At 37.3% G+C, this 72,089-nt stretch overlaps 1 protein-coding gene across 2 annotated transcripts; it reads left to right on the top strand.

Annotated features, from left to right (window-relative positions):
* The first annotated feature begins 20,843 nt into the window (after positions 1–20,843).
* On the top strand, positions 20,844–48,656 carry LOC129724781 (mucin-2-like). Of its 2 annotated transcripts, XM_055679943.1 has the most exons (4): positions 20,844–21,261; positions 46,650–47,707; positions 47,766–48,264; positions 48,348–48,656. In XM_055679943.1, the coding sequence occupies exons 1-3, from the start codon at positions 21,259–21,261 to the stop codon at positions 48,220–48,222; spliced, it is 1,518 nt and encodes a 505-aa protein (XP_055535918.1). In that variant the 5' UTR covers positions 20,844–21,258; the 3' UTR covers positions 48,223–48,264; positions 48,348–48,656. The 2 variants fall into 2 exon arrangements, with proteins under 2 accessions (XP_055535918.1, XP_055535916.1); XM_055679941.1 differs by having other exon boundaries at positions 20,845–21,261; positions 47,766–48,656.
* The last annotated feature ends 23,433 nt before the right edge of the window (positions 48,657–72,089 follow it).

The raw sequence follows: 72,089 nt of genomic DNA on the forward strand, positions 1-72,089 counted from the left end.
TGTTACACCTAAAAACATTCACTTGTCAAATTTGGTTATCTTTGCTTGATTGGTTCTCGAGCTGTGCGAAATTTGAGTTTCATTTGTATGGGACCCCTCCTTTATAGAGGAGGGAGGGGAGTCAAACCATTATGGATATATTTGTTACCCCTAAAAACATTCACCTGCCAAATTTGGTTCCATTTAGTTGGTTAGTTCTCGAGATAAGCAGAAATTTGTGTTTCATTTGTATGGAACCCTTCCCTCACAGAAGAGGGAGGAGAGTCGAACCATTATGGGCATATTTGTCACCTCTAAAAACATTTTCATACCAAATTTGGTTGTATTTGGTTGATTGGTTCTCGAGCTGTGCGAAATTTGAGTTTCATTTGTATGGGACCCCTCCTTTATAGAAAAGGGAAGGGTGTCAAACCATTATGGATATATTTGTTACCCCTAAAAACATCCACCTACCAAATTTGGTTCTATTTACTTGGTTAGTTCTCGAGTTGTGCAGATATTTGTGTTTCATTTGTATGGAACCCCTCCCTTCCAGAAGAGGGAAGGGTGTCGAACCAATATGGACATATTTGTTACTCCTATAAACATCCACATGCCAAATTTGGTTCCATTTGCATGGTTAGTTTTTGAGATGTGCAGAAATTTGTGTTTCGTTTGTATGGGACCCCTCCCTTCTAGAAGAGGAAGGGGTCTCACACTATCATAAGAATCTTTCTCGGCCAATAAAACCCCTACATACAAATTTTCACGTCGATCGGTTTGGTAGTTTCCGAGCCTATATGGATCAGACAGACAGACAGACGGACAGACCGGACTGCATTTTTATAGGTATAGAAGATAGAAGATAGAAGATTAGATGGTCTGAGAGGCCTGTTTAGAAAGCTCCTTTTTTGTAACGAACATGAATGATTTTAATAAGCCTACTGCCCTTTTTACTTTATTAGAACATGTACGAGAAGCCCTAAGGAATGGAAAACATCTTACTAACCGAGAAATCAGGAATCAGATTGAACCACACGATAACGTGGATGCTCGCATCTTTCCTGATAAAATGGATAGAGGTATGTATCGAAAAAACTCACTTTTATTTATCTATCCTTAAATTTTTTAATAGTATTTCATTCTTAACAGATTACGATACATTTTCAGGTTTTCAATTGTGCTGTTCTATGTTGAGAAGTTTGCCAATGCCGAACCGCACGTTGTTTGATGCCGAAATGCAAAGCGGATGGAATGATGGAAACGGTAATAAACTGTCGTATGCTATTTATTTTTTTAATTCAACGTAATTCATGTATTCGTTCAGGATGATTGAATGGACTCCTCCGGTTCGGGTGAGGCAGAAGGGATCATTATCAAAGCCGCCTGCGCCGGTATTTGCTTGTCTGATAGTGACGACAGGGAGTACGATGATGAAGCGAGCCAGTTCAAACAGTATTTGGAACTGCTGTGTAAAATTCAAGAGGACAAGTACATTTGCTATAACTATATTGAACCTCTGGTTCATGCTTAGTAAAGGTGTAGTTTTTCTTACATTCATACTTTTCAATGAAATCCTTACATTCGCAGTAAAATGTCCGGCCTGGTTAAAATTCGGCTAAATTGCGGCAATCGAACTCAATCTGGGATACGTTACCCCAACGTACGAGTTGCATACCAACAAGGGTCGTGCCATTTAAAACACCTTTTGCGAGGATTATCTGGTGAAAACTAAAAAGTAGGACTTACAAGGTTGATAATCTGGTTATTTACTAATTTGTTTTCGTTTTAGATTTTGAAGCGTTCAAATAAATTGGCGTTTGCCATACATGCTATTGTTGACAGCTATTTGAAGAGCATCAAGGTGCCCATTTAACAGCGAAACGAATCTCGGATAAAAAAAACCATGTTTGTTCTTGTAATAGATTTAGTTTCAGCTCGTAGTCGGCAGCGAGGATAAAAAATTTGCCTTTAGCTTATAAGATATTTTAGACCATAAGGCATTAGACTTAATTGGCTCCGTAAAACATTAATGTTTAAGCAGGTACTCGAGATTCTTCTAAAGAATATGGAGGATTCGTACAATAAATACAAACTGCTTGGCGAAAAGCACGAAGATGTCCTGGAGGATTTAAACCAAAAAAAAAGTACGAACGGCGATACAAACCAGCTGAAGGTTGGCTTCAAAGAATGGTACCGTTTAAGGCGCTAGAGCCTCACTGCCTCCAGGAATGAATGGAACTCTATCGGTACATTCGCGAGTGTCGTTCCGTTCCGTTAAAGGAGGTCGCGACGATGAGATCTCCGGCTGGAACATTTAACCTACCTGCGTATACATACCTCCTTGCCTTATGAGTAGGAAAAAGAGAGAGCCCAATACAGTAAAGTGTTTATGTTTTATGTACCTAAATTATATCGCTGACTAGTTAATAAATAATGGTATAATTATTATTTTTAATATTTTGATTTTTATTTTAAAAAAAACCGAATTTTTCCCATTTTTTTCTGCAGGAATTTTCAAGGCTTGAGTTGGGTAGTTTGAACCTAATTTTGGGTAGTTTTTACTAGAAACCTTGAACTCATCGTTGAGTACTTTCAACCCAACTTGTAGTTCATATCGAATTACCAATTTTGGGTACACTGCATTCAACCTAATTTTGGGTAGCTGCAGTAAAGGTCCGAATTGAGTAAAAAGAACTTAATTTTGGGTAATTTTAGTTTTCTGTGTACCTTATCAAACGTAGTGTCATTGGTGAAAAATTTTGCACGGAAATGTCAAATTTTTGCGCTAGATATTCAAAATTGGTAGGTTGCGATTCTTCTCTTAATGATTCAATCAAAGTTGACCGATGTTCCTGACCGATGAACTGACGTTGGCGGTGAATTTTGTTTGTTGGAGACCATAGCTAATATTGATGTGTATCATGATTCAACCGATCAGCAAACGGGAGGGGTAGAGACGTAAGAAAGGAGACCATATCTCACGGGGTGGTATCTGATGGAAATGCAACCAAATTTCAATGTCCGTGATGTTGAGAATAATTAATTGTTCGAGTTTTGCTTCCCGCTGGTTTTTTTCTCAGCACCAAACGCCCCAAACCGGTTGCGGCCAGCGTGCTTTAAAAAGCCTAGGATGGTAGATCACCCTTAATTTGGCGGGCACGATTAGCCTTTAACTACGACCAGGTTATCGGTGCAGATTAATTTATTATTGGTGTTGGACTGTAGCTTTCAATTGGGTATATTACAACGCATCGAATAATAATCAGCAAGTCAAGCGCACAACTCAATCGATTTTATTTGAAGGTAGTTTGGTTTATGCTGCTCCAACTGTTGTGATTTAGTAAGCAACTTTCTTGCATAGCACGTTTGCAAATACCACTGGCAAATGTTATGCGAAAAATAGATAGCTGAACGTCAACTACATTGTAATTGTATAATTATTGCCGGTTAACTAGTTCCCCTATCTATGCAAAGAGAATCGCATGTAATCGATTTCGTTATTAAGGAATTATCAACATGTCGTTGATTGGGGTTTCCCGTCTAAAGTTCATTGTGACTTCTCGGGGTTGCCAGCAGCTGGAATGTGGAGGAAGTAAACAAGTTATCACCAACCTTTTAATTTGTGAAAATTAAGTCGTAAAAAATGACCTTAACGAAATGAATAGTTCCTAATTTAGATGTCTTCCGTTGTGATCTTTGGGATCGAGAGTATACTAGATTGGAAGTTTTAGCAGAGATCTTTTTGGTAGCTGCAGTATTCTCTGAAAAGGTTTACTTTGCAGATCTTTATATTTCTGATCACCTCTATCATCTGCTAAAGTTATGAGTTTTGACTAGTAACAAAAAAAAAATTGAATATATTTTGATTTTACTGCAGAAGCTGTTATTGAAGAATTGGACCCGCACAGTAGAGTCAACAACTTTTAGAGCATTTCAAACGACGAAATGGCCTCAAAACTTGTGTTTCGTAGGTAATTGAGACTAACATTTCGTTCTAACCGAAAATATCTGCCAGATCAGTTCGATGAATAAATAACAACAGGTTTGACTTCCAAAAACTTCTAATGTCGCCCAAATTTGTTTCGAATAAACATTCATCTAAGGTCGAATGACTGAAAAGATGAATACTAGCCCCAGATTTTCTGTATATTGTAGACAATAGCTATAAATAAACGTGCCATTTCGGACTAACTGTTCCATTCTTCGCATGGCAACTGATATGCAAATTTTCTGGTCAAATTCGAGAAGATCAGCCATATAAACAAGCTACGCTTTTGCTAGAGTTTAAAGTCAACTGAATGTTGAAATTAACCCATCGTAGGCCTCGCGATGATGTCATACCTTGGATCGTTGAAGTTCAAATAACTAACGCGACGCAAACGCATGGCATATCGCTGTCGACTAACATAGCAGCACCAGCAGCGACACGACGACGACGACGGTGAACGGATACGTCCACTGTATCAACCCATGAAACGCGAGATTCGAGATATTGCCCTGACATTGAAAATGTACAAATATTATGCTTATCGGCATCCGAAGATACTCGATGCGTGAGATATCACTCATTTTGGATGGGTTTGTTCACCGAAGCCAATTTAGAGTAATACTGCGATGCCCTGATAGATTACAGTTTTCGACCCTAAAACCGGTTTCGTGAAACTTATGATTGTGCTAATGTGATGTCACATCAATGAATACAGCAAATTAGTTGATATGTTTAGTTCACAAACATTTCATTTTGTATTGTATTGTATCATACATTGTTTTACACTTTAATGCTATCTTTCGTTAAAAAAATATGAAAACGGTCTGTCCTAATAATTATTGAAATATGATTATGTTTAAAAATAGTTAAATTGAAAAGATTGGTCCCTTTTCTACTTTTGTAAAATCGTTTAACATCATTGGAATATAATTATTCTTCGAAAACGTTCAAATTGAAAAAAAGGCTTGAAACTTATCCTTAAAAAATGTCTTTATCGTAGGATTTTTACCAAATGTTTTGTCATGAATTCATGTTTCTATTAGAAAAAAAATGGTTCCTAGAAAGTTTTTACAACTAAAATTTTCTGTGCTATAATGCTTTGAATAGAGTGTATACTAGGCTGTCCCAAAAAAATCGATGTTGAAAAAGTCAAGGTGCTCAGCCCTAAATTGAAAGATAATGTTATTTATAGCATTTTTGTAGAACATTTCGACATTCTAAAAAAATTGTTTTCAGGTTGCCCAAACGTGGTTTATGAAAAAATGACTTTTTTCAGCTACAAACCCACTCTTTTGCACTTTTTTCAATTCTGTTCGATTCCTAAATTTTTCCATATAATTTTTTATTTTTGTGGGGTTGTTTTTGAATATTTTGCATGGTTTGGTTCAGCATTGCATTCAGGTTTTTGACTCCCAGAGCCCATTGAACATCACAAAAAATATATTTTTTCTAATAATTTTTGGATAAAACCCTTCAAAACACAAATAAAAAATTTTTTGATCAAGAACTGAAAATGCTATAAATAACATTATCTTCCAATTTAGGGCTGAGCACCTTGACTCTTTCAACATCGATTTTTTTGGGACACCCTAGTGTATACCAAAACACATTCACTTTTATAAGAAATTATTCTCGAGTTTACAATGTTTCCCCACACGTAGAAAATACTCAGTTTGCTGAGTCGAATACGTGTGCAATGTTTCATTCCTATAAAAATTGGTTAATATTGGATGATATGCCATCTGCTAATGACTCGTAAATATCCTGTTTTTCATACAATACAAAAAGATTCTTGTTCTGCTGATGACTGATTGTTTTAGCATTTTATCAGTTCATTGTGGGTGATATGTTGTCACTTACGTTAATGTGCATTTCATTTATTTTTTATGCATGAAACTACACAAAATTCACAACTTCAAAACTCTCGCGCTGTAACTTATGCAGTTTCGTATAAACTTCCTCGAGAGAAAATAAATTGTCTCTGCGTTCAAGCAGTGATGACAACGCACCCAAACGACCGAGCCGTCTAGTGAGCTGTTTTAGTGACAGATTACTCAAATAAGTTTCTGTTTTCGCAACAAAAAAAAAGAATAGTATGAGAATGACAACTTGCAAAAAATCATATACCAGAAACGTCGCGTAGGTTATTTTATTGATGATTGTGTAGGGTAAATACATCACAATTCACCCAGACTATGCAATTCTTAACTAAATTTAGATTAGGTTTTGTTATTAAATTAGGCCAATTTAATTTAATTGTTTTCATTTTTAGCTGCTTTTTAAATTGTGTTTTTTATGTTTCAACGCGGATCCAAATTCTACCATACTGCGAGCCTCAAAACATAAGTTGGTGAAATGTGAATAGTCTGATAAAGTGATCATTACCCTACAAAGGCGCGTATAAACTTAACAAGATGCGATATAAATTCACAAGACTTAATCATTTTGATTATACAACGGTTTTGTAGAAAGATGATTAAATAATGGTAGATTGTTGTAGTTTCGGTCTGATTGATGAAAGATATGCATGTCGGTGGTAGCGCACAGTAGGGAATCGCTGGCCATCAGCCAAAAAATTTTTTTTTTCGTTAGCTGTTTCATGATATTTTTCCTTTATTGCTATAACAATCAAGTGTCTAAATTCAAAATTTGGGCGCAATATCATGAAATCTGAATTTTTTATGACTTTTCAAAACTTGGCGAACTGACGTTTTTTGTCTTTTTTTGAAAAAAAGTACATTACTTTGAAACGCTCTGTAGCTTCAAGGCTAGCTTGGATTTTTTCGACGTCAAAGGAAAAGTAGTTGTAAATATTGTGCAAAACGAACCCTTTTTATTGGATATTGTAAAATTTGGTTATAGTAGGCCTGACACTGAAAAAAATTAAAAAAACGTGATTTTTTGTAGAAAAGTAGCTTAAAAGTTCAGTTGCCGCAGTTTGCCACGGTTGTAACTACATTTAAAATTTAGGTAAAAACGTAAGCATTCAAATGCATACTGTCCGCTGTAGCGCAAAACTGCGCTAATTGTCACTTTAGTGAAAAAAACGATAGCAGATTTTTTTTAGTTTTTATTTTTGAAGTTAAAATTTCATCCAGGATTAATTTTAATCATAACCATGATACCCCATTAATGAAAATTTATGATATCATACTCAATCCGTGAGAATAAAATATTAATTTGGGCAAAAACCGCATATTTAAAACAATATTAAAAGCACTCAGCCCTTTTAAATTTATAATCATGAAATTCGCTAAACTGATTGAAGTGTCAAATACTAGCAGCGAATTCATACCACCAAACTCCGGCTAACAATAGCCCGTTTGAAGATTGCTTTTGCTTCGCACTGGTTTGCATACAAAAGTAAAGCACACATTTTGCTTTATGAGAAAAACAAATCGCAGTCGTCACCCTCCGCATCTTTCGTATTCATTTAGAACGTTGTGACAGTGTCTAGGTTTTCAAATTCATAAATTCGTTGAATTTTAATATGGAGCCTTCAACTTCAGCAGCACCACATAATTCAATATCTAGTAAGTTGTCAATTCAGGGTTTTATACATGTATTTAAATGTCCTCTTTCAACCATAGAAACCGGATTAGGAAGATAACATATATATAAAACAATGAAACATCGAAAATTACTAGAAGAAATGAAAATTGCGGCGAAAAACATCTTTCCTGCTGATAAGTACATATTATGAACTTCAAATTTTCTGGAAACAATTCAACACGAGATTTAAGCGATCACAGCGGAAGATGATGATGATGATTTTTTCAATTTGTAATTAGTTTGTATTACTTATGTTGTTTTAGTTTAATAAAAAAAATATTTATATATTTAGGCAAAATTCGTTTGGTTCGAGGGGTCGTCCATAAATTACGTATTTTTTTTCAATGGGGAGGACGCCCGGTGGCACTACTTGTGGTTAAAGATCAACGGCCCCAAACAAAAAATGGATGCCAAATTCGTGTTCAGCGCCCCAAAATTATGTAAATACCAAGTTTTTGTCGCATTTATCGACACTTTTTTTGCTTGGCCAGCCTTTGTATGGAGTCGCCCCATTATGCAGCGCCTAGTCTGATACTAATCATGTCGCTTGGGGAGCTCCGTAGCCGCAAGGTTACAGAGTCCGCCTTGGTAAGCGGATGGTCGTGGGCTCGAATCTTAGTATAATCAGGCCATTTGGTGGTTGGCAAAGGACTTTAGCATGGGTTTATTCTCAGGCTTCCCACCAAGTACCTTTACTTCAATCTGAATTCTACCGTACCTCTGTTGACTCTCCGTCTAACAAAAATAAGTCCCTGTTATAATAAAACTGGTGTGAGTAACGTATGAAAATTCTCTCCAGGGAATTGAATTAGGCGATATTGTTAGGAGGGACAGAGGCTCGGTATAGTAGAGTAGTAGGCATGAAACGGAAAGGTGAAACTTACTCAAAAGCACGGATATGCATGATAAGCGTATCACTTACTTCAATAGTGATAATGCCAAAGAAAACACTTGGACAACATCACAATAGATCTAATCTCTGGTCGCAGTGATGAGCTCACACAGAAAAAAAAACATGACGCTTACGTTAAACACAAGCAAATTTGCTTCAGATCATTAAATATTAGTACACTAAAATCACTTTTTATGGGATTTACGCAAATTTTCAAATTTACGCGGCGCGAAATTTATTCGTTTTATTTTTAAACGGATTTTCTAGAAATGTCGGTTTTCTTGCGGTATGCAAAACCGAAGATATAAAAGTGCTCCAAAAGGGCCGAATGGCATATATCACTCGACTCAGCTCGACGAGCTGAGCATTTTCTGTATGCGTCTGTGTGTGTTTTCTCAAAGCCGGGTAGACCGATTTCCATAAAATTATTCTCAAATGAAAGGTCTAATTGCCCCATAAGACCCTATAAAATTCATTGTAATCGGATTTTTAGCATAGAGATTATGTATTGAAATGTAAAAATCAAAAAACATCATTATCTCAGAAACTATACAACCGATTTTAACAAAATTGGTTTTAAATGAACGGGCTACCTTAAAAAACCCTTAACTTTTGAATCTTATAAAGATTGAACTTGTAGTTCAAAAGTTATGGGAAGAAACGTGTTCTGGAGACTGTTTAATCTCAATCACTTTGCCCAGAGATGGCTGAACCGATTTTCACAAAATTAGTGTCAAATAAAAGGTCTAGCTGCCTCATAACAACCTATTGAATTTCATTGTAATCGGACTGTAACTTTGTCTGTAATGTATCAAAATGTGAAAATCACGAAACTTCATTATCTCAGAAACTACACAACCGATTTAAACAATATTGGTATCAAATTAACGGGCTAGTTGAGGGTTACCTAATGAACTTTACAATGATTAGACATGTGGTTCAAAAGTTGTGGAAAGAAACATGTTCCGATGACTTTTCAAATTCCTTCGTTTTCCCAAAGTTGGCTGGATTAATTTCAACAATCTTAGTGTCAAATGAAAGGTTTGTCTGCCATTTCATTTAATTATAATCAGACTTTTATTAACTTTTATTTATGTATTAAATTCTGAAAATAACGAAAGTCTATTAACTCAAAGATTACACGACTTATTTGAGCAGAACTACGGGCTGTCTCTCAAACGTACAAATCACAAATTTCATAACAATTTGATACGTGGTTCAAAAGTTATTAAAAAAAAAACGAAATTGATCAATCAAAATATATTTAATATTTGGCCGTTCCAAGTATTGCTCGTGATTAAAGTGTTTGAAATTGGGAGTCAATTTTCTATTTAGATATTTCTTTAGCACAAATATTTGACGCTATATTTCGCATTTTACACTGCAATTATTACATCAATATTCTAAAATCCAAAGAGTGAATATACCTTTATTGGATTGAATTTGACAATTTAAGGTTGTTTTCCAGAAGCCATAAGTCGCAAAATCGGATTTTAAAATGAAGTATGAAGTTGATTCCCGGCCTCTAAGCATTTTCCCGGTTCTTGAAAAGCTCACATTGGGTAACGAAACTGGAAGCTACTAACTATCCGAAAAATTTAAAATGGCGTCTGAAGTTGATTTTTAGCCTCCGGGTATAATACTATTCCACAAATTCTCATATTGAATGATATTTGGTCTTACATCAGGAAAAATTATTCTACTATAAAAAGTTGAATCTAAAATGATATATAATCGAGTCCAACCTATATATGAGTACAGTGACGTTTTGATTATACAAGAAACAAAAAGAATTCGCATCATATATTTAAAACATAAATAACATTACTTCCAAAAGGTTCGGTATAGTTATGCTCCTGAGTACCAGAAATTCGTTATTTAGAGTGAAAAATAGATCCAGCAGATATTATCAAGGTGTAATTTTTTTCTATTAATTGAATTCGTGTCAAGCCTTTGTGCAGATAAGACGTATATCGAATGCTCTCTAATTACATTTTATGCTGGGCTTTCTTTGTGTCATATTACAAAAGAAATCCTCAATACAATAGGACGGATCGGAATCAAATATCTCAACCGCTATCAGCGGATGGCTTAATGTGATGACGAGGAATCGGAATAAGCAAATGAAGATAAGTGACAATCAAAATGGTAAGGCTGGAAGCAAATCGGCAACAAACCGTCGATAGACAAGTCGATTCATTTGGTAACCGTGGGTATGAAATTTAAGCTTTTTCAATTGTGTTAGTGATGGTTTCACCATATGTATTTGAACATGAACTACGTGTTTAAAGTTGGATCCGTGAATCTGAATAGTTCGATAAGTAACATCAACAAAAGTTTGTTACCAGACTTTATAACGAATCACGACATAGACATTTTATTTTTGCCAGAAGTGTGCTATGCAAATTTTTCTTTTATTCGTTCTCACTATGCTTCAGCCAACACCGCGGAAAATGGGTTGGGCACCGCTATTCTAATACGTAATTTGTTTGAGTTTTGTCACCCGCTACTAGATCCAAATGGAAGAATATCATCTGTAGTGGCAAATGGAATAAATTACATTAATATATATGCGTATTCGGGAACTAACAGGAAAAAAGATAGAGATCGTCGTTTGTTTGTGAACGATTTATCCGTTCATCTTGGCAAAGGGGGAAAGAAGATCGATGTTATTGGTGGGGATTTTAACTGCATCTTGAACAACTGTGACTCTAACAGTTCGGTTAAGAATTTTAGTACTGGTTTAAAACAGCTTGTCGAAATGTTTTATTTTAAAGATATTGCAGTGGAGCTTAAGAAAAATATTTACACCTTTATAAGAAACGGTAGCTCATCAAGACTAGATCGTTTTAATACCAACTCTTCTCTCTTTTTACGGAATATAAATGACTTTACAACACTCCCTGTGGTCTTCCCAGATCACTTTGCAATTTTGATGAGGATTAACGGGACTGTTGGAGATATCGCTCCAATTGGACGAAGTTACTGGAAAGTTAATAGTACACTGGCTGTAGATGATTCGCTTTGCGCTCGGTTGGCTGAAAAATATGAAGGATGGCAGTTGCGTCATGTTTATTCGACTGATATAAGTAAATGGTGGATTGAAGTAGCCAAACACAAAATGAAACAATTTTACAAACAAGAAAGCTTTCAGCTGAACATGAGAATTTCGAATGAAAAAAGTTATTTTTATGGCAAAATGACTGAATGGATGCATAAGCAATCCACTGGGGAGCCAACTTTGCAGGTATAAAGATGATCAAATCGCGTTTAATTGAAATAGAGCTAGATAGGTTAAACCATCTAGGAAACAATCTCGATGAAACAAGTTGCGTGCAAGGTGAATTAATGAACATATTCCAGGTTGCAGCCCAAACCAAACGGTTAGAAAAACGTTGGAATTTTAAAATTCGAAATGGAAATAATATCGTAACTGATTCCGTGGAACTACGAAGGCTCGCTTTCGAGCATTTTACGCGTGTTTTCCAGTCAACCGAAACCGGTGCGAACAGTTCATCCACCGAGGACTCTTTGAATTACATAAATAGGCATTTAACAGATGATGACCAGGAAAACCTAATGAGGCGATTCTCCGACGAAGAATTAAAATCTGTTTTACTTCGTTGTTCTAAAAAGAAGTCTCCTGGACTAGACGGGCTCACCTATGAGCTGTACCTTAAAAATTTTGACTGCTACAAGGACGACTTAGTTCAAATTTTTAATTCATATTTAGATGGGACAGTTATACCTCCCGAAAATTTTTCCGATGGAATTATAACGCTTATTCCTAAAAGCAGCTCCAATAGATCGAGCTTTGACGATTACCGTCCAATTAGTTTACTTAACTGTGACTACAAATTGTTTATGAAACTGCTTGCTGAACGTATCATGAACTTTCTCGAAAAATTGCTTGGTCCAGGGCAAACTGCTTGTGTACCTAAGCAGTCTTGTGGAAACAATTTAAAGGACCTTAGAAGATTAATAACAAGAGCCTGCGAAACAAAACGATTTAAAGGCTGCATTGTCAGTTTAGACTTAAATAAAGCTTACGATAGGGTAAATCACGACTATTTGTGGAAGGTGCTAAATAAGTTTAATTTTCCTCAGGCTTTCATTAATTGAATACAAACTATTTATAGAAGTGCATCATCTCGAATTTTAATTAATGGATTTCTTTCGCAAGAAATAAAAATTAATTGCTCTGTTCGACAAGGATGTCCTATGAGTATGGTGCTCTTTGTTTTGTACATAGAGCCTTTATTAAGACAAATAGCTGACAGCATACCAAGTGTACTTGTTTATGACAAGTTCATAAATGTATTTGCTTATGCTGACGATATTGTTGTTTTCGTTAAAAATAATGCTGAATTTGATATCTTGTTTGCGATCCTTGAATCTTATGGCTTAGTGGCCCAGATCCGTTTAAATTACCACAAGTCTAGTTTTCTACGTTTGAATAATGCTAATGTAGGTCCACAACGCATATGTGAAGTTGAAACTTTAAAAATTCTAGGGGTAATATTTCAAAAAACACGGAGCTCAATGGTTAATGCTAATTACGGAAGGTTAGTGACAAATATTAAAGCCGTAATGAAACTCCATAACGTTCGTCAACTTAATATCATAGAAAGGAGCATAGTTTTGAACACCTTTGTGTTATCCAAATTGTGGTATGTGACTCAAATAATCCCACCATCAAACCAACATCTCGGGCAAATCAAATCAGCTTGTGGAAAATTCGTTTGGACTAGTCTAATATTTAAATTGAATAGGAACCAACTATACTTGGATTTTAAAAAAGGTGGGCTACGGTTAGTTGACCCAGAAGCTAAAGCAAAGTCATTATTTCTACAAAATATTTTCTATACTAATGAAAGTAATATGGAAGAGCATTACTTGTTGAACGATAATATCCGTAACAAGATTTCACGCAACGCTCGTGAGTGGTTGACTGAAGGTGTTTATTTAAAAGAAAACTATAATCTTAATACCACCCATCTTATGTATGAGTATTTTATTGACAAAAACAGACAGATTCCAGCAATTGGAACAAAATAGCCACTTTATTGGGAAAATATATGGGAAAACATAAGTTCTAAATTTTTACCATTTAATGATCGCGCCGAATTATTTTTGTTCGTCAATGATCTGGTGGCAAATAAAGAAAAGTTGATGGCCTACAACATTGGTCATCTTAATAGTACAATTTGTGAAAAATGTGGTTTAAATGACACTAACGAGCATCGATCAAAGCTTTGTCCTAAAGCTAAAATGATTTGGGACTGGTGTACCAACATGGTTCGTCAAAGGATGAAATTAAATATAAGCGATTTAGAAGACATTCTGCAATATGTTATTCCAGCTACTGCGAAGAAAAGGAAAGCTGCTTGGTGGTTAACGGCTAATGCAATTTCATTCAATTTAAGGGGTTTGGAACCATCGCTATTTGTATTTAAAAAAGAAATCCGAGAAATAAGATGGAATAAAAGGAAAATGTTCAACGCGGAATTCGGGAATTCCCTAAATATTTGTTGATGTTATTGGTCGAAAAATTCGACTTGTCATAGCTTAAGAACGCTGTAACTGTATTTTTGTACTATATAATTGTAACACGAACTTATATTTATATTAAAAAAAAAAAAACGTAGGGTAACGAAAAAAAAAATAAAAATAAAAAAATAAAAAATAAATGATATTCGGTCTTTTATCAGGAAAAATTTTTCTACTATAAAAAGTTGAATCTAAAATGATATATAATCGAGTCCAACCTATACATGAGTACAGTGACGTTTTGATTATACAAGAAACAAAAAGAATTCGCATCATATATTTAAAACATAAATAACATTACTTCCAAAAGGTTCGGTATAGTTATGCTCCTGAGTACCAGAAATTCGTTATTTAGAGTGAAAAATAGATCCAGCAGATATTATCAAGGTGTAATTTTTTTCTATTAATTGAAGGTTTTATGTAAATCTATTCAAACAAATAATAAGTTCGAAAGAGAAAGGCTGGGTCTCACCGCTTGGTGGATCAATTTTGGGTATTTGGTTTTCAAATCGTTTTTTCAGGGTGCCGATTTAATTTCTTGATTCGCTGATTTTATCCAAGCTTTTTATTTTTTTTTTTTTCTGAATGAAATCTAGGCTATGCTCATGTTCAATGCTACCACTCACTAGCACTACACTAAAAATACTTTTATCTTCAAACTACAAATCGTAGAAGTATACGAGATAGTTTCTTTGAAATCCTAAGTTCCAATTGAATGTATTTTATTTTCCTCTACATTTACTGCGTTGAATGTTATGTACAACAAGAGTGAAAAAAAGTTGCCCTAAAGCTCAAAATAGCTGCCCCAAAAAGATGATAGCTATTTTACAATTCCTGTGAATTTTGATGCCTCTAGTGTATGAAGAAGTTCGCCTAAATACCGCACAGAAGTTGCTCGCGGGTACGTCGCTTAAACGTTCACTTATGGGAAAACTCATTTAAGTCTCTAAAAAGTTATCTTTGGTAGTGGCATCAAAATTCACAAGAATAATTAAAAATCTATAACACAGTGCAACAAAAATTGACTTTTTTTCTGCCTTGGCTTCTATATATAATTTTTTTGTGTATTTTTATGCAAAACTGAGTTTCCCCGAGTTTGAACATATTTCAACTTAAGGGGCAACAATGGCGCCATATTGAATTTTTGAGAAACCGGTAATTTTTGTGGTTTTTTCGACGCCATTTTGTTTTGAGGCCAAATATCGAAATTCTAAGAGTTGGTTTACATATTAGCATCTTTTTACCCATCTTTTGAAAAAACCTATCTTAAATCGGACAAAAACTGAGCTCAACCAGCTGTGCAGTTCATCGTTGGCGTGCTGAGATACGGGAACACAATAGTAGAGAATGATTCGACTTTGGTTTAGAACTAGTTATACATTTCCCAGTAGTTTAATTGGCCGAAACACATTACCGGAGACAACGGAGATTGCGGGTTCGAGTCCCGTCTGGACGAGGGAAATTTTTTCTAAGCCCAAAAGTCACACCTTCTATTCCCGTTCATTTTCGCATCCTCGCAAACTGCATACATTGCCCGCTTTACTAAACTTAAAATGTAAGTCATATGACAAAAATGAAATTAGTTTGTAAAGATATCGTCACTGTCGTGCAACAACTGCACATTTCCAAATTTTTCATTTTGGATTTTGATGTCAAACGAAGCCAAACGCGGTTCAGTTTTATCTCACAAAAACTTGTTTCAAAATTAACAAAATATCTAGAGTTATAAGTAGATTTGTTTTTACGATTCACATTAAAAATATACTTCAAAAGATGGTAGAAAAGAAATTTAAATTCATACAACTTGCTCATTATATGTACATAACAGACTATAAATTTCGTGTTGTGCCAGTGCCGCACGAAACCTACAATAGGGAAGGAATGTTATGCAGTGTTATGCAATGCAATGCAGTTTTTGCTTTGTTAGAGACCGAGTATAGCTCTGCATCCCTACAAAGACCACGGATGGGAGTTTTGTTAGTAGGGTGGGTTACCGATCAGGATTCACTTTGATAAGTGATATGACTATAATTCATTTAATTAATTATAACAATATCATAATAATCATTTACCTATAAAGTGGGAGGGATAAAAATGTATTAAAATACAATAAGAAAAATAAGAATATGTAAATAAGATTTTGGTTGACTTCCTTTCAAAGCTGAAACTTTCAAATTTTCAACGTACCACATGCAAAAAAAGTAATAGGAAAATATTCGAAAAACAAATGGAGAGTGTCATGGTTTTGCTTCATGGTTTGCTGAAATAAAATAGATGAATTCATATAAAACTCGTTTATGTCGATAGTGGTTGTTCTGCTGCTTTCTGCGGCTAAAAGAATATATATTGAAATAAGTTATTACTATTACATTGCAGTGCTTGCTCAGATGTGTTGCTCCCTTCTCTAACCATTCACTACTTAGAGTCATCCGTACAGATAATCCACACATTATATTAAGCTCACACCAATTCCAACGCAGTTCTAATTTCCTGACAAAAATCCACACGTTCACCAATGAAATTTGTTACGGCCCAAAAACATACAAGGAAGAGCTTTGATAGCATTCTTTCACAGCTGAAATTATAATAAGCAAGGGTATATTAAAAATGTTACGAAAAAAAAGTGAACTATTATAAGAAAATCCACGAAATGTCAACGGTTGTGCTGCTTTCTGTGGCTGAAGAAATCAATTTAAATAAATTGTCAGCATTGGGAAGAAAACTTAACACTATATGGTTCGTACGTAAACCGGCGGCAACGATAGCAAACACAGGCACAAGAATTTATTTCTTCAATTCTCAGCCATGCTCTTTGGAAACAGATATCTAAATGATTCTTGTAACCTACTATGCGGCGCAAGAGTTGCCTATTAAATAGAAAAAAAAATACAAATCCATATGAGTTTATAAAATGTAGATACACATATTCGCCAAATCTCAAATCGTCAATGTCTCAAATTTGTTGTCCGTTTGTTTGAAATAGCGTTGAAATAAGCAACAAAATCACGTTAACTATGTGTATCATTTCCATGAAAATCGCCCTTAAATATGATCCATTCTGACCGAAAAGTCCGCAGATATCACCATGGGAGTGGAAAATAACTGAAAGTGTTCTTTTCGATGCCTTAACGCTCAAGCAACAAAGTAACGAGAAATCAGCAAACAAATATAATCGTGTTTGAAAACGTTCTTTTTGATCATTTTGATTAGAATTAAATTCATCGTGAATTTTGGCGAAAAGTTTTTAAATCGATGTTGTAAATAACTATCTACAAAAAATCTCTGTTTCAGCGTATTTAATGTCAAATATTGGGGGACTAAGGAAACATTTGTAAATACACTTTCAGGGGAAGGGAGGTACTTAACGAAGTGTTGCACTGCGTGAGGCCACCATGTAAAATTGCGTTACGTAGGAGTGAAGGGGAATTGAGAATTGCCAAATTCCGCGATACTAAATATACGAGTGTTCCCTTATCGGCTGTGATTTGCGGTATTTCTATAAACATGGAAAAATCTAGCAAACACAACCACTATCGGCGCGGTAAAAATTTCCCCGGCGGCGCGCTAAAAATTCTTTCGGCGGCGCGCCGCGTCCAAATCATCGGCGGCGGCGGCGTGCGTAAAAGTGTCGGCGGCGGCGCACAGGACTAAGTTATTCCCCAACACTCGCAAAGCGCTTATATGGAAATAGTTAAAAATGAGGTACCGTGGAATGGGGTGAAATTGATCATCTGAAAATTCGTGATAAAAAATACTAATCAAAAGATATTGCTCTTACAACACTAGGCAATGTTAACGTATCCCTAAACGCAACTTTTGCATGATTCACATACGTGTTTTATCGTGGTAATCGCCGCATCTATTTGATTGCTTCTTGTGATATAGAGTCTTTTTGTTTGTATACAACGTTATCATCTCCTTATCTATATCCTCTAGAAACAGGACATAAGTTTAATTTTGACAAGACTAAAATTATAGAGAAAGTATCTAAGCACAATACAAGGCTAATAGCTGAAACATTTCACATTAAAGTTAGAGGAGATGATAACGTTGTGAACAAACAAAAAGACTCCATAGTTTTCAAAGCGGCATACAACCCTATAATTTGTAAACTAAAAACAGGAAAAGGAAGAAAATCAGATAAATTAAAACAGAATAGTAGTTGTGGTGTGTACAGTAAGTCGTAAAACTTGTATGTTTGATTTGTTTTTATTTTGTTTTGAATGTATATTTGATATAGCTAATTTTAGAGTCCGCTGATGATGAGTGAAAGCCAGTAGTAACTCGAAACGTATGGACAAACTGGCAGATGTAGTTTGATTTATTTTCTCCGCCGAAAACTGTCGATCACAAGAAGCTATAAAATGATTCACATACCTGTCAAAGTTAACCCTTGCATGCCTGGTACAATTTTTCATATTTTCGAAAAATTCTTCGAACTCAGTGAAAACTCAATCAAATTTGATCAAACAAAAAAATGTAATTTTCAACAATGATCATTCCATACCATTAAAGTAATACTGATGAATTCGCAGGAAACCACAAAGATTCTAATTTTAGAGCTAGTTTTTGAGCTTTTGCAACAAATTGAATTGAAATCGGTCTAACGACGATAAAATAAGAGCAAATTTAGCAACAAGCTGAACAAATTTTAACCTGAAATATCGTTATTTTTGTTTCCAAACCAGCTGTAAATGATATTTTTTAGTACAGAAACCATCATTTATCTTTAGCATATCTAAATAGAAGCACACTGCCAAAAGAATGTATGGGTTTCAATGGTGATCAATTTCACCCCATAGTACCTTATAGAATTACCGAATTTATTTCATGAAGTAGACGATATTTAAATTTCACCAATAGCCATAGAGGTTTACTGGAGCACATACCAGTACTTGTTTTAAAATTATACTATTTCGGAAAAATCGTACATGTAGCTAGTTAATTGTTATCAAAATTGATCAATTTCACCCCGTTCCAATGTATTCAATTCAAATATAACATTTTACCCACCTATTGGTAGCGTACAAAGGGTTTTAGAACGATCTATTTCTTGTTCCAAAAAGCGACAAAAATAGACCAAAACGTAGAGTAGGAAACATATTCTAAACAGTTTTAGGAACCGCCTGTGTATTGAGACGAAATACTCGAAATGTGGTGGATGAAATTCAAACAAAAGTATATCAATTTGTTCCCTATCTTTTTCTGTGTCAGAACTTGTTTTCAGATTGTGAAACTAAGTAAGCAAATTTTAACAATACACTGGGGTCGCTTTTAACGCGGTTGGTTGTACCGCATTTAAAAGATTAGATTAGATATACTTATACTAAACTTATTTGATACCGCGTACAAATAATCTTCCAAATCGAGTGGAAATAATCCGCGTTATTGTAATATTATCTTGTTAAAAAAAACGCATAAAAACAACCCGCGTAAAAAGCGACCCCAGTGTAATCAATTAAAGTTACCAATCGAGGGACACTATTCCAATCACCCCCAACCTATTTTAGGCAGATTCCATCGGTTTTGCAGGCGTTTTTTTTTCAGTACCCGAAGTGGCCCCTGAATGGTTGCAATATAGGTCGATTTGTTTCGACTGTTTTTTGTGCACAGATTTCTTTGTCATTAACGGTATTTCTTATATCCGTAAGACAGCTAAACATTCAAAGTTTTCGTTTCCATCATTGAAATTATCGATATTGATCAAAATTCAGGAGTTTGGGGCCTGGTTTTTTCGACTGAATAAAATAGGCGCCACTGCTTAAGCTGTTCTTTACCCTACACCAGCTTCAAATTTTTTAATTTAAGATCTCGTATAAAGCAAAATTTACACCACCGGTGCAGCAGTGAATTTGAGTTTGTTCCAAAAAATAGAACAAAACAACGATTTAGACCACCACTGAAGATGCCCTTAAGATTGACGATAAATAAAAAAACAAAAAAATTAAGTAAAATAAAAACAAACAAAAAATGCTGGAGTCGTATTTTCAGATCATTTGGCATAAGGTTGCTCAAATTCCTTTATTGAAATTTTTGACAACTGAAAAGGAAGCCCCCGGCCCTGCAAATTAGCTATGCTATTTGAAAGTAAATGCTTAGCTTTGTTAAGCACATTTTTTCTATGCTCAAAAGGTTAACACGAACCCTGGATTCGACGAGCATTCTTCTAAACTGTGCTAACCGAGATGAACTATATTTGAAGTGATACTTGTTTTGATAGCATCTGAATCTGTATTCACCAAGCTAATGAGCTGTTTTTTATCACAGTATCATCAATTTTTTATCACTTAATCGCATAACTGGCTAAGAAAAATCACGAAAAGTTGAAAGTTAATATCAAAACTTTCAATTATTTTTTGATTTGGTTGGGTTCTATCTTGTCATCCTCTGATTCGGTTGGTTCTTGTCATGAATGGCGTTCTAGTGACATATTAATTTCAACAAAAAAAATTGATACAGCTTCCAACAATCAGAAGCACCACCAAAGTCAAGCTGGAGGATATCCAGTCCGTTAGAACAGCTCCTTATGGTAAGCTTTGTTTGTACGAGAGAATCCCCTTTCCACGCGTTAGTCAGGTGCGCAGGTGAGAATGAAGAGAGGATTTCAGCCTTTGAGCCATGTGATACCACCGCGTCTGGGAGGAATGTGGTGTACAGCGATCCGTGCGCTAATTAAAACTAGTAATCATTAAATTTTCGGAAAATTTATGTTAAATTTGAGTCGACTAGAGTGAACAAAATTGGTGTATTTTACCCTGCACTCCTCTGGCTTTCAACTTAAACCGGTAACCAAATCACCGGCCACGCCAGGCGGGCGACCCGTTGTTCTTCGTGAATCTTCGTGAGATGAGCTGACCGACAGCGACGCATCTTCTCGTAGCCTGCTAACCTACCAAGCCCTGTTCGGTGTGTAGCAGAGAAGTCGTGGTATAAAAACCGTATAGCAAGATAAACCGTCTTGTAGTTCTCATCTGAATTTTCACCACGCTACCGTCATCACTGCCATTGTTGGAAATTTGGGGGACATCCAATATTAACGTGTATTATTTTGCCCTTAGGAAGTGTCGAATTAATCATATTGTTAAGTTCGCGAGACCCGCCCCGATTATTAGTGAAGTGGATCGGAAAGTGACCTCCACAAGAACGTGGGAAAAACTGGACAGATTGGAAACATAAACTTTAAAGTGTATTCATTTAAGATCGCGTGTTTGCGGAACTCGCAAGTGCAGCAGTATCAATCGTCACTGATTACCTCACAAGGATATTCGAAAGCCTACAGTGCATCGACTATAAAATGGTGAGTGTCAACGGTAGTGCTGACCCGTCAGCACAATAAATGCTATAGGTCACCTTACAGGACCTTGCAAGGACTTTTCCTAGCCGCGCAGTAGCAATGTAGTGTTTTTGTGGTGGAACAAATCCAAGCGCGCGCGTTGCGTTGAAGCCTGCTTTATTGATCATAACTGCCGGTCTCTTACTCGCGGTCAAGCTGATCATAGCTCATCATAGCGGCTTTAATGGCTCATCAATATAGTTGATGCAGGTAGCTCTGCACAGTGTTGCTGTGTTTATACGGATACTTATCGCGGTGGAACAATGCGAACATTATCCGCACGTTGTTAGACGTTATTGCATAATCAAAGGAGTCAAGTGTCACATATCGCACGGACCAGTAAAAGCGAAATGTTAGGAGTGTTCTATGTAGAAAATCGCTACGCTAATTGATGGTGTTGATGCACAGTTTGATTCTCACATTCTGATTATGTGAAACAATATATTGTTAAATGAAACGTTTACTACAAGTTCGATTGCACAAAAATGTGAAATGATTTAATGAACCTTTTACAAATAATTTTCAACTTGATTCTAACTAGAGTTGCACCGAATAATAGGGCTGGGAAAAAGTTATTTTTGAAAATACCCGAATATTTGGGTTATAGAATAATGATTTGAACTCGAGCTTGTCTAGCGTAATTCACTTTAATTCAAGAGTAATTTGGTTTTAATTTTTTCTTATTTAATCATTATGTTTTATTGAATATTCGGCCGTCTGTTCGGCCATGATGACATGATGATAAGATGAGAAAAATTAAAAATCAAATTATTCTTGACTTAAAGTGAATTACCATAGACAAACTCAAGTTAAAACCATTATTCTGTAAACTGAAAATTCGGTAATTTCCACAAAAAAAAAACTTTCCCAGCCATATTATTCGGTGCAACGCTAATTCTAACTGTAGTTGTCGTTGCCAAAAACAAAAAATGACTTTCTGATGAATATAAATCGACTAGATATACGACGTGATATATAAGGCACAAAGTTACGAAGGAATATCTTCTCTTAATTAGGTAAACTGTCTTCTATATACCTCTTGTAAATAGTCTAGCAAAACAACTGATGACATGTACGATATGTTCCAATTTGTATTCCGCACGTATTCGCGAGTGGAACCGAACGTGACGAAATTTATTTATTTATGTCTTCAGATGCATTGTTCAAGATTTGACAGGCTAATGCCTAATTGCATGTACCTAACGGTACCTATGTGTATGTATGTCTCAGTTTTAAATGTCATCACGAAATCACGAGAGAAGAAAGAACTTAATATAGAGAACAAACTGTAATATAATGGCAATAACATTTCTGCTCATTTTACTAATTTTACTACTTTTTGTATTTACGATGGGAGGAACATAACTGAATTAAGGGAGTCTCCTCATCATCATTTTTTTGTTCGAGGGCACATCGACACAGAGAAGAAAACTTTTGTAAATTTGGACATGAGAAAAAAAAATCGATAGCAAATTGAAACAAAATGGCGGATTTATTAGCAATCTCACGGTTGCTCGTGGCTAACAACTAAACGGCAAGCACAGTTTTGGCCTTCCTTCTCACCTGTAATCCGCAGCAAACGTATTTCTATATTCGAAAGGGTCTTCCGCATATATTCATGTACTTTTGTCTAAAACTGTTCAAAAATAACTAAAAATATTTATTCATTCAATTATGTTCCTTTTTAGTAAACATTATTTTCTTTTGATAACTGTGGTGGAATTGTTGCGTATTTTAACTATCTTTATGGAATCTTTTTACAAATATCTTACGTAGTTTTGTTATAATCATGCGTAAAAATATAAATATTAAAAAAAATTTAAATATGAGGTTGTTACTAAATCCGCCATTCTTTTTAGCAATCCATTTTTTTTCAATGTTCAAACATACCTTTAGATAAAAAAAAAGATAATTTCTCTGTGTCGCCTTGATCACCTCGGAAATAAATTTTAATGAAAGCTTAAAAAACCGAATCTTTGATTTTCAAAAAACTGAGCAGAAACAGTGAAAAATGTTTTTTAGCCAGAAAGGTATAAATCCGTGTGATATCTTCGCCAATGTTGAAGATAATAATTTTGTCTTCCCAAAAAAATATCTATATAACGCGGATTTTTTTAGGAAAAACATTTTGAAAAAGTTCAAAAAAAATTATCTAAGAAAGCTCATTATGTAAACATATATTTTTTATAAACAGTACAAAACGCTGAACACTGAGGGTTGCCCGAATACAAAGTAACGAGAACAAAAAGTTAAAAGTAACAAACCTATTTTTTGTAGCCAAAATGGTTTGTTGGATTTATGTAATGGTTTAGACTAGTTGAAGATATTATTTTTGTCTTTCCAAATTAAAAACTGTAAGAAAATTTTTTTTTTTCAAAAATAAATTTAAAAATAATTATCAATTGATTATTTAAAAAACTCTGTTTTTATAGACATTTTTTTTCCAAAAAATTTCCTATTGTTAGCTAAACATTGAATGAAACATTTATTATTCGGACTTGGTAGATAAAAAACTAAAAAAGTTATATTATTCTAAAAATGAACATTATATTTTTGAAAAATTTTTACAGTGTGTATTTTTTTGGAAGGACAAAATTATTATCTTCAGCTTCACCGAAGACACTATACCGAATAAATAAACCATAAAGACGCTAGACAGTGCAGGAGATAATTTTGTCTTTTCAAAAAAATTTACGCTTTCTTAGTTTTTACTACTCCACATTCGAACAAGTATCAATACAGAGCTGCAACGAGTATATAAAAAAAATCAAATCTTTTTAACGTGAGCTTATTGAGATATTCAATTTAAAATTATTTTTGTAACTCTTTTTTCAAGGAGAAATTTTATTTTTTACCACTTATATATTTTCTAGAATGACAAAAATAGTATCTACAACTTTGCTGAAAACATCACATAAATCCACCAACCCTTTTGCTCACATAAAAAAAAGTTTTATCAAAAATTGTAAATTTTTTCTCCTTTCTCCATGATCGAACAACAATCAATTTTTAGCTGAACTTTTTCACAATAAAAATAAATTTTTAAAATAGGAGCTTTTTAAAATTATTATTTTCAAAAGAGCTTTTTAGATAAAAATTTTTAGTTTATTTTGAACTTTTTTTCTGAAAAAAAAAATTTTTAACGATAATACTAGATTGGAAACACAAAATTATTATTAGATGTTACACCGATCAAACAAACCGTTCTGGGCTCTAAATCTGTTTTTAAAAAATTATTTATGATTCAAAAAACATACCAATAGCACAACAAGATTACACCTCTGGACTATAGGAACATCTTTGCATAGTTTCAACCAAATCAAAAATGGTCCATTGAAATGGTTGCCCATTTTTTTAATTGATCTTCTTCAGCATAAGCACATAATTCATAGAAATAACCTAACTTTTAGCCAATGCCAAATTATGAAAACCCACTCACACTGTTCAAAATCCAGTTCGGTACGTTACCAGCATCCCTGGCATTAGCATCCGGAAGGCTGAAGGATCTCGCAGGAGAGTAGACCATCGAATGATTTATTATAAATTGGCTCAATCACAACAACTCTACACGTGAAAATCTATGAGCCGCATGTCATCTCAAATCAGCAATTTTTATTGTCAAAAATGATATATTCGACAAGATTTTAGCTTTTTTCAATTTGAATAGAATGCGGAATCGTTCTGTCAAGTAAAGTTCTACTAATGGCTACAAGTAATCCGCAATTCATGATAAAAAAACCAATATTGATTATGCAGATTCAACAGACCGCTCTTGGTCGGTGATGTTTTGAGCGAAAAAATGTCAGCTGCTGCAGTAATCACCCCATCGTGACACCAATTTGCACTTTAATTCGCAAAACTCTCTTGAACCGCAGCATCCAGTTCGGTGGCCGAGATCCGTCGCACTACCTCAGTTGTCGTCCATTCAGCACTGACTCGATGAGTAACTATCGTCCGGGTTGAATTGAATACCAAACCGATCCGCTCCGATCGAGGAAAGAAAAAAACCCAATCACAACAACAAAAGTTTGTCGGCATAAATGTGGCAGGGTACAGGGAAAGTGGTCGGAATTCAACCAGCCAAGCCCTTTTTGGTCTGACCCAAAGGAGACCGTCAAGGTTTCATTATCTCAAGCGCTATCAAACAAATGACCAGCAGAAGTTAAAAACCGCGTGAAACGTGCAGTGCATGCATGCCCTTGCAGTGCGCGTCTGCAGTTGCTCTGTAATTACTATCGTAATTGGGGAAGGGAATGTCTTTTTTAGGTACTCTAGGATTTTTGCATTGATTTTAATGTTTCAATACAACTGAAAATTATTTTTTAAGTATAAAGCGAACATAATCCCCACATGGAATTGTCACACTTGTTTGTGGATGTAGAATAAATTATACCTCCTGGATAAGCGTCAGTTCACAATAAATTCTTATAGGCGATCCATAAATGAACAGCTCCCCGCCAGTGACACTGTAGTTATTTAATTAACGTCACCATGTGAAACAACAGATTTTGTCACGCTAACATGCCAATCGTTCTGTTATGATCTGAACTGTTACAGTCTTAACAAAACTAGTGGGGTAACTTTTTTTTCACAAACTCTGTAGGTTACAGCCATACCAGCTTTGGCTTTAGAATTAATTCAAATACGTGATAAACGAGCCTGCAATGAAAAATACTCCAAAAGCACTATTGATAATTAATTTCTTTTTACATTTTACATTTTACATGGTACATGCGGAATTGTGTGCGGAATTAGCGCAGCATTTGATTATGTTTAAAGCCTAGGTAACGATTGTGACTTTGCTACGACGCGATTCAGGCACTCAGTCGGTTATCTATTCGGATTGAGTTTTCTCTAGGCACAAGGATTTTACAGAATTTTTTTTAAATGTTAAATGTTAAATCACCAACTCACACTTAATACCATAGAAATCATCTTCTCGCGATACCATGCATCTTAGCCTAAAACACTGAAGTCGCTTTTTTTCGCGGCTTGTATGATTTTTATTGTTTTTTTTCGCAGGTTTCGGAATTCACGTATATTTTAGAATTTATGCGATCCACCTGATTTCAAATAAACATATTCACCATTTTCAGACAGAATATTTATTAGCAATATGGGTTGAACTAACAATATGGAGATGATTTCCTTGTGAGACCGCTTAAATTCAAAGTGATGCCAAACCGCTTCTACTTTTTAGGCCGAAAAAAAATTGCAGAAAATCCGGCCTCATCCACTTATTGAATAATCTTGATTGCCTCATCAAAAAAACAGCGTCCGGAGGATCAATATTCTAATGAAGAATCGCATATAAAGTAAACCCCCCTGCCTTGTCGTGAAGTGAAAATCTATTAAAAAGGATTTGGATTGGATTTATTGGATTGGATAATCCTATAGTTTCTTTATGTATGCGGATTAAAGAAGAACTTACCTGCTTCACCTGTTTTACCTTTTTGAATAGAGGTTTAATAATCAACTCGAAGAATCGACGTGGGTTCCAAAATTTATGCAATTTTTTGCGCAGATATCACAAAGGATTTATTTTTTTTCTCAGTTAATTTTTTCAAAATGTCAAATGAAATTTTAAAATCGAATTCCTTGATTTATTTTTTTTTGTTTTGTTCCTGATTTGATTTTGATTCGCAGGTGGAAGATATTTTTTTTAACATTGTTAGAAATGCATTAAATTTTATCTTTAATCTTTTTCGAATATGTGTCCCTTGCGTAGGAAGTGACTTCAGCGTATCCGAGACTTGGATATTTTGGTTATGAATTTGATTTATTTTTTGCTGAAATTGTATTAGTAATGGCACAATAATTGAGACTACATGGCAATTTTTTTTCAAACGTGTTAGTTGTTGGGCTGAGCTGGTTATAAACTTATATGAAACCGAGGCGTCACCAATCATCATTGAGCTTGAGCTTGACGACCGCACATTTCGTAGTTTCTGCTCCGTGATCGATCTGAGCTATTGAAGTTGCACAAGGAACCATGTAAATGGCACCTTGGGATGAGTTTGCCATCTTCAGTGTACAACAATTCAGTAGCTACCGCTTTGTATAGATCGACAACGACACCGGCCACGTTGTCACGATCGTTAGGGTAAGGAAAGATGTTGTAAGGAAGGAAAAGTAACAGTCGTTGTTGTCGGAGACCAAGTTTACCTCTGCATCTCCTCGGCTGCGACGGAAAGGTAGGGTTTGGTCATCAATTTCTACTACCCGAATACCTTCTCTAAAGCAAACGCACTTCAGCAAGTGCGGTTCTTTGAAAAGTATACATCGCTTAGTCCATGGATTAATCGCGATTTTTATCGACCAAACAAAACCTACTCCGGTTTGTATTGTGCTTGAGCAGAACCACCGAGTGAGCAGTCTCCGGCTAAACGGTCACCGTGGGACATGAATAGACATCTTGTTACACCTCGCAAAGTCACTACACTACGAAAACCCTTAGTTGCATAAAACCCACCCGGGCTGAAGACGCGTTTACTGCTTCATTCCTTACTACCGACGCAGAGGCGATGAGCCCGTTGTTCCGCACCGGTAATCTTTTACCTGTCAAATGAATTAACTAAAACACCTACTGAGTACAAAAACTGCCAACGTTTCATGCATTCATAGCCAGAAAAAACACCATTTTTGTATGACCGAAAATTAACAAGCAAAATATTGGAACCACGGTGGGTTCGCAATGGAAATGGAGCCCCAAAAAAGTCACATACAACCCAGTTCAAAAGCATTGGCGCGTCTAAGGTCTGCAAAAAACTTATAAAAATGCAAAAATGCATACCAAACAAAACAGAGCTCTAAGTCTCCTTACTTATGCCAAAACAATCACAATTAAAATCTAGTTGTTATGGTTTATTGTCACGCCGACAAGGTTTCATAATAATTAAATTAAATTGTTAATGTGTATCAACATTTGTCCAAAAGCTAGGAAAATCATAGGACAAGAGCGTCCGATCAGAACTTACTATGGAAGGCTATACAATAGACCACTTAGTGTCAAAACGGTCAGCTGACAACGTTCGATGTATAAAGTATATAACACACTCCAATCTATTTGCTTAACACATGTGCTCTCACAAATGTCATCCCACTGTGCATACGAGACATAAGAATCCTAAAATCGGCATCTCCAAGCTCAAAGTAATCAAAAATCTCTCTCACTCGACCGCTGCCGTTCAAAATTAACGAAAGTAAATGTGTGTGCGTTAACACAGTCTCAATCAACCGCAATTCGATCCCATTTCAAGCCCCACATCGCACCGTATATAAAATATAATCAACACCAACACCTATACCATCTTCTGTGGATGATGTGGAGAAAATGCAATTTTCACACGGTATGTACCTACCAGCTCATGTAAAAACGTAACCTCAAATTGAAAACGTATTTCATGTGTATTTTCTTGACATTAATCAATCTACTAGATGCTGCATAAAATTTCTACACGCAAAAGTTCAAGTCTTGTACAATCATTGTACTTCCCGATTCGCACAAATTTTGCACTAAAATCGCACAATAAATGTGTGAAAAGGATAACGCAGCAGTTGTACTGCGAATACATTGACATAGATCGAAATCAGAATATGTATCATATACCGAAACTTTATTTCTCACATCGAGTGTATTAGTGACTGCTCTTTCTCTCTTGTTTGTAGATTTTCCATGTACGTGCGACGAGACTAGATACGTCACATATAATTTGCAGGTTGCTCTTTCGCTTCTTTTTCGGTTCGGATTGCGACGCGCAAGAGACGTCTCGTCGCTTTACGAAATGAGCGAGACACCCATGCTGTACATACTTGATGCCAGTGTTGTTAGTCTCACTCATGCTGTCGGTGCGTGCTTGCTGCTACTCAGGGGAAAGCATGTGTGCAAAAGACTTGAGAAGCGTAGCATATGCCTCGTTCTCAAGCAGAAAGGAGGAGAAAGGTTTTGCTTCTCGCTCGCTTTGCAATGCTGCTTGATACCAGCTGAAACTGTTTAGGTGTAGTAATTTGGAGCTGACAAATATATTGAAAAAATGCTAGAGCATTAAATGCGTTATGCCCAACACGCAATCATTGTACTGGTTCCAAACCACATCAACAATTGCGCTAAAAACGCACAATTTTGTACTGGTTTCGCACCATCCAACTTTTGCGTGTAACCAGCCGCATTATTATTGACGTCAAGAACGTCCATTTTACGCAAATATTGCATGGAAAACTGTCTACTGTGTATATCACGTGGAAATGTGCTATGAGTTATAACATCGAGTACAACATAGAAACGTCAAATCTAACGTTTTTGCTCTTTTCTGTTTTCTTGGTTGTATTTGCTATAGCTACAAAAATCTCGTCGTTCCTTCTATTTTCGAACGGAAAACTCATCTATAAATTATAAAGAGTTTTTAGTTAGATTACATCATTTTGTTGAATAATAACCAGATCCACTGTATCTACTTAAGGGGAAACGGGACGTGGTCACGATCAACTCGAATTTTGCAATCTAATTTTCTATCTTCTTAATCTTGATTTATGAAGACTACGTACATGAAACTTTGATTAGTTGTTTTCACAACTGTTGCATGCCTGAAGTAGCAATTTGAGTGCTGTTTATTCAGTGGAAGCCGAATTTTTTACGATCAAAATACAGAAGTAAAAAGAACTCTATCCTCAAAATTGTATAGGAAAAGGCCACAATCCCGTTTCACCTTAAGAAGCGCAAGGGCTAAGGCCCAACCGAAACAGTAAAATAATGAAAACAATCCGACCGACATTGACGTTTTTGTATCAGGTTTGACGTTTTCGTATCAGGTTTAACGTTTTCGTATCTTCGATGTTAAAACTGAATCTATTATCATTTTCCTTGTTCTAAAGTTCAAATCCAGAAGCCGCAAGGTCGTTATTAGTTTTGTGTTAAATCGCCAATAGTCATTGCTATGATGTGTGGAAATACTCAGAGAGAAAGATAGGCGGATAGAATCTTGTGGGCCAAACGAACTGTCAAAATCTGAGCCAAACGAATAAGAAAGGTAACAACACATTGAGAGGTATTGCAATCAGGTATAATAAAGCAGTGGTTCTCAACCTGGGGTACGCGTACTTCTTAGGATACATGAAAGCCTTTAGGGGGTACGCGAAAAAAAAGGCAGACAAAGCAATTTTTTTATAATGCTTCATTTGTTGTTCAGTCTTGCTCTTAAAACATAACTGCTGCAATCAGATAAACCATAGTTTGAAACCTGAACTAGACTACCACAACATGATACTTCGCGAGAACATTCCAAGTCAGGGGTACAATTGATTTGAAAAATATCGTCAAGGGGGAAGCGGATAAAATACTACAAGGTATACAGCCCTAGGATTGTATGAAATGGTGACGTGTGACTAAACACTGTAATTAGAAGGATTTTTAGTTACACAGGTTACAGAATCTGCAGACAGCAACAATTCGTTTGTTCTGTTGTTTTTTTTTTTTAAACGCAGCCTCCCCATAAATTTTCTTTTTAGAAATGAACAACGCTCGAAAGAACTTCGATTACACTTACGATATTGTGTAGTGTTTTTTTGTGCAAACAACATTTATTTAACAAGGCACAAGCGTGTCGTAGTTATTGTAGAAGCACCACGAATTTCTCGCAATCCGTCTGAATCAGAATTAACTCTATTTCCTCATAAACCAAATCCAACAATACCTACGTTATCATAATGCATGATTTTGTCTTATTTAACTCTGATCAAATTAAATTTATTACATGAATGTTATTATGGAAATAATTTCGAAGCCGTTACATAGGTTCACTCATAGGGAAACATAAGAAGATATGTTGAACGAAATAATCAACAAGTTCCAGCGAAAAATCATAACAAGCAACAATTGCAAGGAAGTTTAAGTTCGAAATGATTAATTTCTGTTTTTTGTTTGACAATTTTTTTTTTCATTTGCCAACAATTACATTCACTGTGATACGAAGACAGCTAATATACGTGAAAATATTATTTGTTAAGTTGAAAACAAAATTAAATCATATAACAATGTTGAAACGTGAACAAAAATTCAGAATAGATCCCAGTGAATCGACAAAATATTCAAAAGCATTCGCTGGCTCTAAGGCTTCTATAAATTTGTATTTTCAGAAATCTACTATTTCGATCACGATCATTTAGTGAATATCGAAGATAAAATGCAAAAAAAAATCTTATGACCGTTACAAATATTCTCAATTCTTGTTGAGTAATTTTTTTTATAAGGTAACCATATTCATGAGATAAACTTTTAATCACCATAAATGCAGCAGCATTGCAGTTTTTCTACGATTTCACTTAAACAGAAGTCATGTAACACTGCAATCATAGACGACGAGAGACCAGCGGCGCTTTTCTCCACATAATATGTATATTATTCTGTACGGTATTGTTGCTTCTACCTGCATGTTTTCTTGCAAGACATCAGTTTTTATTATGCTCTGACAGCAGGTTTAGAAATTGTTCAAGTAAAATGCTTGTTTCAAAACTTTTCGAAAGATCTTTACCTTCGAGACTTCAAATTAGTCTAAGTTCATGGAAGCAAACTTAAATTGACCTGTTAAGACGAAAAAACTTTGTCCATTTTTTTTTATATTGAAACAGAAAATATCACAGGGAATGGTTGGTGTCCATTCACATCGTCTGTGCTAGGAATGCTCGCGTGTGATAGGTTCATTGTTCGCGTAAATTTTCTTGTAACTTTTTATCAATTTTCACCGTTGAGCAGTGAAATAATAATGATGACTATCATGTTATAAAATTTTTACACGTTTTATCCAGCGTTGCTAAACGAGCGAGAAGCAAAACATATCCACTCCTTTCTGCTCGAGACTGAGATGTGTGCTACGCTTCTCCAGTCGTTCGCACACACACTTTCGAGAAACTCTTTATTATCCATGCATTTGCCAGAGCAGCAGCCAGCATACAGCCGCTCGCAAATTCTCTTTTGCTTTTTTACTCACGCCAAATACGCGAGTACTCGAATAAGAGTACTTGACTAGGAGTGCTTGAAAAAATGTGCCCGAAAACGAAAATGCTTCGTTCACCGACTCACGCATGCGGCTTGTCCATCGCTAAACTGATGCCAAGCAGTTTTGCATCGTGCACCGACGAGCGAAAGTGGGGTGATAAATCTATATAGAATCGCAACGTGTATGATATTCGACCACCTACTCGCAGTGATGCCACAATATCAACTGTATTTCGAATCTCAGAAAATCACCTTGGTGGTATTTCAATCTGTATAAATATCTGCATATGTACTGGACATATCCCTTAGAATAAAAAACACAATTATGCACACGTTTATGCGTAACATATAAATATAATGAAACCTCCAATACGCTCAATAGCATTTGAGTTCTTTTTCGATTTTCAACTATATCGAAAAGTTTGTTTCGCGATCAACGAAAATCAAAAAAAAAAAAAATTTGTATAGTTCTGTACTATTTCCAGAAAATCTGTAATCTGTATATACAGATATCTGTATAAAAAATACGCAAAAATCTGTATAAGTACTGAAAAATCTGTATATGTGGCATCCCTGCCTACCCATCGAAATATTTTTTTCGCCACTCCGCTTTGTCGTACTTTGTCACTCCGTATCGTCATAATGCGTCTTGACGGTTGTGCTCGCGAGAAAGGGAGGTACACGCGAGTGGGAAAGTACGCGAGCGAGAGTGCGTGTCGGCCTATGAGAAAACTCGCAAGCATCAACGCTCGGTAGTGTGAAATGAAAAAAGGAAAAGAGAATGAGAAACAGTACGACAGGAGTATCTCTAGTGTGAGATTTCGGTAGCGGCGAGAACGCCACTTGGAGTATCGCATGCTTTTTGCGAGCGAGTTTAACAACGCTGGTTTTATCTATCCAACAATATATTGGTTATTGTTATCCATCATGTGGTTATGCTGTTATTATCGTTTGAAATCTGACGTAACATTTGCCAGTTTCGTTTCCCATTTTACAGAATGCATCCCAGTATAGAAAACAATGACCTAGTCCCACGTCAAAAGATTGAGAACCGCTGCAATAAAGTATGCGTCCATTTCCATACGTTTTTCTTGTTCTATTGCTGAATAATGAATTAAGAATGCTTCAAAATGGCATTATCACAGTAATTTTCAACCGTAGGTTCACAATCCTTTTGAATGGTGAACAAAATAGAGATTATTTGTGGTGAAAGAGTATAAAATTTAACAACTTCACGGATTTCACGATGCACTGTATTATTCCCCAGGACCTCCATCGTCACCACCGATTACATTGGCCATCACAGGTGCACTCCAAATGTTCAAACCGGAAAAAATTAAAGATAATTGCTGTTCTACAATTCCTGTGAATTTTGGTATCTCTAACCATGACCGTTTTTTTAAAGACCTAAATGAGTTTTCTCGCAAACAAAACGTTAAAGCGACAAGCCCGGCGAGTCGAATGAAAAAGTCAGTCAACATTGTGCTTGATCCGGCACCTCTGACATGCTAAACCCAGTTGCCAAATTGGCGTTTTCTTATTATTTTTATCTCTCTTTCTCTCTCTCTCTCTCTCTCTCTCTCTCTCTCTAATAGAAACATGGGAAACGGTATGTCAAAAGCAGAATCGGTCAAACCAATTTAATTACGAAAAAGTTTGCTTATAAACACCCACTCGAAAACAAATTTTCGCATCGTTAAATATATCATTAAGATGCATTTGACTAGTTGGTCAAAGCCTTGGTGGTACATTTTGATTTGGAACTCGACCTTTTGTTTTATTTACACAGACTTCTCAGCCAACTGTTTTAGTGTGCAGGACAATTGCGGGGCTGGCGCCACGTTCCTGCTGACACTAACAGTTTTTCGCGAGCCGGAACTCGAACCTACGACGACTGGCTTGTTAGGTCAGCATCGTACCTCAAGACTAGCTGGAAGGCTCAAGACCAGCTGGAGCAGACGTACCACGAAAATTTATTTTCGTGGATAAAAAACAGTAAATTCAAATGAGTTTCAGTTACGCGGAATATTCCCGGAGCGGTGGTGCGCTGAAGTGTTTTTGAAGTAGAATACTTCTCTCAGGAAGTTCGGCTACATAGGGATGTGAAATGAAAATCTAAAACCGAAAAAAGTGAAAAATATGTCCAATTTCAAATGCTAATAAATCGGTTAGTATTCGATGGATTTCCTTCGTTCTTGCAGCAATAGATTGGAAAATCTTCTAAAATTCTTCCCAAAATAAGATAATTGTAATTTTATTATTCACACTATTGTACTATTGAAAATAGTCAAGCCTTGTCAAAACGAAAAATTCGACCTCTGATTGGTCGTTATATGCTTGCTTTCCAAGCACGGTCGACAGGATCATATACCTTGCAATTTAAAACATGCTATTTGGCCTATATAAGAGCCTGTTTCAGCCGGAGCCGCTCATAATAGTTCTAGACAGCGACAACAGCAGTCGTCCTTCCTTAGCAGAAGCACTAACCCTGTGGTTGGTCACCACGTCTCAGGAGCAGCGCGGTTTTTCTCAGCGTGTGTCGCCAGACAGCCATTATTCCCCCCGTGTTGAGGCATGAAGATTGCCATCAGGAAATCCAATTTTAGAAATCAAAATGCCTTTTTAAAGGCGAATAAACAAGTCATTGAAAGTTAATAATTTTTGTCAACGCAAGCAAGAATTCTGTGTTGCATCCTAGCAATTCAAATTTGTCGCACCCGTCTAATTTACTGAATGTGAAATAGCATCCACAGTGCATGTTGTCCGTGTATCTTAATTCCCCCAATGTTAGGGCAGCTCAAGGGTTGTAATTAGCAACCGATTTTGAACCGCAAAATGCTTATTTTCAAGGCAAATAAAAAAATAATTGAAGGTTAATAATTAATAATAGCAGACATTCTGTGCGGGATGCAATCAAATTCTGTTGTAGTTGTCTAATTTTTACTTTATCTAGTAAACCCCCCACTGTAGGGGCGAATGGCGCAAAGGCTGGGATCAGCATAACCAACTTTGAATAACAAACTGCCCTGTTAGACCGCATTCACAAAGACAGTTAGTTCGAGTATGCGGAGCTAATATGAAGTCGATTCAATCAATCAGCAGTAACAGAATTTCGTCGTCTCCCACTTGCCAAGTTGCAACATAATGCAACACGCAACAGCGAGCAAACGAAATCGCGCGATGTTACAAACCGCAATAAGATACGGGTTAAAACCGTTGCGTGTGTGAGAGCACCATCGGTGTTTATTCGCTAGATACGAAAATCAAATGCGAATTGTGGAATAATTTGTCTGAAGAACATTAGGAAATGGAACAACTGAACTGATAGGGCGTGGCCTATTACGTAGCACCCTTCGGCTATAAAAGAGTGTTTCTGGGAAAACTAGCTACATTCATTAGTCGGAAGGTGAACTGGATGGACCGTCCACAACGTTGACAGCAGCAGCAGCAGATATCAGCACTCAGCGGTAACAGAATATATCAGCGGGTTGCGCCTGTGGCTGCCTTCAGATTAAACAAATCACTTGCCCTGTGGTTGGTCACCACGTCTCAGGCCTCTGCCTGAGAACGAACGCCAACGCGAGCGATCGGGCGAGATTTTTGCCGTACATCAGCCGGCACTTCCTCTAATGGAAAAGTTGGATCATTTTGTTCAGAAGAATAATACTGTCGGTAATATTACAGAGCTGTGATTGCATTATATCCGATATGGAATTGAACAATTGTTCTTTTGAGGACAAATAAAACACTTAATTTGAAGAGTTAATAGTTTTGGGTACCAGTAGCAGTATGGTAACAGCCTCAGCGGTAGGTGCAGCCGGTACTTCCATGAGGCGGATGTTATAAGGAAGTAAATGGAAGCGGCTTGGCGAAACAGTTCGGGTGTGCTTAGACGCGCGTCATTTTTCGTTGTTGATATTATTCCCCACATGAAACGAAGCGCTTTCGTACAATAGCGGCGGTATTAGCGGTAGATGCAAAAAAAAGAATCCTCAGGAATGCCCTGTTTCACGATTCCGTCACCGAGTTATAGGTATCCTGGGGATTCTTACTCAGGATTCTATGCGTGTTAGTAAGGGTAGCTACGCAAATATTGGAAATGTTCCTGGCTTTCGAAAAATGATTTAAATTTTTTTTTGAATTAGAAACCTAATTCGCTCGGTTTGGTTATAAAGGCGACATGAAAACTTCTCGTCCCTCCACTTTTTTTCGTATAAATTCACGCACTTCTTCTTGTTATAATATTATGTTTACTCCGTCCAAAATATTTAAAATACTAAAAACCCTTGCTCTCAAATAGGCCATGTTTCCGTACACAATTACTTAATATACATTGAATTACATTTTAATATTAAAACCAATGTTCAACATGTGCTAAAAATGTTCAAATAAGCTTATGGTAATTTTTTGTATTGAATTGAATATGTGTCCAAAAACATTGTCTTGCACACGGGAAAAATCAATTCATTGCGCATTGTGAATTGATGATTTAAGGCCCTAGGTCGCGCATAAATATCGACAAATCAAAAACTAGTTTTCATATCTTGCTGTTTATAATGACAGTGCTATGCTATGGTTATGAAAAAATTTAATGCATATTTGCACACCTCTATGTATCGTGATTTGAATTACTCTCCGTAAATGATTAATCTCAATGTTTATATACATGTCGACATTAATCACACACTCGTAGGTTTGGAAGCAAACCGAACCGGAATAATCTAACACTCTTCTATAATGGTACTTACAAGCAAACATACAACCGGTATCAAGTTACCTAGTCGAGAGAGTTCATTCTTGATCGTTGTTGAATTGATTGATGAGTGCTACAGCATGGGAAATCTCATTCATTCATCTGAAGTAGTTATGAGATGTATTCTAAAAGCTCCCCTTAAAAGTTCAATATTTAATAAGCACGTTTCGGTGACGCTGAAAATTCGAACATATACAAAAATGCAAAATTTGTTACCAAAGTGCTAATTTTGAGTGATAGCCATAACATTTCCGCTTATCTCGGTGCTAATCGAGTTGTAGTATATAATATAGTCCAAGTATCATTCTAATCGCACCCAACCGGATTTCCAAGGTCAAGGCAGGCTACAATGCGTTTGTAAACACACATCTTCATGTATGTTTAGTAATTGTAAACTTGCAGCATCTGATGTCAAGGAAAATAGCCGTAACCCATCAATCATTTGCTTTAGGAATTAGCATTCCTCAGTAAATGCACATTACGTGTGCCTATGAATAATGTCTCCGATCGTGTCGTAGTTGTGAACTATGCGGTCGTTTAAGGGTAAAAGTGACCTGCAGGCTTTTTTTTCACTTTTTTGAAAATTTTTTAACGCCGGATATAATCTAAAATTGATGTTCTTGAGCAGACCTAACAAAGGCCTTCTCATCTTTATTTTTTATATCAGTGAAGGTAGGGAAACGAGTCGCCTATCGAAATTCCACTGGTGGGCAAATATTCAAAATCTAGCCTTGGTTCTCGAACCACCCGGATCAACGTTATTTATTCGACGAATATCCAAATTCGAAGCAGTCACCCTTGAATCACAGAATTAATAGAACTGTCAATCCTCACTGGATTCACCTTTTCAAATTCAACAAACGTTTAGTTCACGTCAGATTGAAACGAATTAAAATGAATTTGGCGTTGAGGTTGTTTCACTTGAAAATAATAGTAATTGTTTATAGACTTATCATGTTATTAATTAGAGAAGAAATAAAGAAATAAGAGCTAAACTATCTCACTAACCAAAAACGTTACTTGTGTAAAGTTAGCATCCTATCTATTAACTATCTGAAACCGGTTATCAATCTTTCTTACTGTTTTGGTGCAGTTGAGAAAGAAACAAACCAAATTCGAGCCATCCGAGAAGGCGTTAAATCATTCCGTAAACCGGTCGCTCAAAGATGTCCAATTTGCGAAAGTCGATTCCGGGCTGATTTGTATCAAAACTTCGATACCGATATGTTTGGGCGACTTCGTCAGCGATTCCGTTGATCCTTTCGCGTACGACTCAAGGTCGTGCTTTGAATTGTGAAGAGGGTAGCTAACACTGGAGGTTATCGTGGATGGTGAAAGACTGTCAAAGTTCAACGTGATGCACAGTGTTACGAAAGTGCTAAAATGTGAGTTTCTTTTATTTTCGTATGGAGAGTGCGATGTTTTCCGCACACCGTTGGGAAATATTTAGTTAATAATTCGTTACCGAATGAGATTCATATTTGGTAGCATGTTGTGATAAGACGGAAGGGACTTAAAATACAATTAGGCTAAAACAGCTTACTCACATTTCCAAAACCGCGTTTGGTTTTGAAAGGCGTTAATGTTATGAGCGAAATTTACATTTTTACTATCCGACATTTCGATTCTTTTTAATCGAAGATTGAGCATGAGAGATCAGCCCAAACTTTACACCGAACCGAATCAGGGTTATCCAAATTTCCCTTTTAATAATTTATAACTCTCATGATTACCATGACGAAATTCAAATCTGCACAAAATTTAACCCAAACTGGTATCGCACAATACTCCGATCGGCTTCGTGTCGTCGTCGCATGTCGCTGCTATCAACTTGTATAACAAATCTTCCGTCAGTAGTGTCGGCTTTTCCGCTGTTGACAGTGAACTTGAAATATTCTTGCTCTCCTCATTCGTCTACTAATTCGTTTACACAACTCGTGTAAAACCGGCCACCGAGAAGTGAGTTTGCGTGCGAATTCGGTCATCTTTCTGTCGGGCGAGCGAGCGATAGATTGTAACGATAAGTGTGCGTGATACCCGTGCTTGCGTGTAGAGAAGACGCTACTGCGTTGAGAAAGGGTTCGTCGCTAATGGATTTTTTCAGCATTTCGTTCTCCTGATCATATGCGATTACAACGAGGAGGCTACTATAATTACATGGTCAGGTCGGCTACCACCCCAAGGGCTTTTCAACCACGCACTGGATTTAGAGAATAGCGTTAATGAATATCTTGTATTGGATTGCGATTAAGTAAATACATATACAACTTCCTTTTGACGGAACCTTGTGTACGTTGCAGTATGCACAAGTTAATTGTAGAGCGGAAAATGTGAATAATTTGTCTAGCAAGCGGCTTCGGTAGGTCGTATGTGTTTTCGACTGGTTAAGTTTAGTTTACATTTTTAAGTTCAACTTCTAATTACATAATTATCGGCTAGATTCTAGAGCTTCCCAAAATTTTAGGAACGTCGGAAGTGTAGTGAACAGAGTATCCTCAAAACAGCCATAACAAAGAAAAAAACTACACAAAATTTCTGTACTTGAAAAATATTAATCAAAAAAATTTAACTCTGGAAACACAATCATATTTGGATGTACCTAAGGTTAACACAAGTTTTGCCTTAGAACTCAAACTGGAAAAAATAAGAAAGATTATAGATTTTTAACCATTTGTGTGGATTTTAGTGTTTTTAGTGAGCTAGTGAGTGCGTCAAAAAACCGCAGAGTAATTGCTCAGCCGTGTTCGTCGCTTTCACTTGCGAGAAAACTTTATTTAAGGCCTTTGAAGACTTCACGCATTTCCGAGCTGGATATAAGGGCACAAAAAATTACAGGAACAGTAAAAAAAGTATATTTTTTATTTCCTGTTAAGTTTGGTTCCCCCAGCCAAGTCGGAAGTGCGTAATGTCTCGAGCAGAATAAGTGGGAGCGTTGTCTTGGTGAAAGAGCATTTTTTTCGCCTCATGCAACTGTTTCACCTTGATTGCAAAGTCTAATCGATCCAATAATGTATAAACAAATTGTTTATGGTATTTTATTTGTGGTCCCCGTGGCTCTGTGGTTAGCGATGTCGGTCGGCTAGCTCTCCTACACGGTTGTGATATCGGGTTCGATTCCCGATCGAGTCGAGAATCTTTTCGCGCTGGAAATTTTCTCGACTCAGCACTGGGGCACGGTGTATCGTTGTACTTATCCTACACATGCAAAATGTGCCAAAAAACAATATCGATAACGAATTCTCTCAACTAATCTAGTTGATCGAGACCGCTATCAGCCCCAAGGCTGAGCGTGCGATATTGTTTTTTATGGTATTTTTTAATGTTATTTCGGGCGAATCTCAAAAAAAAATGGATAACTTATAACCGGATTGCTGCGATGTTAGGCGCTTCAGACGAGTCTCACCAGGAAAAAATCACTTGGCCTTACGAGGTAGTAACGTGTCGTGAAATTTTGATAGCTTTCTATTTAAGGTTGATACATTTGGGCGACGCCAAATATTTTTCAATTTGTCAGGTCAAAGACTTGTACATACAGTACATTGTTACGGAAGCCCTACACGCTCGTCTTCAGCTACATAAAAACTCATTCCATTTCTTCATCCATGCTTCTGTCTTATCCTTTACATCAATTATCATTTATTTCATCTTCTGCTTGACGTTTTCCATATCAGGGTATGTCGTTTATCGGCACGGCAGATCATGCAGCGCTCCAAGTACAACACTGTCGAAACTGTCCCCATGAACAGCGGTGTTAGTCGTAACAATATTTTAACCATGTAATTTCGAAACTTACATTTATGGAAGTAACATATGCTAATTTGCTAAAAATTGACACTTCGACGTAACTCTGCACTTTGATTCGCTTCATAGCATACGTACGTAACAAAATAATCTGCAGAGTCCCAGACGTTACCCACTGTGTCAGTAATTTGTTAGTGCGAAACTACGACAGAAGCAAATGTGTGTGCCTTTCTTAGCGGCAGCCGGTGGGCAAAGCTGGCCATCCTTTTGCGGGAAGCGCTCGTTAAAACTGATTGATGTTCCGATTAATTTCGTTAGCACCGGCGAACATACAAGAGAATTCACCTTTTTGAGTAAACACATCACGCACCAAAATCCAGCGTGGGTCCGGCTGCGATCAGAACGGTGATTCTCACGGTGATGAACGCAGCGTTCTGCTGATAGTGAAGCTCTGTGTTGTGATAAATTTATTCTTTTCAGTTTTGTATGTTTTATGAGTCGCGGAGAACATCTCGAAAAATCTAGTAGAATTTTTGCATATTATGATAATTAGGACTATAACTAGAAATCAAATTAGGCACACGGATATGCTCAAGTAAGCCAGTTCTAGACAGAATGCCGTAAGCAATTAGAGATGTGGTTCTTCATCTATTCACATGTTTTGTTTGCTTCAGATATTTCAAAGAGTAACCAAGATTCATTTATTTGAGATAATTTCAGTATTCAAAATGAAAATGAAAACGAAAGACTGATACACAGTATCACGTAACGCTTTGCAACTGATAGTGCTTCACTGATAACTATATTCCCAAAGCGAGCATCTACATGACATGTACAGACAAAAAGCGTTTTTTTATACATTGTAACGAAAGATTTATTTTTCAAAAATTCGAAAACAGCCCTGTGGTGTGCTCCATGTCGAAGGTTGGCTACCTCGAATTGAGTGCAATTCACAAAAAAAAGAAATCTTTTTGTCTGGGGTTGCTCCGTAGCGCTCATGAATGTGGTTAATTTACTAGCCTGTCAGGAAAATTATGGAGATCGCAAATGCCGGGGGGTATTCCACAATTGGAGTGTCCCTACAGTTGCAGCCGAGGATGGTGAGTATAAGCATTTATGGATGGAGCACGCATGGGGTTTAAGAGTATGAGTTTCTACTTTCCAGTCTGGCTCGAATAAATACATAAAACAGGTGACGCAGTAGCTGTAAAATAATCGGAAACAAAAAGCAAAACCTTTGTCAAAGTCACGTAATTTAGCAATCAACGTTTATTCCAACAGCTTAACTGATAGGTTTGTCAAAAGTTGCTTCACGTGCTCGGAAGAAATAAGAATGATGTCAAATTTTATAATTGTTCAATCAATCACAGAATCCAAAAACAAACTAAATTATCAAATATAAACATCACAGTCAGGTACAGGATTTCAGGTCGGAAAAGGTTTTACATAAGATATATTTTTATAACATAGGATTAAACTAAAACTCTATGCGCAAAAACTGTTTTATTTAAGATACGTGTCAAATATCATCGACACATTGTTAGTCGAATGGGAAAAAAAATCGATCATTCAACGCCATTCTGATATTTGTTTTTTTTTTTTTTTTTTTTTTTTAATTTGATTCCGAGAATATTGTCTTGCTGCCACAAATAAATTTTTCTTCTTATTTTGTTGTTTCACTTTAGTTTGCTTCAATTCGAACACAAACTAAAATAAAAAACTGATCAACATGTAACACAAATATATTTTTTTCAAGTGAGTTAGGACCAGTCAATAGCAAAGCAAAGCAAAACTTTAGTGCTACATTCCGATTCGGAACTCGACCTTCTGTTTTTATTTATACACAGACTTCGCAACCAACTGTTTAGTATACAGGGACATTGCGGGGCTAGCGCTACGATCCTACTGACACTTACAGTCTTTCCCGAGCCAATACTCGAACTCACGACGAACTCACGACGGCCAGCGTCGTACCTCGAGACCGTCTGGGAGTCAGTCAATACCTGATTAATAATTTAGAATCAAAACTGGAAGAGAAAGTGTGTGCATACTGTATTATCCAATAAAATTGGAAATTATTATGTTAAAGAATAATGAGAGTTTATCTGCTCAGTAGGCATACAAACAAATCTCAAAAGTCAACCCTAACCTGCAAAAACACACTTACTGGTCTTGTCAAATGATAATATCCAAGGGCAGCGGAAATGGTCCTTTTGTTTTAACCCTCTCGCGCTCATGGTGACTCTAGAGCACCAAGAATTATAATCATCATATCTTGACATAAAATAGTTTGTTGTGCTTACGATTGTCCCATAAACTTTTATATGCTGCCTCAGAGCATCACATTTTCTTCAAAATACTACAGTTGACAGTAGTTTTAGTGAGTCTACAGAGTGTTCAGCTTGAATTTTCTCGTGAAGCTATAAATTTTAATAATAAACCTTGTGAGCGAGAGAGGGTTAAATTTACGAAATATACTACATTACAATGTTGTCTAGATGTGCAAACCCCCAGAACACAAATGCATGTTGAGATGGGAGACGTGCAATAATGAGCGGCTCGAATGATCACACTACCCATTAGGACTGTTGTTCACATTACCACATTTCTCAGCGGCAGTTCACGAGCTGCGTTTACTCTCTAGTCACTGACAAACAGCCGGCCGACAAGGGGGCGAAATTAGCCGACCGCGACGCGATAACTGTCCGGTTACCAAGCGCAAGCACCCGTGTGGTGGCCAGGCCTGGATTTGAGGGGGGGGCAAAGGGGCAGATGCCCCGGGCCTCCCGATTCAATGGGCCCCCCAAGTCCTGAGGCGACCTTTTTTTTTTTGCTCGTCACCTTCCAGAACGATACCTCGAAATATTTTAAGGAAAGAAGGCCTCACAAACAAATTTGCCCCGGGCCCCCCGCCGTCTGAATCCGGCCCTGGTGGTGGCTATTCGACATAAATCTGTGAATGATTAAAATGCCGTTCTTTTTCTACGTTTGGTAGGTATGTTTAATACAGAGCAAAGTAAAACTTGTCTTAAGCGACTTGGTATATCAGGAAGTCTAACCTTGAAATACCTTTTGGTATACATCAAACATTCAAATGCAAATTTCACATAATCAATAATAAATCTAAATCTTATCAATTCTAATACAGACATACAGAATACAACTCACATACAGAAACTTTCAAAAATGGTTTCGAATTACAACCTGTTTTTATTTGCAGTTTCCGTCATGCTGCTTTGGGCAGCTAGCAGGTATAGCAAACGTAATTTGCCAGTATGCAAATGTATGTTTTTTTTTTCCTCTATTGTAATGTGTTCACTGACTACTTCAGAGTGTGCATCCTCCCAATAGAAAAAATAAGCGAAAGGTTGCGATTTATCTTCGCATCGCTGACCACATGACAATCTCTAATGGCTACAGCTATTACACGATAACGCTTGCTAGCGATCGCAGCAAGCAGTGATTGAAACAAAAACTCGATTTACCGGACATTTATTAACTACCCCTTAATTAAAGGGTTCATTACGCATCGGTAAGCTATGTCATAGCTGTCTGACCCAGGGATGCCAATATTATTAGCATTTTGAAAGGTCACGGCTGAGTGAGAAATGTCTATCGAAGGTAGTCGGGAAAATTTTGTGTATAGAAGAATTGTGAAGATATATTCGTGTAGTACACCTCAATTTCTAAATTTGTTCTAAGCTCACGCCACCAACCTGAAACTTAGTCTAAGAATTTCTCTTGAATCTACAGTTTAGAGATGGAAGTACAGACTCAGGCTACTACATTCAACATCAACTGGCAACACTTTTTTTACCGATTGTGGCCAAGCTTTCATCATATTCACACAGTAAATAGCGGTGGAGTGCGTTCAAGTGCAGTTGGGAAGTGTGAAATAGATTCCTCCCTCACTTAACCGGTAATCATCATTGAATCTCCGAATGACCTTGACAACGATTAGCTTTAATTACAATATCGTCGCGTTGTAGAATATATTACATGCATTATTTGCAAGTTCCCGAGCATAAATTTTGATCGTTCTATGCGCTTTTACAGCAAAAGCTAGGGCGCAATGTTAGAAGAGGTAATGTCGTGATGATGTTTTCAGGGGATTTTGTTTTTGGGGTAATGGTGATGTCAGCATTTGTATTCTTACTCGTACTCTTATGACCTGCGTCAGTTAGGTCATCATTCAAAAAATTTGGAAGTTCATTCTCAACGTTATAGGTGGTAGAATAACTTTGTCACCACGTTATATTTCTATTTATTCAACATGATAAAAATATCAAGTTCTCTTGATATTATATTAAAAATCTAAATGTTATAAATTTTGTTATTCTTGTAAAATCCCAGAATAGAAATTTACCATCATTCTTTCAAAGACTAGTTAAAAAACATGAGGTTAAAAAAATTACAACTAAATATACATACATTTAAAAACAGTGCACTTCTTTACATGGGAATACTAAAGAGTTAGATCGCATTTTCAAAGTTTTTTGACAACTTTTATCGCAGAAAGTGTATGCGGAAAAATATTAATAAAATATAGCTCTTTTTTTCTAAAATCTCACTTTTTTTGTTCTGAAGAACAACCATTTCTGTGAATGTTAGTGCTCCTAGTTTGGTTAGAAGTGCATCATAAAGTCGCGGAGTAATTGCTCACCTGGTTCGGCGCTTGTACGTTTACTTACAGGAGAACTTCGTTCAAGTATTTGAAGACTTTACGCTCTTCCAATCCACGTAAACGGTGAAAAAGCTACAATCTTACATTTGTTTAAGTTTGAGCTCTAAGGGAACTGTTGAGACCTGGTCGATAAAAACGAAAAAAAAGCTCCTACCTAAGTCGAAAGTGTGTCGTTGTTTACAGTTTGTTGTTTACAGACTTAAATGTAATTTTCCCGTTATGTTATGTTTTTTCATTAATAATTATTTATATTTTGAATGTGTTCTATTGAAAAATTTTATATTTAGTTTTACCTCAAGATCGAGGGGAGCTGCGTATCCGCAGTGTTACGGCGTTCGGCCATTCTCAAGCTCTCCTCCTTCCCACACTTACCTTTTTTTAATGCCGAAATTTTACTTGATGACTTCCTGTTGTCAAAATAAGTACCTCCTATGATAAAACCAGACATATAATTGAATTCTCTCCAGGACATTACAATTGGCGATACTTGGCACGAGGAAGGAGTCTCGCTTCTCGGTAAAGTAGAAAAGTAAATGTAAATGCAAAGGTAAAAACATACACATATACACGGATGAATAAAAAGCACGTCACATACCCTCAGTGGTGGTTTCCCTAATAATTTCACTTTAAAACTATTAAGTGAGTGAGGATAATACGTCTCTTTTCACTAGGTTCAAGGAGTCGCAATCATAAGACGTGCTAATAGCAGAAGAAGGTCACACAATCACACAATAGATTAAGTTTATATTTAAGAGGACAACTTCGTGACTGTTAATTGTTTGTATTGTTGTTTTTGAATTTATTGTATTTTAATCTTAAGTGTGGATAACGGGCTTATAGCCTATATTTTCCTGGACAATAAATAAATAAATGAATAAATCTTTTGCCAACTTCGTAGAGTGTCGACGAGTAGTCGGTAATATGGCTTATGTCGTATGAAAAGCATGTTTCTTTTACAATAAATGAACCGCTCTGAAAGAAAAAATTTACTAAGCGACAGATATTGCCAAAAGTTGACAGTCGAAGGTCTAGATGAAACTGTGACTTCCTGTTTTTACTAGACTACGCTGCTAGTATTTGCCAGAATTTTCAAATCAATATAAAGCTCTCGCGACACAATTATGTTATTTATTTAGTTTTTTTCCTACTCAAGTAAGAAATTAAAAGAATATTTTTCTTTCCAGAGTTTCTTCCTCCTGGTGGTTACGACTCTGCTGGCAGCATGTCGAGCGGACATTCCATTGTTGGAATTTGGGTTGGACAGTAATGGACAAAACGCACCTAATTATTTAAAACAAAGTGAACCGCAAAACGTGTTTGATGGATACTCGAGAAATAAACCAATCGTTCCGTTTCCATCGCCATCTGAGCGATGCGTTGGGGGACCAGATGTATGTGGTTATAAATATGATAAGCCTGCATGCCCTTGGGAACCAGCACAAACCGTAGAGGTAACACGATATTCCACACAAGTACAGCAGATAACGCAAACCGTCTCATTCTGTGGAGCAACGAATTCCTACCTGCCTCCAGAAACAACAGCTACAGCCTATTTGCCTCCAAATACCGTTACCATTACTTCACGGGGAATACCGATCACATCGTATCGTACAATAACACCAACGACAACTATTGTCTCCAGTCAAACTCCATTCATTACAATTACTCGCTCCATCACTCCAACCTACACGAGTCTTATCACTGCCAACAGTGTTTCTATTACCAGAACAATCACCCCAACATCAACGTTCCTAAGTTACGAGCCGTCCGTTTCCATAACAAGAACCATCACACCTACCTTTACCAATCTGATATATGCTGATTCCGAGACGATAACTCGAACCGTCACTCCGACCTCAACCAATGTCTACTATGAACCCTCCGTAACCGTTAATCGTACGGTGACTCCAACCTACACCAATGTGTTCTACGCCGCTTCGGAAACTGTCAACAGAACGTTTGTCCCAACCAGTACAAACGTTTTTTACGAGAGAGCTCTAACAGTGAACCGAACAGTAACTCCGACCTCTACGAATCTTTTCTACGCCTCTTCCGTTTATGTCAACCGTACCGTAACGCCAACTTCGACACGACTCACCTATCTGGATTCGGTCACTGTCAACAGAACAGTAACACCAACTTTCACTTATGTGCACACGTGGTCTTCTACCAATACTCAAACCAGAACGATTACGCCCACATATGTTGTGCAAAAAACGGCTGAGGAACGAACCGTTACAAGGTAAGTTTGTAATACGATTTTAATCCCCATTTTTCTAACCGGATTCTTCGTCTTTCAGGACCATCACCCCAACATATGTCGTTCAGACTTCTGTCCCGACGACCACCGTCACTCGCACCCTAACACCCACCTACGTTATCACTACTACAGCTGCATCCACCAACACCCTCTATCGAACATTCACACCGCAGGCAACAAGAACCACTACCGTAACGGCTCCGGTGCAGACTATAACCTTGCGCGACAGCAGGACTGTAACTGTAACGCCAACTCGCACCATTATTCCGACCGTTTACTCCACCGTCACGAAGCAGGCGGTCTGCACACCGGCTAACACCTATCTACCGGATATAGGTGCGTCCGTTTCGATTCGCACGCAAACCGTCACCCAGAGACTCACGGAAACGGTCATCTCATGCACTCCAACAAATGCTTATCTGCCAGCAACAGCGGGATACTACAAACGGTCGCCTCTTTCTTCCAATATTCTCCCGCCGGAATATAATCTCGTCTAAGCTGGAACGTGACCACGGCTGCAAGACCTGTAATTATTTGGGGTGAGAACCCATGAATTTACCGAAAACTAAAACTTTGACCGAAAGTTGGTGACCATCCAGTTGATAATGAATTTCTTTTTAAGGTTTTCAAATGTACACAAAATACTCAACATTTTGCCGTTTATACAAAGTTTAACGCTGTGTTAGCATTAAATCGTAATAGATACGATAGTCGTTGTAGAGTAAGTAATTAGGAATCGCAGAGAAGAATTTACTTGCCCACACAATAGAAAACGTATAAAAAAACTTCAGCAGCAAATTGATGATCGATACCAGAGCGTACGTAGTTTTTAGTTTCAAGATGTTTATCATGTGAAAATTCTCCTTTCATGTAACAGACGTGTTCAAATACCGGAATTCGAAAAAGAATTCAAAGTTGTGTATAATTGCAACACCGATGATTAACTTTCTTTCGAAAAGACTTCGATGTTTTACTAAAAGAAGATACCTACATTCCTGAGCACGCCGTGTGATGATTCTTCAAAACCCGTTCGATGTGATATTCCGTGGTGATTGTAGGGTTCCACTGTATAGAGATCACCTACCTTGTAGATAAGTACCTTGACATTGGAGGAAGAAGCCATAAGCGTGTAGAGCGAACAGGAGTGAACTGCTGTACGGGAGATTAAATAAAGTCAATCACGAAAATAAAGGAGCATTTGTATCAGAACATTACACCTGGCAACGAGATTGGAGTAATAAAATGGTAATATATTGATTCATTTAAATAGATTTATCAAAATTCCAGCGAACACCGCGAAATTTTGCATATAAAAGTGGGTATAAACCGCATGCTCAAGTGACTACAATTACTCAAGATGGCCGGCTGAATTTTTCCTAGAAGCGAACAATTTTGGAAGGTGTTGCAGAGTCGAATAATGATTTGAGCATGAACCGTAGTAGTGTTGGTTATGCTGCATTTGTTGCGATGAGCCGTTCTATCTGCTTTGTTGTGGTTGTTTTGCACGGGAGAGTAACATATTTGTATGTTGTGAACTATCTGATACGGTGGAAAAATTTCAAATTAGAAACGGAGCTACAGTGATAGGCATAAATAAAAGCCCACCTTGAGTATTTAGAAACATTTCTCGATTTCTGGACTTTTATATAAAAATCTGCAGCCGTCATTCCACACGCTTGTTTGTTATTTATCACTTTTTCAGATAATTAACGAGTTTTGTCATTTTTGTTGGATTTTGTTTACTCCATTACATGACTTCTTGAATGTGTGCAAAAATGCGTTGACGAAAATAAAAGCCCACTCCCAAAAAAATTATATGAAAATCATTGGAAACCTTTGAGTAACTCGTCGTTTTCACATGTTATGACAGCTAGGGCTGTGCGATATTATTTACAATCACTCAGTGGTTCAGTTGACGCGATATAAACAAAGTGTTGTTCACATTGGCACATAAAAGTCGATTTTTGTTGTTTGCACAAGAAGTTTTCATCAAAATTAAAATGGGTGGGAAAAAAATCAGCATGCAAGTCCGAAATCTAGTTGTTCACGATCATTTGAAGCAGGTTTCGCAGCGGAAGATTGCAGAGAAGTTTGAAATAAGTAAATAAATAATGTGCAGAAGCTTAATACTTACGGTTCGCTTGCTGACAGATCCCGAAGAGACCGTCGTCGGAAGACCGATAGCCGGACGGATCAACGAATCATCCGGGAAGTGAAGAAATCTCTAAAAATATCGGTCAAAGTGATTCAGGAAAACACAGCCCTAGCCCTATCTGTCATAACATGTGAAAACGACGAGTTACTCAAAGGTTTCCAATGGTTTCCATATATTTTTTTGAGAGTGGGCTTTTATTTTTGTCAATGCATTTTTGCACACATTCAAGAAGTCATGTAATGGAGTAAACAAAATCCAACAAAAATGACAAAACTAGTTAATTATCTGAAAAAGTGATAAATAACAAACAATCGTGTGGAATGACGGCTGCAGATTTTTATATAAAAGTCCAGAAATCGAGAAATATTTCTAAATACTCAAGGTGGGCTTTTATTTATGCCTATCGCTGTGGGAAAACGACCGAAAGCAAAGCGAAAAAAAAATCCAGTGTTCAATGCGAAGTATTAAGGTTTTGTTTTTGTGTGATTCATGACTTCAGACAGAGTGTCTGATGTTATGCAACCGAGGCAGGGTGCTCGTTATGTTGCCTAGTGCTAGGGGGCCTAGGTGGATGCTATCAGATAGGGGGTCTGATTCTTTGTTATTCTACCGTGGCAGGGTGTCCGGTATGTAATGCCTAGTGCTAGGGGGCCTAGGTGGATGATATCAGGCAGGGTGTTTGATTCTATGTTATTCTACCGTGGGCTGTTCAGACAGGGTGTCTGATACTATGCAACCGTGGCAGGGTGCCCGGTATGTTTCCTAGTGCTAGGGGGCCTAGGTGGATACTCTCAGACGGAGTGTTTAATGTTATGCAACCGAGGCAGGGTGCCCGGTATGATCTGGTGCTAAAGGGATTAAAAAGATGCCCTTAGACAGGGAGTCTGATTCCACCGTGGCCGTGACAGGGTGTCCGGTATATGATGCTTAGTGCTTAATCAAGAGATTTTAATCTGGGCATTCGAAAGAAAGCTTTAGAACCGAGGCAAAGTTCTCGAGGTATGTTGTTTAGTGCTAAGGGCCTAGGTGAAAAGTATTACACGTATGATTAAACTAAATTATCTTAAGTTGTTTTACTTAAGAATCAGACATTGGTCAGAGTTCTGAAAACGGTTTTATTATCTATTGCAGGAAAAAAAAAGTGTGAGGGTTAACAGATACGTTTTATCTCATTATGTTTCCAGATGGATGAAAGTCGTCCAATACCGATGTTTAAGTGCGAGCAGATTGAAAGTGGACGACTAGCTAAGGAATGGCAAGAGTGGAAAGGCGCACTTGAGTACTACTTTGATTCTTATCAGATAACGGTTCAAGAGGTGAAGCGCTCTAAAATGTTGCACTTTGGAGGCCCCTAATTACAGAAAGTTTTCAGGAGCCTTGATGGAATTGAAGATTTTCCATTGGTGCTATTGGAGAAGCCGTTTTATGACATTGCTGTGGACCGGTTAGACTTGTATTTCAAGCCTCGCAACCAGGATGTCTTAGAGAGACATAAGTTGCGGAAAATGAAGCAAGGCCCCAATGAAAGAATTTCGCATTTCGTGTTACGCGTTGTTCAGCAGTTGGCAAACTGCGGATTTGATAAACATGCAAAAGAAGTCAAAAGCGTCCTCGAAGAAATTATGCTCGTTGACGTTATCGTAGAGGGGTGCAATTCCCAGGAACTACGGAGAAAAATATTGGAAAAGACCAAACCATATGTGAGATTGAATCTCTCGGAGAGTCGTTGGAAAGCGTCCGCATGCAAGAGAAAGAATTGAAAGTTGCAAATGACGGTGGCCACAAGGAAATCTGCAAAATACGAAAGTTTGAACCCCGTGCAGGATTACGTACGCGAAGCGAACGTAAGCAGGATAAGGTCGTTCGTCGTTTTTTTAATGGCAGATTCTCAGAATGAACTGAAACGTGAGCCAATAACATATGTTTCGCCTGTGGACAACACGGTCACATATCGAAGGATGCATCCTGCCCAGCGAAAGGAAAAATTTGCCATAGGTGCCGAAAACTCGGACACTTCGAGAAGGTTTGTCGCAAACGACCTTCCGATCCTCAAACTGCTCAGTATACAAAAAAAGTGCACTCGGTTGAAGAAAATCATGTCACACCAACGTCGGAGATTCCGGAATTGTCAAACGAAACGGAAAAGAAAGTGTATTACACATTCTATACCGGAAATGACACGAACGTATTCGACTGTAAGATAGGAGGAGTTTTGACTGGTGTTTTCATTGATTCCGGCTCAGATGTAAATCTTATTACACTGAGTACTTGGGAGATGCTCAAGGCAGAGAAAGTGGTCGTATCTAATTGTACGAAAGGCAGTACAAAGGTGCTTAAAGCATATGGCTGCGAGGAGCCCTTGTATATCTTGGGGACATTCGAAGCATTGATGGAAATCGGAAATCGTTCAACAGAGGCGGAGTTTATCGTGACCAAGCATGGGCAGAGAAACCTATTGGGGGATGCGACCTCCAAAACGCTTGGAATTCTGAAGATAGGATTGGAGACAAATCAGGTCAGCAAAGATACGAAGCGTGAGCCATTTTCCAAGATATCAGGTATCCAAGTGCGTATTCAAATGGATCCAGCGGTGACGCCAGTTTATCAACCGTTGCTGCGAGTGCCGATTCCACTCGAGAAAGCGGTTAACGAAAAGCTTGATGAGCTTTTAGCAAGAGACATAATCGAAGTAAAACATGGACCGGTTTCATGGGTTTCTCCGCTGGTAGTAGCAAAAAAAACCAACGGTCAAATTCGTTTGTGCGTGGATCTCCGACGAGTCAATCAAGCGGTAATCGGTGATCGTGACCCGATGCCAGTGATCGACGATGTGCTCGCCAAGATTGGGAAAGGAAATATATGGAGCATTCTCGACGTGCAGGATGCTTTCTTTCAATTGGAATTGAAAGAATTATCACGAGATGCCACAGTCTTTATCACTCATCGTGGTTTGTACCGGTTTAAACGGCTCCCTTTTGGACTGGTATCAGCTCCAGAAATTTTCCAACGTACCATGGACGAAATTTTAGTGGATTGTGCGGAGGCATATTGGTACCTGGATGATGTTGGAATTGAGGGAAATACATTGGATGAACACGATAAACGATTAAATGAGGTATCTTGTTGAATTTTGAATTAGAATAAACGTGAACAATTCTAATGAGTATGTCTCTCTCTCCCTCTCCCTCTCTTTTCATTTTTTTATTTGGAAACTATTATATTTGCTATTTTAGGTATTAAAAAGATTCAAAGACCGGGGAGTAGTGCTTAATTGGCATAAGTGCAAATTACGCGTTAACGAATTTGACTTTCTGGGGTATAAAATCGACTCCGATGGCATAAAACCTTCAGACGAAAAACGTAATGCTGTGAAATCTTTCCGCCATCTAATCAATGAAAGCGAAGTACGTAGTTTTCTGGGATTAGCCAACTACATGGGGAGGTTCATTCCCAATCTCGCTGCGTTGGACGAGCCTTTGAGAAAGTTGACACAGAAAGTGGTGACATTTCACTGGGACGAGCCACAGGAATCAGCATTCCAGGCAATCAAAACTAGTATAGCGAATGCTGGAAGCCTCGGGTTCTACAAGGTGGAAGATAGAACATCAGTTCTGGCAGATGCGAGTCCGTTTGCGTTAGGAGCAGTGCTGATACAAACAAATGAACGAGGATTGTCTAGGGTGATCAGCTTTTCATCGAAATCTCTCACAGACACTGAGAGACGATATTGCCAAACTGAAAAGGAGGCATTGGCATTAGTATGGGGCGCTGAAAATTTTCAAGTTTATTTAATTGGTCGTGAATTTAACCTATTAACTGACTGCAAGGCATTGACTTTTGACGTTGGACTAACGTCTATATCGAAGTTAGGCACCTGAATTTGAAAATCTAGTAATTCAACCGGGGAAAACCAGGGAAAAGTGGTCAGGTTTTGAGCGCTTATATATCAGTCATTTCTTTTCAGAATTTCGAGGTTTTGGCATCAACCGATCAGAAATTCTTTTACGGTTGAATTTATGTAACAAAAATAACCTATTGTTCGAGATACACTATTGAAAAATTGATAAATCACATCGATTGTCTAAATCATACCGAGCAACCAATCACCACCTCTCTTCACAAGCACAGTCGACACTAACGGATACAACCGATCTGACTTTGTAAACAGTCTCACAGCTTTCAACCAATAACGAGCTCGCTTTCGGTAGCTGCAACAGGTGTTTCAACACCGTTTTAAAATGCTTCTTTTATCATTACCACTGAACAGATTCTAAACACCAATGGCTTGATTGATAGGAGAAATATTGCGCAAGATTGTCATATAATAATTTAAATATGTTTTCGATACTAAACTAGTTAAAAGTTGTGTTAAAAGTCGTGCACATTCAACCAATCACAAGCTCGCTTCTTGTTTGCTCGCGGATGGATTTTTGCTTTGGGCTATATAATAGCCTGTGTCGTCTCATAGCAGTCATCAGTTAACAAGTGAAAGGCCACCAGGCCGGTCTTGTATAATCAGCAGCGGTGGATGATTCCAGCGGCCAAACTGAGCTGCAGCAGAACCAGAGCGGTGGTATCAGGCAGCAGCGGCGGAGGTAGTGGGAAGCTGCATTTCTTCATTCAGTTCGGTGCTCCTTCGATCTGAGTTGGACCCCACCAGCGGTAATCCAATTCAGATATCGTTGGGTGAAAACGTTGGGTGTGTGTGCAGTGTGCACATATAGCGTATGTGCATCTGTATTGCTATGACATTTGCGATGATAGGGATGGCGCTGTTGCGTGTGTATGGCTAGCTATAGCGTGTGTAAGACACTAGCATGTGTAGCATATTATGGCTATTGCGTGTATATCTCTAGCGTGTGTACGGATAGTTATAGCTTGTGTGTGGATAGCTGCTGCGTGTGTAATGATTAGTTATAGCGTATGTATGGATAGTAATAGCACATGGTTGGATAGCTTATGCGTGTGTATAGATAGTTGTATCAGATGTATGGAAAGGAATAGCGTGTGTATGGATAGCTATAGCTACAGCGTGTGTATGAATAGTTTTAACGCGTGTTTAGATAGTTATAGCATGTGTGTGAATAACTATAGCGGGTGTTTATCGAAGATTGTTATTGTCATTGAAAATATTAAAACGTCTTAACGAACACAGTTGTGAATTTGATTTTACAGCAGCGATTTTAACTTCTTCAGCCAGTCTTTATTCATCGAGGAAAAATTACTACCTATGAATGATCAACACTTATTTACTAGAAATTTGATTTAGATCAAAACGGGTTCTTTTGAGTATCATAAGTTATTGGTAAAAAGAGTTGCAAGTTTTCTCAATGAGCATTCATTAAATTTTCGTTTTTGTTTCTCGGTGCGCGGTTTTGATTTTGTTTCTCGCACACAGAGAAAGAAACAAACTTGTCGCTATCGTGAAAAATAACAAAACAATTAGAAATGCTCTAAATCACAACTGAAGAAGTTAAGATATTTTCCTGTCACTCGCCCAAACCTTGATAACAACTACCGAAAAACGTGTGATTGAGCTCTTGCTATATTGAGTTATTGAACCAAACGTTTTTTTTTTTTCAAATACATGAAGTAATATGCTGGGCTGGAACTAACCTAGCATGAGTTTTATCGATTAATTGTCAAACAATTTTCAAATTTAAAATTTTCGGTTGAATCGTTCTGGGCTCCAATTTCAGATAGTTTCGTAAAGTTTGCTTTTTGCTTAGATAGGAAAATTTTACCAATTCGCTCAATTAAATGATTGTCTTGGTAGTGCAGCAAACAAAGGGTTGATTCGAATATGTATGAAATGACAGCGATTAAATAAAAGATATCCATTCTTTTAGTATATATTATTATTTATAACGTTTTAACGTCTCAGCATCCAGAAATGCACTGTTAGATAAAATTGCAGCAAATACTAGAGTTGCAATTCTCTCTATTATTTGTTTTAATGGAATATAAGAATACCGTAGTCCAACGTCATGCGGTCGTGTCTTGAATACCACCCTCCTACTTTTTTATTTTCCCCTGTATAGCGACCGTGTGCTCGCATCGAACGCTGGGTTCTGAGGCTACAGAGCTTCCAATATAAAGTTGTTCATTAGCAGGACAGTCTAATATAGCCGATGTCCTATCTCGCCTTTCCACACTGATCCCTCAACCATTCGACGAAGCGGAAGAGTTGACTGTGAGAGAAGTTGCATCTTGTTCAGCCACAACAATGGCTTTGAAGTGGGAAGATATTGTACGCGCTAGTAGAGATGATGTAGAAATACGACATGTAATTGAAGCCCTGGAATCCGGATCTGAGGATGACATGCCTCTGTTATTTAAAGTTATAGCAACCGAACTTTGTCAGTTGGATTATGTGTTATTGAGGATAGACCGGATTGTAGTTCCTGAAAGTCTGCGACAGCGAGTTCTACAGATAGCCCATGAGGGACATCCGGGTGTTCGAATCATGAAGAGTCACCTACGAACGAATGTGTGGTGGCCTAAAATGGACCAGCATGTCGAAACGTATGTGAAAGCATGCCGTGGATGTGCATTAGTTGCCACTCCCAATCAACCAGAACCGATGGCTAGAAAGAGCCTTCCCTCCGCCCCTTGGGAACAAATTGCTGTGGACTTTCTAGGTCCGCTTCCGGACGGCGAGAATTTGCTGGTTTGCATTGACTTTTACAGTAGATTCATAGAAGTCGTCGAAATGGATAATATTACTACAGCATCAACTATTAAATAGCTTCTCACCATTTTCTCGCGTTACGGAGTTCCAAGGTCATTGCGTTTGGATAATGGGCCCCAGTTTTCTTCGGAGGAGTTCCAGACATTCTGTGATGAATATGGTATTCATCTGGAAAGTACTATTCCGTATTGGCCACAGATGAACGGGGAAGTCGAACGACAGAACCGTTCTATTTTAAAACGGCTCCGTATAGCACAGGAACTGGGACAGGACTGGCGGAAGGACTTACGGCAGTATTTACTGGTATACCACTCTTCGAATCACTCTACCACAGGCAAGGCACCTGCCGAGCTGATGTTTGGCCGCCAAATGCGAACCAAGCTTCCAACCGTACCCATTTTCACGTACGATTATGGAGAAGTAAGAGACAAGGACACTGTTGAAAAGGAAAAGGGGAGGATATACGCGGATAATCGACGCAAGGCGAAACCTAGTGCCTTAGAAGTTGGGGATCGAGTGTTAGCCAAACGAATGAAGAAAGACAACAAACTGCAGTCAAACTTCTCACCTGAAGAGTTTAGCGTAGTCAGGAAACGTGGAACTGACGTTACTATAAGGTCATCGTCTTCAGGGAAAGAGTTCCGAAGAAGCGCAGCACACCTAAAGTCATTACCTAAGAAACCGATACAGGATAGTCATCCAAGCAACGATACTAGTGATCCTAGTCATCCTCTGGGGTCGTCAAAGACAGTGTTAGATCATCAAGAGAAGAAGTCAACAGATGAACTGGAAAATCCTCTCAATGATGACAACGCAGTGATAGTGTCCAAAAGAACAAAAGTCGAATCCAGCCGTTTAAAGGACTACGTAACATATTAACAATGTAGTGATGTTTTCTTTATTTTAAGGTTAAGTAGGGATTGGGGGTTCCACTGTATAGAGATCACCTACCTTGTAGATAAGTACCTTGACATTGGAGGAAGAAGCCATAAGCGTGTAGAGCGAACAGGAGTGAACTGCTGTACGGGAGATTAAATAAAGTCAGTCACGAAAATAAAGGAGCATTTGTATCAGAACATTACAGTGATTACTTCCGATTGTTTTAAAAAGAAGTGGTAGATTGCCTTTCTCAGTTGAAACGCCTCCCCAAAACAAAAGTTTCAGCACGTTCATGAAACGTTCTACAACTAGTTAATCTGTCCAATACCAGAGCCTTTTCTAATACAAACGATAATTTTCTAATATCCTCTCTAAGGATCCTGTGCATCTGTAATATTGGTTGTAGTTAGCTCAGGTTACAACCAAACCTTACCAGATTTCGTCGAATTAGCTCCCTTAGGCATTTAATCTTTTTACTTGTTCTGACAGTTCTTTTACAGCATCGATCGTGTCTCATACCGACGTTTCAGGACTCCTTTAAACTTCTTGAGGTACAAAAAAACAAAACGTTGAACCAACTACAACCTCTATGACACTTTCAACAATCTGTTGCAGTCTAAAATCTTGCATGTGGAACTTTGCAACTAGCTTTCGAACAATTTCCATTCTTGATGCAAAACGTAAACAAATAAACTCCCGTATTTATCCCAGCGATGAACTGTCGAGAAGATAACAATAACCTTTTCTCTATAGAAATTACCCTAATTTTATACAACGCAAATGAAAAATGGTAATACCCTGTAACACCTATAGACCATCTTACCGAATCTCTTTTACCTCACTTTTCTGACAGTTAGTGGTGATTGTTTATACGTTTTGGACTTTGTGCTATTTTCTGGTGGAGCAATCGTGTGCGTAGTGGAAATTCTGCTCAATTCATAATTGTTCCTAGTGTACTGGTACCACACGCACAACATTTAAAAGGCAATTTAGTCACACTTGCAATGATCTGCTATAATTGAGAACAAAACTACATTATCCGACGGTAAACAAAGTTACCAGTATCCGTCAAACCCAGATGCGTGACGTCACCGTGCGATAGTCACACTGTACACACAGTAGCACACTGTGCACACAGAAAAATACCATAGTAATTTCTACCATGTCAGGGTTAGTTTGACCTGATATAATAGGTACGATAGTTTTCAATCAGCTATTATGCCTGGCCTAGATATAAATAATAATATCATGGTAAAAAAGACAATACCAAGACTGAAATAAAAATGGTAAAATAGACCATGTGCGGTTGAGATAAATTTTGTAAGTCCAATTGAGAATTAAATCACTCGTCAATATGAACCAATTTTTACCCAGGACTGAGTAATTGAAATCACCTGAATGCGATTTAGACAACTATTGAAAATGGGGTCTTATAAATATTAACCCGTAATGATCCGGGACGGAACTTTCTTTTTGAAAATGGTCGTTTTCAGCATTGCCACGACCGTTTTGGCCAAACTTGGAACTCAAATGTCAGGTAGGGTAAAAGCACCGGTTTTGACCATAGTATGTTATTAATGAGAGATATTTGGCCTGCTTCATTTGGAAAATATGTTATTGAATCAGTTCAACGTGGAAATCGGATGAACTCGCCTGTATTTTTCACTAACATTGAGTTTAAATAGTAAAATTATGTTATTTTGTTTATATGTTTTCCAACCAAAAAACTGCTCTGGGCTCCTATTTTGGCCATAGCATTTCTTAATTGGCCACTCGGAGCTCCCATTTTGGCCAATTCGCGAAAAAGTTGAATTCACACGAATTTATTTTATAATTTGACTTTGCCATGTAGATATATTTTATCAGCGGAAAATCCACGTTATTTAACTAACTAAAAGGCCAGTATATCTATTAATCAAACTAAATAATAATATTATATTCACACATAGCTAGCAGTGCAAAGTACTTCGAGCTAGAATTTTATTTAAATTGAATAGGATATTTAATTACATTGACATCACATCACTGATCTACGTTAATTTTTCTTCTGTCATTTATCTTCTTTATAAATAAGCTTCCGCACTTTGCTTTTTTCACATAGAAACTCATTCGTATTATTTACTAACTATAGTTAAAAGTCCGAAGCGTTAGTTTCGGTAGATTCAACCAAAGTTACAATTTTGTAAATAATCTGAACAAATAGAGAACGGATATATTATATCAAATAGCGGTGCTGTAGTAATACAATCTTTCTTATCCAAAACCAGTTTTGTGTTTTCACGAACCTCATGCGATATCTTATGACAGCCGAAAAACTTCGTACTTTTCATGTTTTACATCAATGTTAATACGTTACCATGGGTTTGTTTACATATGGCCAATATCAGGATTATGAATTATGGAATTGCTTTGATATGTGGCCAAGAATGGATCATTAATTGTTTTTGGAAGCTTCTGTTATTTTTGATATTGCAGAGAAAAATCATACCATAATGCTTATTTTTTTCAGCCATGTGCTGTAATAAGTTGTGCCTGATGCTGGTAACAAAGATCGCTATAGAAATGTACAAACTTAAACAAGATTATGCTCTATCAAAAAATAGCTTGCAAATTACCTAAACGTTAGAGTGTACAGTAAACCTGGGAGAGTATAATTAGTTCCTTTATTAAAAGTAGAATACGCATATTTGTTTGTTATAGTAAATTATGTATTTGTCGAATAACATCAGCAGTTTCAAAAGGGGACTTCGAAATAGGAGATACTTCTTCACAATTATCAATTTTATTCTATCATGGTCAAAACTGGTGCTATGGCCAAAACCGGTGCTTCTACCCTAGATGAAATATGGTAAGAGTGAATTTGGTAGTTTCTGAATTATTTCAGTACAAAATTCAAATTACGTAACCGTTTTTCAAGTTTTTAGCTCTTCATTTGTGAAATAAGGTCTCCTGAATCAGTACGCGATGAAAAATTTATTTCAGAATGCAATGATTTTGAGGAAAACGAGTACAAAATCGCCAAAGTACGTATACGTAAATAATTCTTAAAGACATTATTCCAAAAATGTAAAAAAGTGGAGTACATATTTTTACTACAAGAGGTTTTGCTCCGGTTAAGCAAACAGGATTTTGAGCAACTACAGGGTGCTCGATAAGTTCTAATACACTTTAAAAAATGCTAAAAAATAAAAGTACAAGATATTATTTTCTAAGTCAACTTTTATTGAGGCAATGTTTATTGAACTAGACCCTTTGTGCGACCGTTGCAATACAAAGAGTTTGTCATCAGAAAAGACGAACTCCTAGCTTGCGTACTGCGAATGTATCAGTTTGGCTCTGTCCAGCCTCTTCTTCGTTGTAGGCTCCGTGAACATTGCGTTTCCTGTACGGCTTGTATCCCAGGTCGATCGTCATGATGGTGTGATCCCGATCGAGTGGTTCATTTTTCGACGGACGCGCTCCTCACCAGTCATTACTTTGACGTCTGCTCCTGGCGTCCTCAGCGAATGCGGCCAGCCCGATCTCGCACGATACTTGGCCGAGCCCGTCTCACGGTACCGACGGACGGTGGTACAAATGAAATTTCGCTTCACCTCGTGGGATTTAAACCGCCGGAATTCGTCGCCGGGTCGCTCAACTCTCGCAAATAACTTGACTACGGCGCGGTGGTGTCGCACTACTCCTTCATCGTGCGCAGTAAACAAATGACAGCAAGCTGATACCATGCGCGCCGGTTAGCCTATTTATGTGGCTAAAGTTGACACCAAGACCAATACACAAAATGCACATGTAGCGCACCTACCCAGCAATGAAAAGTTGTATTCGAACTTATTGAACACCCTGTAGTGTAATAGCATAATAAACATTTATAGATATAACCGAAGAAAATCTGATACAAATAAATACCGTACCAAATATATTTCATTTGTCTAATGCCTGCTTTAGTCTCTCTTTCTTCATATTTTAGTCTAGACCATCCCACATCACCACACGCTTCTTTCTTCAAGAATTCTACAGTACCCCTGTTGACTCTCCTCCTAACAAAAATAAGTCCCTCTTATAATAAAACTGGGCTGAGTAACGGGCAATTGTAATTAGGCGATATTGGTACGATGAGTGGGTAAAGCAAAGCAAAGCAAAGCCTTGGTGCTACATTCCGTATCGGAACTCGACCTTCTGTTTATTATACACAGACTTCGCAGCCAACTGTTAAGTGTACAGGACATGCGGGGATAGCGCTACGATCCTACTGACACTAACAGTCTCTCCCGAGCCGAGACTCGAGCCTACGACGAGTGGCTTGTTAGGCCAGCATCGTACCTCGAGACCAACTGGGAGATGTGAAGCAGTATGCTTGAAACGGAAGGGTAAAACTCATACACAAGCACGGATATAAATGATAAGCGTATTACTTACTTCAATAGTGATACCGCTAATAATATAAAGTGTAGCGTACAGAAAACAGCTGGGCAATATCAATATGATGACTTCTCATAGGAAAAAAGACCATCCCTGTTATCCAAAGCTTGTCCTAGATAATTGCCCAAAATTTTTCTATTGGGTGAAGTCTTGGCCAGTTTGACGGATTTGCCTCCTTCGAAACAACATGGTTGGCTTTGAAACAAAACAACAACAGTTGACTTCGTAGCACTTCATCATCGGTTCCGCGTAAAGGAACGATACCAGATTAGGTCAAAACAGAGTGACACCTTCGTGGGACCGGAGAAAAGGCAACAGGTGCCTTTGGAGGCATTTTTCTGTATATGTTTGATACTTATTGGCAAATTTGTCGTCCTTTTTCTTCGGTCGACAAAAAACTCTGCTTGATCAACCAATCCTCGCGGCACAGCTTTCTGGCGTGGGATTTGACCACCGTAGGAGTGAACTTTGTTGGCCACATCTGGAATCGGAAGGTTAGTATTGTTCTTGAAGTAATCCTTCACCTTCCTGGCCTCTGCGGAGACGGTCGTCTTTCTTCCGCTGCCTGCTCACTGCCCGAACATCTGGATTTCCATTGCAGATTTTACCACACGGGACACAGGCAAATGGTCGATTCTCAATTGCTTCGTGGGTCCTGGATTTTTCATTTGTCATAGCTTTTTCCATCTGACAGGTTGTGACGAAATCATGTAAACACTACACTCTAAACTAGTTTTAACCTTAATGTCATCAATTTCGACTCATGCAAAAAATTTAAATACAATAGAAAGTGAAATGAATGATTTGCTAGTTTTTAGTAAACGATCTAATCATACGAGATTTACGAGCGCAATTTACTCTGACCGTGATGCCCTCCAAAATTAAATCGAAAATGCATTATTTACTACTCAAGACAGTTCTGCGCAGCTATTGAAATAGCTTCATAGTATAGACACAAGTACACGGTTGCTTTTAAATTGTTCATCACAAACTAACAAAAACTGCACCATATTACGAACATTTGGGTATTGTTATCTTCGCTTTTAATCACAACTATAACACAGCTATCATTTACATGACAAAGAGAAAACCCAACTTTTTCAACCAACTGCTCAAATCTAATCCACAATTCTATGGCCACTACAGTAACACCAAGCCTGAACCACAAGCAGTAAAATTGAACCATCAGATTTGAGACAACTATAGTAAAACTAGCTGACTCGGTAAACTTTGTCCCGCGCATTTTTTTTTTTTGTTATTTGAATTATTTTTAACATTTCACTTTGATTGATTCCTTGCGAATTATTTATTTGGGTTTCATTTGTATGGGACCCCTCCCTTCCAGAATAGGAAGCGATCTCGAACTAGCACCTTTCCCGGGTTCTGAAACCCCTATATACAAAACTTCTCGCCGATCGGTTCTGTGGTTTCCAAGTCTGTATGGATCAGACAAAGCTGCATTTTTATATGTTTCGATTACCTTCAAACAGTCAAATGGCCGTTTTGTATAGTATTTTGAAAATATTTTTTTACTCATTTGCTCTAACCATGAACTGTTTTAAGGTAACAGTTATATGTTATTAACTCTTGAATTAAGTTATTGTTGAGATGGATTTTTCTGTTCAAATGTAATGTAACCAACTGCCTCACAGATCTCGCTAGAATTCGCTCGTTGCAGGAAGGATTGTTAATTACAAACAGTTTTTAGGAGGGAAAAATATGATCAAAGTCGGTACAGTTATCATTTTTATACACCTTCAGAAATGTAATACAAATAAAATAATTTTGTTTGCAGAATCGAGAGAACAATTATCAATGCCAAACAGTCGTTCGACTCAACGAGATCGCCGATTTGGAGTTATTTCGAGCTTCAAGTTATAAATAGGTAGTTAAACTAATACTTGATTTGAGACTACAGAATGCTGTTCTCAAAATTTTACGACTTATTTATTCAAATGAACAACCTCCGTCTTAGTCGAAAAAGCTGCTAATCTCCAGCATAATCATCGAATACCTAGACTCGAAGAATGTTCACTCTCAACGCGGCACTAGCATTGAAATCTTCCTGGCTTCTTCGCAGTAATCTCGGCAATCTGACAGAAATCAGACATCCGGGAAGATTGCGTCAACTCCTACAGAAATGTTCGGTTGGTTAATTTGAAATAATTTCGTTCTCGCTACACAAAATCAATCCAAATACACAAAATGGTTTTTGTTTTAAAAAAGATTATCCAAAATAATTAAATGGTATGTTGCTAAATCATGAAGTACTATGAAAATCGATTGTTTTGCACACAACTTGTGAAGTTCAGCGATGGATTTTTTTTGAATCGTGTTTGTTTGGCTATATTACTATTTCAAATCAACTTTTATGCACCGTTACGGCATTCTTCCTTCTAGTACTTGCTAAAATTTCCAAGAATAAATCCGAGATCGGACAGAAACTTCTATTGAAAACAGTGTTAACCATGGTGATAAAGAGTACATAGTTTCTCCAGTGTTATGTAACGATCGTAATCGTTGGAGATACATATATAGTTTAATTCAAGTCGTGATTATCAATCTAATTCAATAACAATTGGCGCTGTGCCCTATCTCATGAGCCACTCCTGTGCCGTTTGAGAGTTTGCCGCCACAAATGGTGATCTCAAATCAGCCGTTAAGCAAACAGGCAGTAAAGATTCCAGTGTAGACCAATTGAACACCAAAACCATTCCCCGCATTTGGACTTACACACATTAATCATTTTTCTATTTTTACTACTAAAAGCTTCCTTCTCTCGATCCTGTAATAAAAATGTGACGCCCGTACTGCTCTTAATGGTCTTGCAGAACATGCGAAGCGGTTTAAATCGAAACTATCATTATTAAATGAACCAGCAATGATAATACGTTTGATTTATTGGGCGGTTCGAAGGGTTTCAATTATCAGACGTGTTAAAAGCTGTAGAAGGCCGTACGATTGCCTATTTTTAAATTATACAAACAACCGATTGCCAACTTTATCAACTTAGCGTTGAAGATATTCACGAGGAGTAGTCGGTAATATGGTTTATCTTGTTTGAAAGCTCGTTTCGTTTGAGTTTAATAAGCCGCTCTGCCAAATCAAGATTGATGAGAAAAAATCGCAAAGTGACAGGCTTTTCCAAAAACTGATATAATAATTTGAAACAGGTTTAGTATCATTCCACGGCGACTATCCGAAAAAGTTGAAGGTCAAGTTGAAACTATGCGTTTACTAGATTTAACTATGACTTCCTCCTAATTCTATAGCTGAAAACATTTTGGCATGTTTTCCCGGCATCACAAAAATATTTGCTCAGACGGATATTTTCTCGTCTTATGTCTTGCGTCTTCAGAAGAAAGCCATTTGTATATTCTGATTCTAGTTTGAACTTATTAATAGAATGACGATCATTTCTAATTCAAATGCAGATTAGCCATTTGTGACTGTTTAAGAGCTACGCTGATATCAGGTCAATGTGGTGAATTAGTTATATAATAATCTTATTTATATATTTATTTATTTTCGGACACAAGCAGTTAACTAAGCAGGTGTTTTTCTTCACAGATCTCTTTTTCTTGTGGTTTCGTCTCTTCTAACAGCATATCGAGTAGACATTCCATTGTTAGAACCTGGGTTGAATAATATTGGACACACGCGCCAAATGCGTGTGAAAGTGAAATCTTCTGAACAATGCTTGGGAGGATCTTGTGTCTGCAGTTATAGATATGACGATAGCCTCGGAACCACAACAAGTTCGAGTCCGGTTTCGGTTGGGTCAAGAATCGGAACAAACATTCAAATCCGTTTTCGGTCCGGTCCTATCTGATTTTATTCCGGGTGTGGGACTGAATGTTACCAGTATAATTTTGGCGAATTTTGCCAATTTGCTCTTACATTATCTACCTCAAAAAACCATGGCGTCATTTTGGCGCAATTTTACAATTCTAGGTTCTACAAAAAATCTACGGAGAAAAAAATTGAAAAGAAAAAAACAAAATTTTATTGTTGAACTTGAATTTGTTCTCAGTCGAGTAATTTTCGTAAAACCATCATTTATTTGCTGGGGTTTGTTTGTAACCTATGTATTTCATGATCAATGGTTATCAACTAATTATTTTATGTGACCAACAGCAACTGACAACTTCTAGGCTAGTATGAAATAGGAGTTTTATTTGAGGGATTCATTTATGATACACCTTACAGGTATAGTATATTACCGTCACGCTAGAATTCGCTTGTTCCGAAAAGTTAAAAATAGCGCTAAAGGGAGAAAAATCGACACAGTTATCATTTTCAAACACATTTAGATATGTAGAAAATTTAAAAATAATTTTTCATCAGAAAAGAAGCTCAATTCTAAATGCGCTCTCGTTCGACTAACCGATAGATTGTTGATTTCAGGTGGATTGAACAGAGTTAAAAATAGTTTTAAATGAATATTGCCTTCGAGACTAAAATGCTTAGTCTGAATTTTACGACCAGTTTATTCAAATGGGTATCCTCAGTCTATTTTGAAACGACCGGTGATCTCACAACTTAATTTTCACTTGACAGCATTGACATCGTCCTGCATATTTTTTAAAAGTTACGCTTCCCAAATTACTGCTCAAGCTGTTCAATTCTTGAAATTTTCTAATTTTTTAAGTAAATAATAAATTAATTACATTACGATTACATCAACAATAATTTAACCCTCTAGTGCCCAAGTTAATTTCTAGACGGGCTTCGGTAAAATCACTATGAAGCATTATAAACACTTATTAAGTATTTATTGAAGCTTTTTAGAGGTTTAACTGAAGCCCGCCAAAAGGCGGCATTGGGCACTAGAGGGTTAATTGTTAAGTCTTATGCTCTCCGTTATAAAATCTATGTTATGAGAAAAGGTTCATTCCTAATTTTTCATTCAATATAAATATATTAAATATTAAACGCATCAAATACGTTAAGGTTTTTATTCCCGACAACTAATCAAATAGTTAGCCCTGTCTCAGTGAGAACGTTACGCACAAACATTCGAGTCAGTTTAAATCAGTTTGATAGTATCACTATTACGTGAACCAGCGATGATGATACGTTCGATTTACTAGGCGCCAATCATCAGACGTGCTAATAGCAACAGAAGGTCATATAATCGCCTGTTTTTAAGTCATACAATCCAAACAAACTATTGCCAACTTTGTCGACTAAGTGTTGCCGATATACGCGAGAGACAGTCGGCTTATTTCTTGCGGATTGAATGAACCGCTCTGCGGAAAGTTTGATGAGAAAGCATCACAAAGCGACAGATATTGCCAAAAATTGGCAGAATAATTGGAAACAGGTTTAGCATCATTCCACGGTGACTATCCAAAGAAGTCGAAGGTCAAGATGAGATTATGAATTTTGTTGATCCACCTGTGACTTCCTGTTTTTACTGGAAATCCTGCATTCGAAAGATCAAAATTTTAGCCGCAGTATTTTCGAAACATTTGCCCAGACGGATATTTTCTCTTCTTCTCTGTCTTATGTAGTGCTCATCTCCAGAAGAAACCCGTTTTTATACTCTGGTTCTAGTTTGAACTATTCAATAGAATAACGATCATTTGTAATTCAAATGAAGATTAGGTCTTTTGTGACTCTGTAAGATCTACGCTTTTAGTGAATTGTAGAAATGCCTATTCCATGTGAAACATTCTTGAAATGATAATGTTATTCATATAGTTTTTTCACTCAAGTAGTAAACTGTAGACTTACAGACCACTATTTTTCCATGCAAAATTTCAGTTCAGTATACATTGTTCACCAGAACAAGGAACATCCCAAAACACGCCATATTTTCAGAACCGGACGGTTTATGATGGAGACACACAATGTCTAAAATTATATTGTTAAGTTGCTTGGAAGCAGTAAATAATTAAAAACAAATATTTGATTCGCGACTAGATAATGCTGTTCTTCGATTTTTACGACACATTTATTCAAATGAATGCCCTCAGTCTATGTCGAAAAAGCTGCTGATCTCCCAACATAATCATCGAATATCTAGACTAGAAAACTATTAGCATTGACATCATCCTGCTCATTTTTTGACGCTACTCTCCGGTTGATATATTATCGAAACTTTCGTTGCTGTTTAAACTAATATTAACTTCTATGTTTTCGAACTTCTTGATAGTGAAATGTATTGAAAATGCGTTCAAAGTATATATTTTCTGATAATTTATAGGCAAAAAGAACTCTTTAAATTATTCAACCCATGGAAACCAAAAAATCTCTCATGAATGTGAACATAACCATAACTTCTGAATTATTCATCCAATCTTTCAGTTCTCGAAAAATGATTTAATTTATATTAATCATACTTTTCAATGAAGTTATGCTTGTTGCTGGAGAATCACAAACAACCTGCAAAAAGACATATTTTCATACAAAAAAATCAATTTACAATTTTAAATTCATATACCTAACATCTTTGAAATTTGCTATTTTTCAAACTTACCTTTCAAAATAAAATTCGTGTTACATTTCTCCATGCGAAACTTTTTACCAAAAGTTTTGAAATAATGTCGAGAATCAACAAGGGGAGCTTCGTAGCCGCAAGGTTACAGAGTTTGCTTTGGACAAGGCCATTCGATATCAAAGGATTCACGTATGGGTTTATTCTCAGGTTCCTCCACACGAAAACTTGCCTCCAGATTGAAAAACTCTTATTTAAACCTTCGGAAATTTCATCCACCCATACCGTTTGCGGTGCAAAAGGAACCTTTTTTCAGATGATGATGAAAAAAAAAGCTAAAACACATAATTGAGTTGGATAAATTTCCCATGGAAGGTAATCATGTTAGCTTCCTCGCAAAAAAATATTACGTCCTTGTGTGCGGCCTTCCGGCAGTTAACCGGATTATTCGCCATGGCGGACGAAAACATGCGTGTAGGCCTCCTCCTCCTCCGTTTTCCTACCGTAAACTGGGGTGACTTTGATCACTTTTTAGATTGTATCTTAAATATTTTCAGAATATACTGAAAACAATATTGTTTGATATTTTTAAAATAAGTACTGGCATGCATTGAGAAAGATTCAGTAACTACTTCAAAAGTTTAACAACAATTTTGCTGTTTTTAAATATGCTCTAAACATTTTGCACCAATCATCATTCCGGGGTGACTTTGATCACTTCATTATTTTGATGAATTTGGAGTAGCACTTTGCTACTTTCACTAAATTAAACTGCCTAAATCGACTTGAACGAGTTCATAAATATGGGAAGCATTTTGGTGGCCATTCACATTCTACGTGAACTGTTTATGTTGGCGAATGTACAAGATTCATGCAAAATTTTCTGAATATATATGAATGATTATCCACTGAGAGGGAAGATGGTCTAAAATCATCAAAAACTAGTCCACGTGGAATATGACTTATGCAATTGTCCAAATTTGCATGCTACTTCACGTCTTGAGTTTTTGTTAAAGAAGTAATATGTAATACGCTGTGGAGATTAATGGGACTCAACATTGCTTTCGAGGAAAAATTTGCAAAATTAACAATGAAATGCATTGTTATAATATTTGTTCATCTTGAGAACTAATCTGGGAACAAAATAAAAAAAACTTTACGTATTGCAACTTGTTGTTTTGAATCTGCTTGAACCGATTGTTTGTATGCAACAAAAATCTCCAAAAATACACTTTATTTTCAATTAATATTTTAGCATAAAAAACACTGTTCAAATAGCAGGAAATGCATGAATAGTAGCAATGCAGAAATATATCCACACAACCAGTGAAGATTACGACAAATTCCAAGCACTACGAGCGCTTTTTTACCACATTTTCGAAAAAGAGGTACAGTGATCAAAGTCACCCCGGTGATCAAAGTCACCCCAGTTTACGGTAACAAAAATTTGTTTTGTTGGCACAGATCTTGCGCTTCAAATTTGCCCAGAAATTCGATGGGAGGCAGCTGGGGGACGTTGGGCGGATTCGTCGACTTTATGGTATTTCATGATGAACGACGCAACTTCTGGCATGCCCTTCATACTGTAAATTTCCCCGTTCACGGCCAGCCCGGAGCGAAAGAAGAGTGGCTTTGACATCCCCTTCTCGCTGATTGTCAGCCACAACAGCACCTTCTTGGGGAACTTGGTGTGTAAAATAAATTTCACCTCGGAGCTCACTTACTTCGTGGGAGAAGTGAAATATGAAGTACCCTGCCAGTCGTTGCCATCCAGGGTGAGATAGGTCTCGTCGTCCATCACCACTGCCACGTCGCGATTTGCCGGAAAAATCGACTTGACCATCTTATTCAACCGCTATCGCTGCGTCATTGCCTGCAGCTCCGAGACCAGTGGACGGGACTGCCGTTTCCTGACATGTACTTTTTCACTGTTTTACCGCATGCACCAACCTCCCGGCCAAGTGCACGTAGCGATTTAACCACTTTTCCCTCGGTCTTCCTCTTCAGCATTCTTTTAAGCTTCTTGTCGCTCAGGGTCGTTGTCCGTCCGGAACCAAGCTTTTTTTCGATGCTCTGATCGTTGTCCAATAGTGTCAAGATGTTGTAGATGCCGGAACGGGCACACCCGGCGTCCACAAAGTGCCGCACGATGTCCGTTTTTGACGCGGCGGGGTACCGTTCTTTGAACGCGCACACTCCTGAACGGAGTATCTTCACTTTTTTCGCCTTCACAGTTAGAGTTTGACTGATAGAGCTGTCAATTTTTTTTTTTGCTAGCTCATGGGTTACTATGATTGATGGTGCTTGAGTAGTTTCGTCAGTGCGATTAAAGGTAAACCCATGAAAAATCGGCAATTTTTGTCCATTTGTTTTACCGCAAACGTTAGTACGTTATACCTTCCAATAGCTTGCTCGAGGCGATGATAAGGTCGATAAAAAAGTAGGAGGGTGGTATTCAAGACACGACCGCATGACGTTGGACTACGGTATTCTTATATTCCATTAAAACAAATAATAGAGAGAATTGCAACTCTAGTATTTGCTGCAATTTTATCTAACAGTGCATTTCTGGATGCTGAGACGTTAAAACGTTATAAATAATAATATATACTAAAAGAATGGATATCTTTTATTTAATCGCTGTCATTTCATACATATTCGAATCAACCCTTTGTTTGCTGCACTACCAAGACAATCATTTAATTGAGCGAATTGGTAAAATTTTCCTATCTAAGCAAAAAGCAAACTTTACGAAACTATCTGAAATTGGAGCCCAGAACGATTCAACCGAAAATTTTAAATTTGAAAATTGTTTGACAATTAATCGATAAAACTCATGCTAGGTTAGTTCCAGCCCAGCATATTACTTCATGTATTTGAAAAAAAAAAACGTTTGGTTCAATAACTCAATATAGCAAGAGCTCAATCACACGTTTTTCGGTAGTTGTTATCAAGGTTTGGGCGAGTGACAGGAAAATATCTTAACTTCTTCAGTTGTGATTTAGAGCATTTCTAATTGTTTTGTTATTTTTCACGATAGCGACAAGTTTGTTTCTTTCTCTGTGTGCGAGAAACAAAATCAAAACCGCGCACCGAGAAACAAAAACGAAAATTTAATGAATGCTCATTGAGAAAACTTGCAACTCTTTTTACCAATAACTTATGATACTCAAAAGAACCCGTTTTGATCTAAATCAAATTTCTAGTAAATAAGTGTTGATCATTCATAGGTAGTAATTTTTCCTCGATGAATAAAGACTGGCTGAAGAAGTTAAAATCGCTGCTGTAAAATCAAATTCACAACTGTGTTCGTTAAGACGTTTTAATATTTTCAATGACAATAACAATCTTCGATAAACACCCGCTATAGTTATTCACACACATGCTATAACTATCTAAACACGCGTTAAAACTATTCATACACACGCTGTAGCTATAGCTATCCATACACACGCTATTCCTTTCCATACATCTGATACAACTATCTATACACACGCATAAGCTATCCAACCATGTGCTATTACTATCCATACATACGCTATAACTAATCATTACACACGCAGCAGCTATCCACACACAAGCTATAACTATCCGTACACACGCTGAAGATATACACGCAATAGCCATAATATGCTACACATGCTAGTGTCTTACACACGCTATAGCTAGCCATACACACGCAACAGCGCCATCCCTATCATCGCAAATGTCATAGCAATACAGATGCACATACGCTATATGTGCACACTGCACACACACCCAACGTTTTCACCCAACG

This window comes from Wyeomyia smithii, chromosome 2, assembly GCF_029784165.1.
Source record: "Wyeomyia smithii strain HCP4-BCI-WySm-NY-G18 chromosome 2, ASM2978416v1, whole genome shotgun sequence".
NCBI classification, from domain to species: Eukaryota; Metazoa; Arthropoda; class Insecta; order Diptera; family Culicidae; genus Wyeomyia; species Wyeomyia smithii.

Bases quoted from the DNA above. Each gene is read 5' to 3' on its own strand.
- LOC129724781 (XM_055679943.1), top strand. The intron at 47,708-47,765 runs GTAAGTTTGTAA...TTCGTCTTTCAG, and splicing joins GAGGAACGAACCGTTACAAG to GACCATCACCCCAACATATG.